Raw genomic sequence first — 60,948 nt, forward strand, 5'->3', positions numbered from 1 at the left:
TCTGCACCAGCGGATCCCAGAAGAGATGCGCCATGTTTGAGTAGGCGGGAAATGTCAAAATGGTAGAAACTCAGCCTCTCGCTGGCTGCATCCTCAGCCTCAGGCGATAATGACTCTGGAAGAAAAGAAACGGACAGTAACATTGACAACACGTTAGAAAATACAGTACATTTGGCCTTCTTTCCTCTATGCATACTACATAAATAGAAAGACAAAAGTCCACTCTGAGAGCTTTGATATTCCTCTTGAAAAAAATCACAAATTTGTAAGCACTCTTCACTATTTCTTATAGTCAGTATTGACCAAATGACTTGCTACATTATCATGGTTACCATAAAGTGAATTAAAAAAAACAACCTTTTTCTTCTTCAAAACAAAGCAGTGGGTAAAAGGTGAAGTTAATGTAACAGGTTGGGTCTGACGACATCCCAAATTTTGATTGTCCGTAATTACACCAAAGAAGCATGCAGTGTTTTCTGGCCAGCCTTGGCAATCACCTTCTTTAGGCTTTGGGGCAGGGTTCCATTCTGGAATATTTTTCACAATAGCTTCCACAGCTTGGCCTGCAGCTATACGAGTGTCCCAGTTGGGACTCCTTAGATAGGTCAAGACCTTAGAATAGACAGAATCAATTTATCGCATTGACAATTCAAATGTCCGATGAGCAAAACAATGACGTCTGAAAACACAAACAAGCCCAAGTTAGCCTTGTTATGACACCCATTTAAAACAAACATACCTTAGCCAATAAGTTATTAAGCTCATGCGGGTGGAGTTTAACCACTTCTCCTAGCTGCTGGGCTGCTGCTTTCCTAGTTACTGGAGTTGTTCCAGTGTCAAGTAGGATGAACAAACGATCAAGTCTAAGAAATAAATGCATATAAGGTCAGCACAAACAACATGTCAAGCAATGGGCACAAGGCAATATTAATAGCTCTGCAATTACAGAAACTTGGGCAGTGAGGCTGTGGGATGTAGGAGTAATTCAAGAATTTCTTATCAATACGTCCATATAGCATTTTTGCTAAGGAATGTCTGGGACAGCAAAACTCATGTCTAACGATGGGGGGCGGGAGCAACTGTGCTTTAACTAAGCAGTCTATAAATAAAGTGGTGTGGATTAAAAGGTGTATAGCTTTTGCCCCCCGAACAGTAGAACAGTAGCAGATCGTTACCACGGTCACACCAAGAGGACTTGGAACATCCTACGTGATCATAGCCAGGCCACAGTCATCAGATCATTCGAAGAATATTTGAAAGCTGATCACAATTACTCTTTTAACCCTCCACTCATACTATGAGAGTGTTGGAGTTGAGGAGTCAGCGGACCCAAACATCATGTCATCATCACGTTGTCGTTATCCATCCTGCATCCAGCAACTTGACTTCACTGCATGAAGCAGCGGTCGGTGCACAACAGCAGATCAAGTGTAAGATGGACCCGGTGTCAACACGAATGTGTACGACGACTCAAGTTTTGCCCAACACGATGACACTGTTTACAGAAGGGCTGTCGCTACGCCGTTCTCTGCTGAATCGAACGTCACACTGTTAAGTAGGCTAGCTAGCCGATTGTTTGAGTCAAGTCCGACACGTACAAAGTCTGCATTAGCGTAACATAGGCGGATCTTACCTTGTTACAGCCATGTTCAGGAATCCTGTCGCTCTTCCCGTCCCACATTCAAATCGAAACTATAGACTCGACACGATCACTGTAAATGGATTCCGAAGTGTGGCGAATAATGACAGCAGGCTAGTTAGCAGCTAGCGTTAGCGAGTCGAGGCCCGGCAGTCTGCGGATGTGCTACTGACCGCCCCAAGTGTGTCGAAACAAGACGCCGAGTTCACTTTCAATTCATGGCTTCAAAGTTGTCTCTCTTGCCTCCCCGGTATCTTCTGCCACCAAATGTTACCAAGTACCACAAACATATGAATCCATGGCTTACGTTACCCTTCAGAACTCTTTGCAGATAAATACTTCAACCTAATTAAGTATAAAGAGTTATTTTGTGTCGCTGACAAGGCGACCCGGTAGACTGTTTTTATATGAGGGGCCATCTTGCATTTATTCCTTCCTCTGTGGAAGGCGATCGCTGATTGGCTACACACATCACGGCAAGCCAATGAACGTACGCGTTAAAAGGGAATACGAATAAAGAAAAAAAAACGCGAACGGACGCTGTTTTTTTTTAACCTTTGCTGCGTGCATTATTTTATTTCGCGTGGGTATAGGCGATCTTTTAAAATACGACATGTAGCCAATACATCACTTTGTGTGTTTGCACAAAACCCCGTAATAACGTACACATGAATCATATTTTGACAAAGCTTTGCTTTTACAACGCTATCGTTTTTCATAATCACGATTGTCGTACTGTCACCGCATGTTCTCTATATTTGATTTTATGTTTAACAAGTTATATGTACAATTAAATAGGAAGGTAGCGTGTCTGTGCGTGCGTGTGTGTGTGTGTGTGGGGGGGGGGGGGGGGGGCGGGCTTGACAATAGATAGAGCTGACCATGGTGCTGAACACTTTCCCTATCGACAAGAAGAAGAAAGCCCCTTGTGGGCTGAAAAATATCCTGTTTGTGTGCATAAAATGTTTATTTGATTTGTTTATCCTTATCTGAGGTTTATTTTGGTCTATTTCCTAATTGTGAAAGAAACCTGAAATATTCTAAATGAAATAAAACACTATATAGATTCTGTTTTAGGCAAATGCCGCCAAGTGTCAATAACATTTTGGGATGACAACAAATGAACACAAACATGCTGTTTCAGAAAGCAAATTGAGTTCAACAGAGATTTGTATTTTATTTAAAATGCGCATGAGTGCACATCACTGACTGTAATAATCTGTCTACAGAAGAGCAACACTGTCTCTGCATATGAACTGATTCTTTCAACAGTTCACAAATACGTAAACAAAAAATCTATACGGGTACAGAAAAAAAAAATACAATTGCGCTCACAAAATATTCATTGCCCACAAACAGTCCCAAACCCTGTGCTGTTCTTCCCTCAATTTAGGAGTCATTAACAGCACCACTATAAGGCACTTTGATCAATACTTCAAAGATACTTTGTTTTAATTAAATAGAATTTTGGCCTGATGCAAAATTATACTAATACAACCCTAGTGAGGATAAGCAGTGCAAAGTCACTAGCGGTACTCAATTGAACAAAAATCCTGACACTGGCTCTCCACAGAAAATGACTACAGAGCATACATAGTGCACATAGGTCAAACCTTGTGCTCCAACATGCTGCGTCTATCTCATCAAGTCCTCTCAACTTAAAAGCATTCTTTCTCATTTCGTGGACTTTGAATAGTCGTTGAATTTCTTCTCAATCTCTAAATCCCAAAAGACCATCATCACCTGTGATAGCACGCAGCACAACTGCCGGCTTGGTAAGTAAGCCCTTTTAGTAAGGTTAGACTTGGGAGCCAATGAGGCAGTGACGGCCTGAGTACTGCCCTGCGACGGGGCCGTTGGAGACCTGCAGGGTGGCGGTGTGGGCCAGATATGCGCTAGGTCTGCGGTTTGGGACGAGAGCCGACTGTGCAACTTGCTGGGGATACTGCGTGCCGGGCCGGTGCAGGTACTGGGCCACAGTGGCTGCCTGGCTCGAACTGTGGTAGACCGTCTGAACTTGCTGCTGTAGCTGTTGGCCCGGCTGCTGGTACTTGTGCTTGTTGGCCTCTTTCACGTCACTGTCATGTGCACTAAACAAAAAGAGGACAGTGAAAAATCTGTTGACAAAATTCTTCTAACTTTACAAGAGTCCTTTTTCGCGAGGAGAATTTTTAGAATTCATTGTCAGATCATTCAAATACACACATGAGGAGTTTCTCGGTACATGGGACCAGGTTCTCCAATGTATAGCCTGTGAGTCGCTGCAATCGGGGTGCCCAAGTAGGGGATACGTGCAGGACGAGGCGTGAGGCAGCTACGCATGCGGCGGCCACCAGAGAGGGTTCAAAACATAAAAACACGTGATCTGGGCAAAGAACAAACAATAGAAAAGACACTTAACAAAATGGACACATACAAGCGGCATGTCATTGTTGTTCAAGTTGGAGATGTTATGACCTCCCCTCCTCCAATTTAAAACAGCTCCCAGGTGTCTTCTTAATAAAAACTTTGAGAAGTTCTTCTTAGTTCACATGTGTACCATTACCTTGCAGGGAGACTTCCAGGAAGTAATCGACATACTTGGCCATGTAGAGTTTGGTTTTCTCTAAACAGGTCATAGGCAAGCCATCGTGTAGGTCTCCCTCGTGAACTGCGATAGAAAGGTAGTATTCGATGAAATGAGCTGCTGTGGGGAGGTACAGGTTCCACTGGAAGGATTCCAGCAGGAACAGCTCCATGTGGAGAAGAGCCTGCTTGGTCATAACTACGTTCATGGAGCGCATGCACCCCAGACTATTCAGTGTCTCCAATTTTGGAACCTTGTCCTCCCTTTCCTCAAATTTACCTGCAGAAAGGAAAGCAGAGCATTACGACGCAGTGAGACGTGAAAGACCCTTTGCACACTTACTTGCCAAAAGAAGACACGAGAGCGAGACCATGTGAAGCTGCTGGGTGGTGACATCGTAGCGGTCCATGAAGAGGTCCAGCAGGTAGACAGCAAGGTGTCTCGCTGCGGGACACAGCCGGAAGTGGTTGCTGATGATGGCTATGAGGTCTGCAAAGTATCGCCTCAAGTTGAGCTGAGGGGACTGGCCTTTAAAGGAGGGCAGGTTGAGCTCCTGAATGAAGACATTTTGCCTTTGAGAATGCTACTGCAGCTTCATTCTTTCACTATACTATGCAGATTCAGCATAGCTTGTGAATGCACAAACCACAAGCTGATGAAAATTCAGAGTCACATGCGTGAGTCACAAAGGGGGGTTTAAAAATGGATGGAGCTATTATAAACACAGTTTGATCACACGTTTCTTCACTGAATGAAGAGTCCATTTGGCTGGCAATTCTGCTCATGACTGAGCAGCCCGCCACGCCAAATCCCAGCCTGGAAACTCACATTGTTTCGCAGCGCCTGGTGAATATCTTTAGCCAGTTGTCCTTGCCACCACTGGTCCTCTAGCTCCATTTAACACAGGGGCTTTGGAAACAACTGACAAAACAAACATAGTGTCAATTACATTCTAGCGGGCGTCAATTAGTCTGTCCAGAAAGTTCAAATACATCCGCCGTGTTTTGTAGAAACGGCTGATTTTGTTGCACCGGTTGCATAGCGTTCTATCTAGTTCGTTAATTTGTTTAAAAGCATTGCATAAAGAAAGTTTGGAAAAGCGAATACTCACCCAGAGAGCACATCAATGGAATATAGCGGCCCGTTTGCTTGAAATAAATTCCAGTGTATACTCGTAGAACATGCTTTTGCACCGCGCAAGCAATCAGTCAGTGAAGCTTCATCCCTTGACACAAACCCAGCAAACACGGCTGTGGCCTTCAGGGTCAACGGAAGTTACATAATCTAGGTGAGTCCCCTTCAGTTACAAAATGAAATAGGCCACAATGAAGGTCCCAAGTAGGGACTATATTTGTATACAGTTGATGAGAATTCACGTTAGACTATAGAATGTTTACAATAATGTTTACAACATTCAAACATGAGGGTTTTGATCGCTGCAGTTGATTTTCTAGTCAGCGGTCACTGTCTCATTTTACGCATTTCTAATTGGCCATGAAAGCAGCACAATGGGGAACAGCAACAGGACTCAGCCAATTAAATGTAAATAGACATATTTAACAAATGGATAGCATTCTGTTGTCCACCATGCCACCACTTAGATGCATATAATTATTCAAATCAAATAATTAAAAGTCAATCATTTGTGCAAATTAGTTATTGCACAAGTGTGTATCAAATTGACAGCCCTTCACATCAAGCAATGCCACTGCAAGCTGAAGTCCACAAAATCAAATCAAATCAAATCAAATCAAATCAAATCAAATCAAATCAAATCAAATCAAAATCAAAGTCAGATAACCACTGGAAGAACATGCAAACACCACACATCAAGGCTGGAGCCTGGATTTGAACCGGCAACATGACGCTAAAGGTGCTGCACATGTATTTTGAATGAAATAAAAATGTTCTTTGACATTTAAAAAAGATATTTGATGAAAAGTTATCAAAAATTAAGAAGACGAAAGACGTTTTTACAGTCATACTGTACTTATAATTTGTGAAAACAGTGCGTTACTGCCACCTACAGGAAAAAGGTGTTTCTCCATAGTGGAGGTCTGCGCTGCAGAATATTCTTACTCTCAAGCCAAAGTCACATTTTGTTTTAATAAAACACAAATGTCATTAAATTTACAATAATAAAAAAAAGATATCTGCGACAACGATTAAAAAAAAAAGCCACCCAGTCACAAGTTGATTATGTTTTGTGTAAAATAAGACATAGGCGTGAGTGGTCTTCGAGGATTAAAAGAGCAATTTGCAAGTTAATTCGCTTTTCTCCTCCACATGAGGTCCGTCCGTCTAGTCTGGCTGTCTGTCGACAGAGGCAGCAGGAGGTCCGAGACAGCACAGCGCAGCGCAGGACAGGACAGGACAGGACAGGACAGGACAGGGCAGGCTAAGGGCTAAAGGCTAAGTGGGCTCAGCGACTGTAATCCCCGGATGATGAAACCATCATGGCTGCCACTCGCTGAGCTGTCAAGCTCTCGACAAAAGAAAAGGTAACAACGGAGACAATTGCACCAACAACTGCTTTCATTTTGACGTGTGCAACCTACAAGTTTGGATGCCATTGTTATCGCGACGTCACGCTAAAATGTGCAACGATCGTAACTTTTGTCGCTACGCGTTTTATTCCACAAACGATTGCACTGTGCAAGCGCTTGGTGCGTCACGTTATTCTTAAATAACCAAAACGCCACTTCATTTTCGCCGTTAGCAAACAACTGCATGACGTTTTCCTGGCAAGTGAATGGAGTGACAAGTCTTTCGCTCGGTTGCTTTCAAATCGTCACTTCCCAATTCCCTGCAGCGTCTGTTGCTTACAGTCTCGTCACTTTGTTGTGGTGAACTTAGAGTACAATGGCCGCCCAACTTACCGACATGGCTGCGGTGATATAATCACTTTGCAGAGTCTTTCGCTTAATTTATTGGTCCTTCTGCAAACTTCATAACACAAACAATCACTTCGTCGTTTTGATGCAACTACTCCTGAGTGTATCAAGCAGAGATGGACCTACTGTCTAGCAAGAGTGGCCCGACACCAAACACCGTGTTGTTCCCGTTTAGGGAAATGTTTGGATTCCCCAAAGAACAAGTTGAACTGTAGCCAGCAACAGGTGGATCTGCAGCAACAATAGAAGTGCTTCTTTTTTGCAAAGACCAGGGGCGCATATGTGATGGGATTTTGGGTACTCGCCACTCCAGACAAGTATTATGTATAGTCACCCACCAACACGTATTTGAACTCGAGTCTAAACAACATGATCAATGAAAATAAAAATGAACATTTAAAATGACACAAGTTGTATCATTGGGTTTTCTTAGAGTGCATATAGCACATATTATAACACATTTTTTTGCTTGTCTGTGTTTCATTTTGATGAATTACTTGACATTAAAGCACAACTGCCACATCTTATCAACAGAACTGAGTGAATGAACTCCACAAGTGTTGACTGCGTTCTACATGATAAGAAAGAAGTTACAATGCTTAAACCCATCAAAATATGTAACTATAAAGATCAGATCATCTCTGAGTATGCTTTCTATTTGTCCATCAATTATCAATTCATTCATCACAACTGATTGGTTCTCATCTCATTATTTCGATTGGGCAAAACTTCAGAAAAATATAAACACATTTAGAGTCGACTGACCAAATTTTACTTGACAAGATACTGTGTGTATTTGGAATAATACAGATACAGTATATTCAAAGTGTAATATTTGCTTGCCTTATTTATTTTTTGTTGGTGCCGTCTTAATTTAAAGTGGCTATGCCTTGTGTGTTGATGACTTGTACTCTTTCCCCCCCCCCCCCCAGAAACCTGAAAGACCATGGATTTGGTGGATATTTGCAAAGTTCCCCCTGCCACAAATAAGAAGCATAGAGTTTGGCACAAACGGCTCCGCCGAAGGAAATGTGAAGCTCACCTCCCAACTATGCAACGTGAAGCTAAAAATGGACCAAAGCTACCAGAGGAACGCAAGCAAAGCACAGAGTGGCCTTCGTTGAAGAAGTCCCACCAGGAGGCACAACAAAATGACCGCTGGACAAACCACAGTAGGCCTATAGATGCACTCAAGTTTACATGCAGTCAATGTAAGGACAATCTGGAATATGTTCCCAAAGACTTGACGCGCCACTTTGAGGAAAAGCACAGAGGGAGCTCACCTGTTTTTTCTTGTCATTTGTGTCCTTTTGCGGCACACGACTTCTCCTACCTTGGAGTCCATCTGTTGAGCCACAAGGACACGTTTTCTAGTTGCAGCGTTTGTAACGACGACGTGAAACGCACATGGTCTGAACTGAGTGCGCACCTCACACTGCGTCACTGCCAAAATGGCAACTATTCATGCGAAAAGTGTCAGAGGTTCTCCACTGGCGACGTGACTGTCTTTTTAGAGCATTTGTGCGTACATCATCTTGGCCTCCAAAGAGCAAACGAGATTGCTTCCATAACAGCAAATCAAACTTTAGCTTGTCCCCACTGTGCCTATGAAACATCACACAAGTGGGTGCTTGCAAAGCACATCAATGCAAGCCATAGTTGTCAGAAAAAGAAGGAAATCCGGTCCATGGCAAGGAAATCAAGCAACAGTCAAATGAAGCCGAGGTTAACGAGGAGCACAGTGAGGGACATGTGCTGGTTGACAGAGGACTGCCTTTCTCTACCGGGTCCAGACTTCCTGGATAAATACTGTCATTTATCTGATCCCCAAACGACATTAGAGACGACCCAGCAGTTTCTAATGAAATCTGTGGCGGGGGGAATGGGTGACCAGAAATGGACCAAGGCTCTCAAGTCTGTTCTGTCGAACGTCCCTCAAGACATCAACGTCCATCCCAAGTCCAACAACGGCGTGGTGCCGAAGTCCGAGGATCTGGCCGTCCTCACCGTCCAAAACAAGATAACGTTGGCTCAGAATGCTAAGAGACTGAAGACGGAAAAAGAAAGCGTGACCCCTGAAAGCCCTGCCGCTGAGGATCATTTTGACATTGGCCACAAGGGAGGTCAAGTCATTTTCAACGACGACTTGCGTCGCCTCGAGAATGAAACGAAACTAAGTAAACGTCCGTTCAGTTCCACCCGCAATGAACCGCCTGGGTGTGTCCGGATTCTAGAAAATGGAGAGAACCAGGAGACTAACTTGAATAACGGGGGGAAAGTCATAAGGCCTGAAGATGCGCAACTCACTTTGGATGGAGTCAATATTTCCGCTCAGCCCAAGGTGACAAACGAGAGCCAAGAAGAGAAAGCTGCATCTAAAGACAAAGTGAAAAATCCAACTCTGAGGAGAAGACGGAAAAGAAAGTCCAGATCCAAAAAGGCAAAGAGAGCAACCTCCGAATTCGCCCTAAAGATTGTGTTAAAGAAAAATCCCGTCAAGGAGAAGCAGTGGGTGTCACAAAACCCTTTACTTGAAAGAAACGGGCTTCGGGTGGAGGAGCTAGCAAATCCTGACTCGGCCTTCCAGGTCTGTGTCGGTGATCAGCCTGACCCCGGAGAAGCCATTCCATCAGCACGTGCACCAGCAAAGGCTGAACATCCTCCACATTGCTCTGCAAAGCCATCGGAGCCCAGAAATGCACTCATAGACCAGCCCGCAGTGTTTGAAGACTTGCTATTGCCATCTGAAAGAGAACGCCATGATGCAAATCAATCCCCAAACAACTTTTCCACACTTGTTGACAAAAGCGTCCCGTCAAAGACTGCGGTCAAAGTATGCCCCGAGAACTCCCGTTTGCCCTCCTCCGATGCTTTCCCGGAGTCGGCTGTTGATGGAGCCACTCGAAGCGGCAGCCGCAGCAAGTGGCCCCCGCTTTCCCAACCTGCTACCACATCGCATGGTAAGCCTGCAAACGATTGGCTTGACATTGGTGCACATCCGTATATTTGTAAATGAGTGTCAAATTTCATTTGACAGATGTGATCAACTCAGGGGGAGCTAAGGCTGCAGCATCGACGGAACACACTGACCTCTGTGTTGTGCTGCCTTCAGACTTCAAACCATTGGAGGATTCCTGGCCAGCTTTTGTAGGCCACTGGCAGCCTGCTCCCAAAAACCTGCAAAGAACCCTGAAGTTGATAGCCATGAACCCCTCGCAGCCCATAAGGCGTCCGGTGAGGGACCAGCCCGTTGTGGTACTCAATCACCCGGATGCAGACATCCCAGAGGTGGCCAGGATCATGAACGTGGTCAGCCGTTACAGAGGAGACGTGCACAAGGTGGTCCTGTCGCAAAGGACTCTCCACGCGCTCTCAGCCCTGACCGACGGGACAAAGCGTTACCTGGACGCCGAGAGCCGACCGCTGTGGCGTGGGGAGAACTCGGTCAAGGAAAGGTTTGTTTTGAAGCTTCGGCTGCGCAGACTGAGCAGGAAGAAATACCAGGTGGTCGGTGGGAGGAAGACGGCGGAGAAATTCACTTGCTGGTTTTGCGGCAGAGTCTTTGACGAGCAGGAAGTGTGGATGCTCCACCGAAAGAGGCACCTGATGGACTGGAAAAAGCCAAACTGTGAACATGTTTGAATGCACTGGAAAAGAAACAAAATGGAAGACTGCAATCGTGTGACAATCACCTTAATTACAAGTCTTAATGAAATAGGATTGCACAAGCTCAGGGTAACATTAGCTAGCGGAATCTTTGAGTAGCACCTTCATGAAGGGCTTCGTTTAGTAGCCTTTGTGGTTGTCTGCACAAATGCTTTATTTAAATACACATTTGACAAAACACTGTATTGCCACAGTCTGAGTAGGATGTAACATATTTATGGTTTTCAAATGGGATGGATGTTAGTTAGTCAAATTTACCAAAAACTGTTGTTAGAAGAAGAAGAAGACAAAAAAACAATAAGCTGTTTTATTCAACATGTATTTATAAACCTTATATTTGGGCCCATGAAATAATTCTTGTAAATGGTCTGTAAATTCCAAATATGGTTTAAATCTCATCTTTTCTGTGACAGATATATTTTCATGCACAGATATTCCTTATTGTGCTACATTTTTATACCCAAAGTTGTGTTTTATGATGTCAGCGAATAAGACTAGTTTTTTTTTAAAATCTGACATGGACTGATTGTATTGTTTTTCAGTGTAGTTTATTTTTGCTTGACTTGAAATGATAATCTATATTCTTTTTTTTTTTTTTTTTTTACTTGCACTATTAAAGGAGGATTTTGATTTCTCTTACCTCACCGCAAGCAGACAATCTCAATCGGTGTTCTCCTGTGGCAAAACATTTCCAAAAGCAGACATGCGATCTCAGTATTGACAGCACAGGAATCGTGTGTGTGTGTGTGAATGTGTGTTTTTCATTCCAGGACCATCCCACTCTGACTGAAAATAGCAAACCTTCACTTCAGACGAGGAGGTTTCTTTTTGTACATAGTGGAGCTCGTGGTACTCTAATATTTTCCATCAAGTGCCTTCATTGGGTTTGTTATACATGAGCATTATTTGTTGATTAGAGAATAAGTTCCAATTGTGTGTTCCCGGTATGATTTAAGAGATAGAGTTATGTATTCCTTTTGGTTTATTTAAAGAAAAACAGATGTAAATTGCTGTCTTAAAAAAAAAAAGAAAAAGTCCTGCCTCTGCCAGAGCTACACTGTCTTAATTTGAATAATGCGTGAGCATTGCAAAGCATCTCAATAAACATGTTGAAAGTCCTCTGAGTCGGCTCATTTCATTTCATGCACATTACAGACCAGGGGAGAATGCATCTGAAGCAGGCCACTGATGGCCACATGTGCTTGCTTGTGTCACAGGGAAACGCAGCTTGGCCGTATCCTTGCTGTTGCTCTTGCTGTCTATCAACACCAGCGGGATCTTCTGGTGGTTCTCAATGATGTGAGAGACACTGCGGAAATACTGAAAGGGGAAAACAACTCGTGAGCGCTAAGACCTTTTCTAGACAAGTGCATGATCATCCCTTGCATTGCATACATCTTTTCCAAAGGTTAGACTTGATTTCCTCCCTTAAATGCTGCTTGTCCTGATTGGGGTCGAAGACTATCTTACTTAGGTGCTATTCAACCTAGACTGGTCGTCCGCCAATTACAAGGCTCATGAACTCTTGATTTCTCTTTTTTTTTCTTTTCTTGGACAGTTCCGCCTCTCAGGGCTTGACTGGCCATCTGTTGTACTGGCATCTTTTAGGGCCAATGTGGTAGCATTGTTATTATTTGCCTTATTTTAACCAGCCCACAATCGAAAGGGAGGAAACCATTTACAATATAAAGCGCCAAGTGAAGCCTTGGCAAGAGATTGGTGGTGGCGGCGGCGGCCACAGGTGGTTGGCAGGCTTATTCAAATGCCGCCACCATCCGCCGTAATCATTTCCAAAATGTAGAGTGTACCTCTTCTCCCTGCTTCTCCGTCCCCAGGGCGTATTGCTGCCTGGTGTGTGTGAAACGGATGGGGATGTTGTACACTCTGCCTTTATAATACACCACCAATGTGTAGGGCTGGTTGGCGTCCTGTCTGGAACTTTTCCTCACCATGAAGGCCCCGTCCTGAAGCAGAACCCAACACAAGGTCATGCAAATGAGAATTATAGAATACCATTTGAAAAGAGTCCCACTTGATTTGCACGAAACAACAGCTTTTCTGCCGTCTTGCGGTCACAGTCTCCAGCAAACCAGGGCTTCTCCTTGACCTCGGCATCCTGAAATGATAGGCGATCGTTTGAATTCCAATTTAGCCTTCTGCACTTTCTGCTCTTCGAGGATAGATAACCTTGTCTTGGTCAAGTGAATCGTTGTCAGTTGGTTCTGTTGGTACGAAAAGACACGTTTAGTGGCAGGAAAAAGAGCCAATTAAAAAAAAGGCAATATCTGCTTTTCTTGAGCGTATTCCAACAAAATCCGAATGCTACTTACTGAGGAAAGTCATATTTGGAAGAGGTGTCCTGCAAGATGAATGAAGTAATACAAGAGTCGTTTTGCTAACTGGGGTTTGCACTCAAAACACAGCCTGCGCCTTACTTGGGTGGTTTGGTGTCCAGGGCAAGGGATTTTGGAAGCTGTGCTTTACGACCACGGTGACTCATGGGTAGTGTTCGGTCTGCAATAGTCCACACGGAAGACCAAACTCTTATCCAGTCATTCATTTTCTATACGGCTTGTCATTTATGCCATAAAGCGACATGTCTGCTTATTGCAAATACTAATACTCACGCTCAAAGTCTCTTTGCTTTCCATCTTGTGTCTGAAATAAGAACAATGCACGTACTTTCAGGAAGGCTCACAAAGCAATGCAACATATTGATTGATTGATTGATTGAACGTACCAGCCTTAAGGGAGAGTTTGGTGACCTGATCACATTAATAACAAGGCTCCATCATTAGACCGCCATTATAATGTCATGTAAAGGTACGTACGTAGGTAAGTCGTACGAGCCTTACCCTCTTGGGAAAGTTCTGGGTGACTCTGCAGATTGATCAATGATCATAAAAGAAAAGCACAATAAGATGAGAACCTTGCTTGCTTGCTTTACAGTGCTTTCCACTTATTGTTGTTGTTGTGACACTGCTTATCCTCCAAATGGCACAACATGCTAAATGACTTTACTGTACGCATAGGACTCAGATCAATAAATACCATTCATAGCTTTCCTTTGATACCCACTGTATTCGTGATCCCACAATTCATATGCCGAGTCACCTTCGGCCTGCTGTGCCTGGATGATCTCACGCACACGCAGATGCACACACGCAGATGCACACCATCAGCTTCCAATGCAACACAATGTGTACAGTACTATTTTGAGAGGGCTTGCTCATCTGTGAACACTTACAGCAGAAGGGAATCTCCTTATTTTGACTCTGAAAACAAGGTCAGAAGAATGAAACTTATGTCGGCCTTCCATTTGAAGTGTTTTGAATCAAGTGATGGGTAAAAATAGAAGGTTGACCTGTTTGCTGAAACATAGCCCACCATATTATCCTGCAAAGATCCCATGAATGCATTTAAGGGACAAATTGTAGTTGGTCTCACACATGCGCACAATGAAATGCAAAAGCCCACCTCTTGGTCTGGAACTTCATAAAAATCTGGAAAAACAATGCCAAATTTGAGTTCAATGTATGGTCAGATATGGATGCCAAATTTGAGATTTAAAAAAGAATTTCTCTTTAGAATAATTATTTTTCCAAGTAGCCCTCAACAGATGGGAGCATTTGTTCCCACTCTTGTCAAGTTTCACGTTTATTCTTCTACTTAGTATATTGTGAAGTGTAGCTTACCAGCAGCAGGGTCGTCTGCAGGTTCCACATAATTGTCTTCCTCGTTACTGTCGTCTGGACTGATGTAGTCTTCCTGTGGAGCCCAAAAGGAAAATCAATTGTTGTGTACACTCAGTGGGACGTAGCAACCAGATAGCTTGAATCAACAAGCAGAAGGCTTATGTCTTGAACTTCATCTTACATCAGTATTGTCCATCTGCGTGGGTTGTTGTGATCCTTGACCCTGTTTGAAGGCCTTTTTGCCTTCCAACTTAGGCCTATTATGGCAGCTGTCTGAAATGGAGAAGCAAAGCGTCAGCATTTGCATAATGCCATCTTCTCAATCCCCCTGAGCTTTGACACTCTTTCTAAGCCCACACAAAGCACCTGATACAACTTGCTGTACTAGAGTCATCAAAAAGTAACAGAAAATTAAACATTGCGTGGATGGATGGATGGATGGATGGATGGATGGATGGATGGATGGATGGATTGGATGGATGGATGGATGGATGGATTGGATGGATGGATGGATGGATTGGATGGATGGATGGATGGATGGATGTTCACTATCAGTGGTAGCAACTGGCACACTGACTAAGATAGTCCTCTTGTAGGAAGGATGAAGATGTTCTGGTAAAGACTTTTTGGCTGGGAGGCGGCTCATAGTTGGTATCAGGTTCTTGTAGATCGTCGTAAATGGTATTATCCTGGGGACAACGTGAATCGAAAAGTGTGCCGCGTTGGAGAGAGCTGTTGAGCTGCCATATATATATATATATTTTTTTTATTTTCAGACTTACATATTCTGATCCAGAAAGGTCTTCTGGACCCACTATGTTTTCATCTGCAAATCACCATATTGTAATTTGAGGAAAATAGACACATGACAGTATAGTCCATTTAGATTTGTCTATTCATTTTATATGCATGTTGTTGGGATAATTCATTTGAGGAAACCATAGTAGCTGGGCTAAAGCCCAGAAAAGCTGAGAAAATGCTGAGAAAACTCCACATAGGAAAGCCTTAGCTGAGATTAGTTGAGACAGACATGATCGGTCCAACTTATTGGTCATTGGCGTTAACCCCAACATGAGAAAAGAAAGGTTTGCACGATGAATTGATTTTTTTTAATAACATGTAAAGTCGCGTGGCCCTGCTGTGTTACGGTTTGCCTTTTCTATTTCTGAGTGGATGGTCTTCATCCCAATCATTCCAGTGAGATCTTACCTCTGTAGTCTCTCACAGGTACCTCTGGAACCGGTTTGCTTTTCAATCTGCCGCCACATGGAAAGACAACATAAAGAGAGTTATTCATTCATGCATATGTGTGGTCATGGTGTGGGACACACGCAGTCCCTCATCCTTTTGGTCGCTCCCTGTAGCAATGACCGCTAACGCTGTTTACCTTCTGACTCAACTCACTTGACGAGCGTGATAAAACGAATATTTGAGGCAGGCAGGCAGGCAGGCAGGCAGGTAAGCAGGCAGGCAGGCAGCCAGGCAGCCAGATAGGAAGGCAGGCAGGCAGGCAGGCAGGCAGGCAGGCAGGGGTTGCAGTTCTACAGAAAAGAAAGCAGAAGGGGCTGACAGATGAAATAGGGGAATTTATTTCAGAAAAAGTAAGTGAGACAGACAGAAGGCACCTGTTTGAGATATTTTTGGCCTCATAGTCTTTCCTGTGGAAATAACCGTGAAACTGTTTTGAGATCCCCCTTGCTCCTTCAAAGACATACAGGTGCATGTACCTGTGTGAGTCGCTGCAAATGTGGCTGCGACACAGACCCTTCTCAGGAGTTTTTCAAATTTAGCCTGGACTAGCTTCCGTGTACATCAACTTGGTTGCACAAAAGAATCACATGAATTCTTTTGGTTTTCCTGAGTTTAAGGTCATTTCATCCATTTTTAGAGAATGACATTTATTGTCTTTTTATTTTTGCCTGATATCAAGATGGTTCACCTTGACCATGACCGTATGTAATGGTTCTAAACAAATACGAAAAGCTGAAATGTACCTTCTAAATTTATTCAGGTAGCAAGCATCATTCTTCTGGATGTCCTGAGCAATCTTTTGAAGCTGCCTAGAAAACATAGCAACTTTATTGCTCACTGAAAACCTGCCTTGTAAACAAACAGGAATGAGGTGTTGACCTTTTCTCTTGAAGGCAAAAGTGGAGTCATTTTAGTATGTCCCAATAAAAGTCACGACATTGCTAACAAGGTGAGAACAATTCATGGGGCTTACCGAATCTTGGCTGTGGCAGAATCTGCGAGTTTGCTCAAAATATCCATGTTGTCTTTAGAAGGCTCCTTGGTTTATGTCATAAGTACTGTCCTGGTCGTGTAATTAAGTCACGCCTTCATCCCCAAGAGGTTTAAATTCAGTATAGTTGGCTAAAAAAATAGTATCACTTCTCTTTTCTACTCCTTGTCACTCCCATAGCTACAAATGTCGATTTGGGTAAGCAGAGTTTTCAACAAACCTCTTGCTGATATCAGCAGGTGCAGGTGCATGTGCATGTGCTGGGACCATCTTGTGTTGGTGGTCGAGGTTGCTACTGCTACTTTCTTCTTGACTTATTTTTGTCCTTCTGCAATGAACACATGTGCAGATGTAACATAAGGACATTGTAGTCTTTACGCTCACTCTTCAATTGATAGTATAATAATAATAGTGAAAAAATATTTACAAGTTGTTTACACATTTATCAAATGTTTATTTATAATAATGTATAAATTGTTAAAAAAGCATTTGCAGTTAAAATGCCAATAGGATAATCCGTTTAAAATGGCTTCCACACAACCCAGTGGAAGAGATATGAGGAAGTATTTTATGGTGCAAACTGAGATGTCATTTTGCTTGGAAACTTTTTATATTCCATCAACATTGATTCACTCATATCCAGGCTGTTTTGAGTGGATGTTGTTACTTACGGTTGATGGAGCAAGCTGAACTTGCTCTTGATGCCATCTGGCATGTTCTGTTCAAATGACAGAGATGGTTTGATTAGTAACAAATATTTTTCGACTGTAAAGACAATATTGCACTTGTCAGACTATTTCCAAACAGTGGATGGCAGTATTTCACTTCATCATTTTTGTGGACGTGTCTGCTTTCCTTGTAACTTGCTCCTTAATCCAACATTTAGAGGTGATTCTCCTTTTATTTTCATATTTGATTAGGCAGCACTTGCGGCGTGATAACGACATCAGTGAGCAGCATTGTAGGAGAAGGTGCCCCTGAATTACTTGTGCTACGTGTCCTTTATATTTGAAAACCTCATATCAAGTTATGCAAGATTTATGAATCGTTTTAGGACAAGGCATGCAAAGCAAATCATCTGGAAAACAATGACGCTGTCGTCACATGGTGTTTGCAGACCCATGACACTTACCAAGCTTCATTTAAAGTACCACATTACTATGCATCCTTTGATTCATTTTCTATTGTTTTCCTAGTCAGGGTCACGGCTGAGACGGAGCTAATCCAGCTGACTTTCGCCGAAAGGCAACCGGTCGCGCTCCGTCGTCAACCATGTAGACAAACAACCATCGACCTAACCATCGACCTACCTATGTGTGAGAAATTTACACTCATCACACGTGTTTGGAAAGGTGGCCGGAGCACCTCGAGAAATGCAAACGACACACAGAAAGGTGCATAGGGAGATTGGAATCTTTTCAACTGTGACACGAGAAGCACCAGCACACCGAGGTACCGCGTGCTACCATCAACATTAAATAAAAGAAATTACCACAAGGCAATCATAAATGAAAGGAAAATGATTAGCATAAAATATGCAACAATACCAACTAAATTATGGATTCCCTTCTTCATTCATAATTCATTGCTCCAGGTCATTCTTTGCTCCAACTCTCTTGCTCTTCATTGGGCTTTGTTTTAAATGGGCCCTCTGTGACAATAAAATGACCTATAAAATAACACAATCAAAAAGTAAGATAGTTATGTGCTCCACTTATTCCTAGTTGTTTCATCCAAAATAAGAGCAGTGATATAAGAAAACCTACAATCGTCAAAATCATTCCTGGGAGGCCCCTTACGTGACCTTTGTTTGAATGGAGGTACATACGTAGCTCCAGGTAAGAGAAGGCAGCCAAAAATAAGGGCGCAGTCAATGCCCTTTAAAGTACACTCTTATGATTTAATTATTTGCAAATCAGAGAGTGAGATTGTTTAATATGAAAAGCTTTACCTCCTTCAGAGAAAATGAACCTTGACCTCACACTTCATCATCATGCGTCTGACAGTGGGGAAAAAGGTGTCTGTATAAATCAGATTTAGCCTTCTGACACAGAATAAAATATCAAATAATCCACCCCAGTGGATACTTAGGCACCGTCCCAATGTTGAATTATTTATAGGAGTGTCTGTGCGTGTTCAAATGAGACACAAGTTCTCTCTCTCTCTCTGTCTCTCTCTCTCTCTCTCTCTCTGTCGCTCTCCCCTTTGTATTGCACATTGGAAGCCTTGTGCGGAGCCACTTTCAAATCTTAATAACTCACCAGCTGTTCGAATGATGTCCTGGAATCCCTCAGCAGATCTTTCAAATGGGACTTCTCTTTTATATAATACAATGAAAATATCATGAAACCCCGGCCGGCCATCTCGGCTAACCTTTAACCAATTCATAGTTCCTCCGGTCTTGTGAGCTGGTTATAATTTGGGAACTGCGCTGACGGCTTATGTTGATTAAAAACAAGTTGCTCTAATCTCTTAGTTTTAACAGCATTTAATCATTAACCTATGAAAATGCATTTATCTGGATCATGTGACTGACAACATAAATGACTGTAGCTCTTACGGCCTCTACCGTGCTGTACATGCGTCAAAATGAGGAAGTGATACAACAAGTACCAGTACAGAGTGAAAATAGCGAACCAAATGTAGAACGTGTCATTTTGAGAAGGGTCTCTCAGATCTTAACAATTGATCCAATTGGAAAGCTCTCGTGCACTTATTTGTGAGGCTGCTGACTAACAAAACAGCTTAAACTGGCAATTGGCAATCCAACTAATAGCAATCACAACAAAAGCACTCGCACTTTGCCTGCCTGCCTGCCTGCCTGCCTGGCTGGCAGAGGTAAATTTCCAATCGGCTCATGTTAATGACTTTTAAAGTTATTAGAGCAGGGGAAAGCCACTAACAGGATGGCTGTGTTATCAGCCTCAGCATCACATGATGACTACACCTCGCTAATGATTTGAATGTAACAATAATCCTGTTTACAAGCTTAGTTTAACCACTTGTAATAAAACAATCTAGACGATGGGATATTCATTTCTAGCTGAAGAATGTCTGTGATAATAAAAGCATCAGTCCATTAAATATTTGATGAGATATAAAGTTTAATGCCGTGTTTTGTTTGGACTGGAATGATATTCCAGCAGGCACAAACACTTTGCATGTCTACGTCACAATTCTGAGGTCTGCCTTTGAATCTTGGCTATTGCTGTTCCTCCAAAAATATATTTGTATACTGAAAGATCTCAATTGTTCTATTGAGACTGGATGGTCCATGTTCTCTGGGATTGGCTGGTGAGCCATCCGTGCGCTAACTGACCTGTCTCTCGTCAAGTTGCCCGGGATACAGCTGTGACCTTAATAAGGACAAGCGCCTAAGAAAATGAACGCGTGGACATTCCAGCACAGCAAAGTGGTGGCACAGTAACAACGGCTACTTTCTTGTTGCATGCACAAACCAGCAAGACAAAGGTTGAATCATGAACCAAAACGCATTTTAAATTGCTAAAGGGGTTAGTGGTAAATGATTGCCACCATTTTTCTATAGCTGTCATGGAAGGAATGGAGCTGGGTGACCAAATGCAGCTTGGACCAGCTTGGTTTCTTGGAGAACTCAAAAGACAGACTATAAGAAGCTCAACTAGGGATGAGAAGAACTGAACAAAAAGACGAGATAAAGACAAGATAAAGACAAGATAAAGACAAGAACGACGACGACAGACGAGACTAGAGACAAAGGACATCAACAACCCGACAAAAAGTGGAGTGAGGGGCAGACAGGACTTAAATACACTACAGGTAACGAGAGGCAGGTGACTGTGATTCCATTGACTGTGAGGCAACACAGGAGGGGAGGGGAGGGGAGGGGAGGGGAGGAGAGGGGAGGGGCGACGCCAACAGAAACCATGGTAACATACAGACATAATAAAGCACCCGGGGACGAGACGTGACAATAGCATTTATATGTATAGAGTATTTGCTAGAAATGATATTCTATTGAATTCTGATATTTATTTGGAAAATCATTCTGGTCAGCTTTCTCACGATACATTTTTGTACTTGACCAAATGCAATGTGTTTTTGTTGTTGTTAAAATTCCAACAGCTGACTGATGGCTCATATCTCAAAACATTTGCAGGTTGGATCCCTCCCATCTCAATTTCCCACTGGATTTCGAATATTATGGACGGCACTGTGAAATGCTAAAATGAACTCGGGGCTGCGCCGATGATTGTGCTCGGTCGAAACAAAGTAGACTCATTACTTTTTTGTAGGAAAGTGGAAGCAGAAGTGAACAATAATGGCCACTGATTACATCCAAAAAGGAGAAGTGATTCAACGGAACTGTTTTATCCATTTCATTTTGCATATAGCACAAAGGCCGTATTTGCAGTGCATTTAAATTGAAATACTGTATGTAGTTATGAAAAGAAAAGTGCCAAATGCTGTGCTGAATGTATACAGCCTACCAAATTGCCTGTTAATCATTTTTGACAGCCTCTTTCTCTGTAATCCTATTGCTTGCAAGGATTTGTCCATTTGCTAGTAATTAGAATGACAAAATGCACGGCCGCAAGCCAGATACGACCCTCAGAAGATTAAAACGTGAACAAATAATGCATCTGTTATATTCAAGTTGAAAACAAACAAGAAAAAAAGAAGAAGCCAAATGGGAGCGGCAGTCCTCGTACTCACCAGGAGTCTCTGTCCACTTATTCTCAGTTTGTTGACAGTTGCATCACAGTCTTGCATATTGTTCTAGTGGAAAGAAACGGACAGAATAGTAGATTCAATTTGTACAACGCTTTGACAATTTGAGATTTCAGAAATGAAAAAAGTTCACATGAAAGCACAGACGGTCCAATAGTGAACTGCTGAATATTCTTCTGAATGTAGATATTTTGTTTGACAAAGCAAACGACCTCTCTAAAGGATGCCTTCTTTTTGAAGTCAGAAAGAGAGCCTGATTTAAAAAGGAAGTAGGTCAATGTGCCTTGTTGGTATCCATCAGCACATATGTACCTTCCGATTGTTGTTCTTATCACTCACCTTCCCCATAAATAAGGCCACTTGGCGCTGGTCCCACCCCTCGCACGGCTCTCAGGATGCAGCCAAGTTCATTCCAGTCACAGCAGGGACACTCCGACTTGACGCGAGTGTGTATGCGTGCGTGCGTGCCCCTGGAAGTACAGTAATGGGCTGACCTGTCACATCCTGCAGCTCCAGCTTTTGGCTTCAGCACAGAGAAGTGCGCAGTGGGAGGTCACTTCATTATTAGTCTCCCACATCTTGAACTAATGCAGCCATTTATGGTCAAAAACACGGACGGACTGAGATTCAAGCAATGCATCGAAGCTCGGAAGCAATGAGTCTTTCTGTATTCCAAGTCCTTCCAAGTGAGAAATGGAAGCATAAATAATAGAATGATCAAATATCATACCTTTTAGTTGACCTAGATTCTCTCTCCTACTTGAGTTGTAAGTCCGACTGCTGGTCTGTGGTTGCCTGATTGATGCGAGGATATCCAATTCCACATGTGTCCTATCGTCGTCAGAACCCAAATCTGTGGCTTCAAAAAAGCATCCAAATTTCACGACTTTTATGACTCCAACAATGTAGTGTCAATACAGATGGGCCTGTAGAGGACCAAATTGTATTTGATTGTGTATTTTATGTTTGACTTTTTCGACGGGCCCCAGGCATCCTGGGGGCACCAGCCGAGCCCCCTCCAGATACTCCCACTTCCTCGCACATTCCCCAAACATGCTTCTAGGCTTAATGGAAGACTCTAAATTGCCCTTAGCTAGGAATAGTTGTTAGTTTGACAACCAGTCCATGGTATTCTTGCTTGAATTCAGATGGATTAGGCTAGGTTAGATTCAAGATTCAAGAGTTTGGTAAGGCCTTCGTTTAGCCGTGAGCCTGACAAGGTTCTAGAAAAGCAATGAATGGATGGACATGCACATGCACTTGTCACTTGCTGTTCCGCTTGCAATTTTCATTCCCATTCTTCTCTGCGAAGATTCCCTGAAATGTCCGACTTTGTTTGTCCATACTGCAGACACTCCTCTATAGGAGCGTGTTAGTGTTATTAAATGCAACAGAGTGGGAGATGATTGTATGTATCTGCTTACCGTTGCGTTAAATAACATCAATTGAAATCACTCAAATGAAAACAACGATGCGACTGTTACTCATTCACTTAATAGAGTGAATGCAAATCAGGGAGGGAAGTGCACACAACACAAACTATTGTCTTCATTTTTAGCCTTTGTGCGGGCACTCGTAATGCACTGATTGCAGGCTTTGTGTGAAAAAAATGAACCCTTCTTAAAAGTATCTCAGCTAATGAAAATTCAAATTAGATTTACACTGTCTTGAGAATGCCGCCATTGTTTTCTTGACATTATATAGGAGCTGGCACGATCACAAATTTCCTCTCCTATAGTGATTGTTACATCATTGTTTGAATAATTAGCCTACTCGGTTGAGACGAGCGGCTTAAACATTCGAGAAAATATACAGACAATCTATGTAAACCTTAATTTAAAAAAAACAACAACACGTTCATAAATATAGTATATTGTTTTCATTTTGGCAGCAGAGTGTTACATAGGGTGCACAAAAAGGTTTCCATGAAGACTAAATTGCGTTTACATGTGAATAGGTTTCTGTCAAACGTCTCGCCCACTGTCAGCACGGGCTCCATTCATCCCCCTGAACAAGAGAAGTGGTAGAAAATGGATGGATGGATGGATGGATGGATGGATGGATGAATGGGTTGTTCATTTGTTATTTTATTTCTAATGAAATGAACTTTTTTTTCTCTCCATTTCCAAGTTCCGTATATTGGCATATACTCATAGCTCTCTATGAAAGTCTAAGATCCCGCAGCGCATCATAAAGTGGCTGAATAGCCCTCGTTTGACGTCACTTAACAGGAAAGGCCTTGCTGTCATTTGCGTTTCTGGTCTTAAATCAACTGTGAAAGCAAGCAAGCAAGCAAGCAAGCAAGCAAGCAAGCAAGCAGGAAAGGAAGCCAGACAGAAAGCAAGAAGGAAAAAGAAAGAAAGGGAGGACAGTAAGAAAGAAAGAAAGAAAGAAAATCAGGCCATCTGGAGATCTGGGAGATCAGGGCAAACATATGAAAGGCAGCATCTAATGGGTTTAGACAAAGGTTTGGGTTTGTTGGAAAACTCCAAATAGTTCTTGGACGTTTGACTGCTGAAGGAAGTCAGTTGAGAAATGAGGTTGAGTAGCAATTGGAGACATTGCTACAGTCATTTCTCCTAGTCATATTAAAATGGCCCTCATTTGGACAGGAGGCCAAGCACCTTCATACCCTGCTGAGTAATTGAGGGGATGGGCTAAACTGTCAAATGAGTCAACTCTGCTCTATGACACCCATTAACCCGAGGCAGCTAAGTGAAAGCACTCTGATCAATTCTGTCAAGCGAGCTGGAGCAAAGTGAAGACACATTTATGAAATGCACTGTTGAGTTTTCGATAATTGTCGATAATTGCATCACCGTCATATAACAGTGAAGCATTTCCTTCATCCGTAATGTTGCTCTGCTTGGCCTACCTACCTACCTACCTAACTGTGTGTGTGTGCAAAGCTCAGGGATGAAGGACTCTCCTTTTTAGACAGTAAACTAATTAAAGTGGTGCAGCAGATGGTGCTGACTTGCTCTGGACATAATGTGTGAGCAAGTGGCAACATCAACTGGACATGGCAGGACAGCTGGGTGAGGTGATCACAATTCAGGCCTTTCCCTGGAGAGATGCTCCACTCATTTCGGGAGAGGAAAACTTTCCAGTGTGTTTGTTGGGCCCCAAGCTATCGTGCACACTTCCTCTTAAAAGTTATTGCTGGTGAATCTACTTTGTATTTGGCAAGCAAAGCCATGCCAAATTTGTTGGAAAAAAAACAAAAAACACCCACCCAACATTGCAGCTGCGACTATTTGGTAAACACCAAAATTCAACTCCAACACCTGGTGCCAGAAACGTATGCCAACAACCGTTACACAGTTAGGAGAAAAAAAAAAAAAAATGAAACAGTTGCCTATTTTTTTCCTTGATAGAAGTTATAAGAACAAACTCTGAAGAAACACTCGGCTCATTCCAGAAAAGATGTTCCACGCTGCCATTGGGCCTTGCGTTAGGAAGCGCTCGAAACCGGCCAGCGTCGGTGGCCCAAAGCACTCGGTCAAGTTTAAGGAGGTCAGATTATACCTAGTGGAGAGGAAAATGGGATCCAGCAGGAGAAGCTTCCTCACCCAACTGGCCAGATCAAAAGGCTTTATTGTGGATGACCGCCTCAGGTTAGTTAGGAAAAAAAAATACTCCTTTTATGTATATTGTTAAAAACTTTTGATTTACACTCACATGACTGTGCTTTTGGATTTCAGAGTATGAGAATACTCGAGAATTTTTGTGTTGTTTCAAGCCGTGACGAATCATCATTTGTGCGCTACCTGTGGATGTGACAGGCAGGCCTTGTTTCATTTCTCTCACTCGTTGAAAGTATTCAACTCCAAAGTGTGCACATATTCCTTTGTATGTTTGAAAACAAAAACATTTAAAATCCAAAACTTCCTGCAAGTTCCTCTTGGGCGATGTCGTTCATGCAGCGCATTCATATGAATTGACCTCTCGATCACAGTTCTAGGCAAACAAAATGCACGATTTGTGCTCGTCTAATGACTTTGTGTCTTTGAGTGTTAGCCTCCACTATTTATCTTTTTCTCAAGTAAAAAAAAAGTTATTGATTTTCTTTAGTGTACCTTGTAATGAATGCAGGGTGCTCATGAGTGTTGTCTAGTCATATGTGTGTGCGTGTGCACGTGTGTGTGTGTGTGTGTGTCAGCCAGCAGCGTGACAGCTTGGCCATGGCAGCATTCCCAGAAACACAGCTTGAACGCTGCTTCGGTTACACTCGGCTTGATACAATAGTTTGAAAGCAACGGCAGGAAATAGAGCGTGCCCGCCTCAAACTGACGTTCATTCCGTAAGCCAACAAAAGCGGTTTGAGCTGCGGTTTGATAGCAACAGCGCACGTTTCAGCCAAGTTGAAAGCACAGCGCCCTCAACATATGGCTGGATGTCATGCGTGTGTGGGCACATTGTAGGAAGCCAGGAATGGGAATGGAACCCTGGTTCATTTTGAAAATTCACTCCATTTAAACTGGACAAATGCATCACGAATATTCAAAAGCTTCTGTCAGTGGTGCATCTTCATTTGATTGGGGCTACTCATGGCTTGAATTTTAGCGCAGGGTGAATGTGTCCAACCTTGACTTGTCCTGTATCTTTGGAACACATTGGAACAACGCATTGAAGTCATTCATCTTCATTTACAGCGACGAGATCACTCACGTGGTGTCTGAAGACAGCAGAGCCTCGTCGCTGTGGGCGTGGCTAAAGGGCTGCGGCCTGAGCAATCTTTCCAAGATGCAAGTGCTGCACATCAGCTGGTTCACTGACAGCATGAGAGTGGGGAGTCCTGCTGCTGTGGAGAACAGACACCTCATTCAGGTTTGGTTCAAACACTTGGCCGTAATTGATGCAAACAGGAGCATCCGCTTGGACAGAATTGAGACAATAGATGGCAATGTATGAAGCAGACCACTGAAGTGAAGTTGCCACTTGGAGACCAGCGGCCCCTGTATGTGTGTGTGCCAGACACACGACACGACATGGGTCTTGCATCACTTGACAGAAATAAAGGCCCAAATTTGAATTTTTCCCTCATTGTCTGGTCACCCGCAATTTGTTTTGGAATTGATGTACTCCTACTGTCTTCAAGTATTCTCCGGTGCAGAGAGGAACTGTAGCGCACACACAAAAGCATTTGCAGTCATCTCGCTCGCTTGACTTGTAACACAATGAAAATAAGGAATATCATTTGGTCTGGTTGAGATGTCTTAAAAGCCGAAAAAAAAACAAAAAAACCCCAAACCCACAGCTTTGCGCTTTGCTTTGACCAATATGAATCCCACAACATTTTGGAGGAAGGCTCATTTCACTTGTGACCATCCTGAGAGCAACTCTCATATTACCAATAGGAAGTCAGACTCGTATATTCATACAGTATGCTGCAGAAAATGACCCTATAGGGATGTGAATATAATAAAGCAATGTAATATCATAAAAGGTTTTCCAGGCCTTCTCCTCCAGAGCCTGTGGAATGCGTGACACGTTTCGATGTTCCTTTCCCACTAAATAATCCGGAAATTCATCTTATTATTGGCGGGCGCATGGACATTGTTGCTCTCTTACAACCATCCTTGTCATCAAATGACTACGCTAATATTGCCGTGCTGGCATTTATGAATGCACTTCTCCAGGTGGCCATTAACCCTACACGTTTTCTGCAACTGTACATGAGTGATGAAGTCATTCAAGCGGCAGCCGGTCACATAGAGATTCCACAAAAAAAAAATCAAATCTGTAGCTAGGCTGTTGCTCAGGGGAACTTCTCTTTGGCTCGTCTTGATAGAGTGTGTTTTATGTCAGAAATGGTCCAGAGTATATTTGAAAGCATAAATCTGTTTGCATGCAATATTTGCAATGGGTCCATTGAGGCACACTTATGGTGTATTCAGTTGACCAAGACCTAGGACCTTGATGACATTTTCCCTGCCAACACTTGGATTCGATCTAATGAACCACATCACAAAGCGATAAGAAACTATCATTTATCCATTTTCCTTTGGAACCTACATTAGACCACAAGGTCCAACTCTTAGGTTCACTGCTTTTAAGCGTCCAAATATCAAAGTGTCGACATTACCTTTGCGATAGTCGGACTGGCTATTGCTTTCAGCCGTGCCGGTTCTCATAGTAAATCCAAGACTAATTGCACGGACGCAATCTTCTCTTTGTGATGTCTAATTATCGGAATATATTTGATGACACCCTTGACATATATTTCACCGATGTTGAACCGTTTCTTCACAGTATGAAAGAGGCAATTTACAGGAGGCAAATTGGATGATGGCAAGCAGATTTATAACGCCATGGCTTCAGCGCTGGCTGGCTGGCTGTAATGAATTTGGATGCCACCAGACTGTGAGATGAGTGTCATTAGCCTGTTGCCCCGGAGACGCGCGCTTATAAAATAACTTCTCCGAGGCAAACGCTTACATTTTTATGTTCAGCTTGACACTTGGCACCGTCACCTGGGGATATAAATCGTCAGACTCATCGAGACGTTTAGTAACTCAGCAATCGTGGAGTATCTGCCGTGAAAATACAATATAGGCTGTGCATGTATATTTGTTTTTGAGTGCTTGTTTTTTTTCTTGTAAACAGGATACGTCGCCTGCATTACAAGAAGGATCGGCCCCGGCCCCGGCCCTGGCACCGGCCCCGGCACCGGCCCTGGCACCAGCCCCGGCCCTGGCACCGGCCCCGGCCCCGGTGGCTCCCGTTTCTCAATATGCCTGCCAGAGACGGACAAGCACGGACAACAAAAACAAGATTCTGACAGTAAGAAACACTTACATACCTGTCATCACACAAATTTGGTGTGTAAGAAGCACTTACACCTGTCTTCACCACATCACACATATTTTGCTCTGTAAAAATTGGAGGCACATCTTTTCTCTCTGGCTGTGGCTGAGACTGTCAATTTCCTAAATCTTGTTGGAGTAGTTGCTGTTAAAGTCTCTATCTTTCTTTTTTCACTACTTGTAGGAGTCCCATTTCTTTTTTTTTTGATGAAGCTCGCTTGCCAGCTTGCTTTCTCCCTTCGCGGCAGCGCTTTGCAATATACACCACCAAATGGGTTAAAGCAGCAAATGAGATGCTTCTGCAGCTGCAACCCTGGAAGTGTACCAATTGACATGTTCACAAAGCCGTGGCACAGCGCTGGCATACACTACATAGCCTTAGGCGCTGGACTAGCCAAGTGGATGATGGACATGACAGTCCCCACCAGGACAGAGGAATCTGTTACCCTGGCTTCATGAACACTGTTGGTGGGTTGGAGCAGGTGAACAACAGGGAAATTAGCAAGCCAGAATGGAGAGTAGATTTTCCCCCCCCCATTTTGTTGACTGAAAATGAAACAAAAAGAAGCAGCAATATATTGGAATAAAAGACGCCCGAACTGTGAGGAGACTAAAAATGACATTTTTCTCCCTATAAATTCCAGCATGATGATTATTTCTAGATTGTTATTGAAAGGTACATTTCAATAATTGTTGCAAATACATTTCTATCAACAAATTCCCTCCATAGCTCATTCCAAGATATGGATCCAATTCCATATCTCCAATTCCATATGACACATCTCATAGCAAGCTATTGATCCAATTCCACTGTAGCTAACGTTTGCTGAATCATTTGGTGTAAGTGCTTGAGATAAGGCTAATAAGTGGAAGCCATTGGAGCTGGTGATTGTGCTTAATTACTTCTCAATGGGTGTTCCAACCTGCTTTCACGCTTTCTTTGAACACATGCAGCGAAGCAGGTTGCTGTGCGAACATGACCCACTGGCATGGCCGCCAATGCGTGCGAGCGAGTGGGGGGTAAATCGGCATGCTGCATTAAAGCCTTCCCTCCAATGAGCCATAATTCCTCATTAATGAGATGAGAGCCAAAATGGGTTCACTCCATTTAGCTGATGCTATAAGGGAAATTGATAGACTGGCTTTATGGCTGTTTGTTAGTGCCTGCATAAGCCGAGGTAAAATTAGGTCTTGCTGCTTTCTTTGTTCGACGTTTTGTTGAAAGACCCCGGGCCTTAGTTTCATGCTCAGCACAAAGGGCTGCCTGTCTTTTCTTCACTTTGGTATTTTTATGATCATGCCGTGGCAAGTAGAAATGGCTGCAATGCTTTGGCAAGGAACCCAGCTGACTCGATTCCTAGCCAACGGGAGCGACTCCAATGAGTTGGATGGAGCCTTCGCCAATAGACTGTGAGGTCCAAGGCACGGTGCGACCTCATCCAACGGTCGCACGACTGACATGGACGTGCACGTCACAGAGAAAGAAATAGAAATGAAAGACTAAATTATCAACAGATGAACAAGTAAGTGTAGTCATCTCCATGTCATCGCGTGCCACTGACTCATCCTGACAAACCACTTGTAACAGATACAGTACATGCGCTCCCATTTCTTCAGCGTGCCGCTTCTGTGATGCCCGCTGTTCAGAGTCATCTGTGAGCGAGTGTATGTTTGCAAGCCATCTCCATGTGGTGCACTAAGCGGGTCAGCGCGTCCCTCGGTGAGCTAGTGTCCTGTTTACTGACCCCAGGCTGTGCGAGACAGCGGGTGGTGGGGCGGCCTCAAAGCAGGGCTCGGCTTCAGGCGGATGGATATACGGAGTGTTTATCGATCTGGTCAAATTAGAAAGTGTTAAATCCTATTTGGAAATGACAAAATGGTCGGTTCGCTAAACATACGTCAATATTAGCCTTATGTGTCATACGACTGCGAACATCATGAGAAACTGAAATGTTTTTTCCGGAAGGCCAGACTTGCCACTTTTCATAGATCATTGCTAAACAATTGAACTTCTATTAGCACCGAATGTAATGAATTATTGACAAGTGAAAGCATTGCTCATAGTCTTGCTTTTAGAGAGCATTGTCTATTCTACTTGCAGCATAATAAAAGTGGCATCCATGTTTCCCTGTCACTGATGTTCCCCTGTCACTGTGAAGAAGTGAAGTCGTAAAGTCGTAAAGTCGGCTTTCCTTGAATGAACATTTAATACGAAGCCCATTGTTATTCTCTTGCACTTCCATTAAGAAAGATAACATCAACCCAACATAGCTTCTTTCCCTATGTGCCTGCAGGATGCTTTTGAAGTGCTGGCAGAGTACTACGAATTGAGTGAGCTCAAGGCTTCGTGCCTTGTCTTCAGGAGAGCTGCGTCTGTCTTGAAGAGTCTGCCCTGGACTGTGCGGTGTATTGAGGCCACTCGGGGCCTGCCTTGCCTGGGGGACCACACCAAGGCAATCATGGAGGTATGAGTACCTTTTAGGACATTTCATTATTTTGCAGACAGAGGGCACACGTGCAAAGGGAGAACTTTGAGTGAGAATCTGATAAAAAACAAAACAAAAAAACCAACATCTTCACTTGCCCATCATTGCCTCCTCCTGTGTGCCAAGAAAATGTCAGGTTGTCAGGCAAATGATAGCCACTGTGCTCTTTTCTGACAGCGCCAGGCTAGTTGACACGTTAAACTTACATCATAAAGTGCGTTTCTCGGTGCAAGTTTCCAAATCTGTCAGATGTGTCAGCTCGAGAATAACACCAAATGCCCCACCAAGTTAGACTGGCGACGAATGACCTCTTGTTGTCTCTTGCCATTCACATGCGTAACCCTTTTCTTTTCACTTTGAGCTGATGGTTCATGTATCAAAGCAAGAAAAGGACATGACACATCAAAACAACGTGAAAAACAAAACGCTTGATGCGCTTGTGAACATGCCATGCGAGCGACACTCGGATAGCGATGACTGAAGATAAAAACCTACTGATGTAAATAAAGCACTGAGGCAGACTTTGTGATGAATCGTCTGTGGGTGTGTTTGCACGTGCGCACTCGCATTTGAAAGGTGCGCTGCTCTCTTCCTGCTTCACTGACTAATTGATAAGTATTGTGTAACAGCAATAAGATCTGAATTTCAACCTTTGGTGGATTTCAAAGAGATGATGTCTGACATGACCTATGTTAATTCGGATCAATATACTGCGGTCAGCTAATTAGATGAGCTCGAAGTGGGAACATACTGAGGTTTCACAGCAAATGATAACTTGCTTGTTGCGTCACAGCACAAACATTCGAAACAAAAAGGCTCTAGACCGATTCCGTTTGTCTGTCGCGAAAAACAAACAAAACAACAACAGCACCAAAAATCAACTGATTCCAAATATGACATTTTTCTTTTTCAGGAGATTCTCCAAAGTGGCCATTCATTTGACGTTGAGCGAATACTCTCCAGCGAGCGCTATCAGACCTTAAAGGTCAGTAGATCAAAGAAAAACCAAGTCCCGGCAGGTACTGTATATCTGCAGCCTCCCTTGGCTTTCTCAGTTGAGGAGCTTTTGAAATGATTTGCATTTTGCCAATCCATATGGCATTTCAAACTCCGACAGCTAACCTCTTCTCAAAAGTTGTCACGTCATGTCTTCTTCTCTTTGCTCCTTTGCTGCCTGACAGCTGTTCACAAGTATGTTTGGGGTTGGACCCAAGACGGCAGAGAAATGGTACCGCAGGGGGCTCCGCTCATTTAGTGACATTGTGGCAGAGCCCAGCGTTCAGCTCAACCCCATGCAACAAAGCGGTACGTCGACATCTCGTCGTCTCGGCTTGGGAAATCCACCTGGAGTTCGGTGCCGAGAGAAAGTGTCACATTTTTCTATCCCGCTTATTAGAGAAAGACAAATCCACTTTCACCGTTAAACGGGTTGTTTATGTTTTTCCAAGATAAACAGAGTTAGTTTTCAAACGCGTGATAAAACAAACTTTGGTGGAGACAGATGAAAGCAAAATGACATCAGTTCATCATTTAGCGAGCGACGTGCCTTCCAGCACAACATATCACATTGTATCGCCCTTTTGATTCACTTGCGAGCAACTGGCTGTGATTGATGGCTTGCTCCCAGACTAATAACCGCATGCTATTTCCCCCGTAGGTTTTCTGCATTATGGAGACATCTCAAGGGTTGTCACTAAAGCGGAGGCTCAAGCCCTGGGGAAGATTATTGACCAAGCTGTCCGTTTGATCACGTCGGACGGCGTAATAGCGCTGACAGGTGGCTTCCGCAGGTAGAAGACGCGTCTCGTCCTTTCCGTATTGATGTGCTGCTTGACGCACAACAAATGGCATTGTTTTGTGCTATTATTGTTCTGCTGTTCTGTTATTGCTTACGCTCATGGGAATGCAAAATGTCCTTCAAGATCTGCTTCAATCTGAAATCACAACTTTATGTCCTAAGTGCTTAGTGATTAGCACAATTCAATATCCCTCATTTGTTTGGATTGTAATCAGTGGTCCCCAACCACGGTCCGCGGCCGTGTACTCGGTTTGCAGAAAATATGGTTCCTGTAATGGTTGCAAATGTTTTACTAACCTTGACTTGCAAAGAAACATCAGTGGTGGTGTTCTCCTCATACTACATATAGCAACTCTTAACTTCAAAAGATTTGAGTGACAGCTGGAATGATGTCTTATTATGTAAATAACTGCCCCTCCAGGGAAAATCTGGTAAAAGAGATGTGGGGGGGGGGGAGGGGAGCATCACGGATAGTTAGCATCAAGATGATGGGGAGCAACAGTACACGATTTATGGCTGAGGAGTCTGCTGAAAAGCATAACAGGCCCTATGAGAGAGCTTTTATGACTTCAAACTCAGCAAGCTGGAGCACACTTAAATCTCCTCTCATATTTGGTGAAGGCTTGCAAAGTATTCCTTGAAATCTAAGTGGAATCATGTAGAGCTGAATAAAAGAACAATGACTTGCCTATTTCAAGTCAGTAAATGATTCATATAGCTCAAATTATGTTTTTTTTTTTTTAAAAAAAATAGCAGATGATAGTTAGGCTATGACACAGCAAAATCATGCAAAATGTGCTCATGTATTTGCCAGCCTCAGCCTTAACCACCCACTCATTTTTTCCGTTGTGACGTTCTTGAAAAAACACCCTTCCAAATTTTCAACAGATTTAATGACCTATAATTTCTTCCACGGTTCTGTCTCTTATTAGCCAAATTACTTACAAGCAATAGCTTGAACTAAATCTTGTTAAACATTTGCACCCAAGTAACATTCACTAGAAATTTGCAAGAGGTAAGTGACACACAGCTGTAAGTCAAGCTGTCATTCACTTCACAGCAGAGTAACACTGCAAGGGTTTGTTGGTGCTGCTGACATAAGCCTTATTGCGAGAAGGGTGACAAGTCTCAGAGAAATCTTGTTGTTGGGGAGGGGGATTAAAAATAGATTAGTCTGGAAAACACAGCTTCTGCCAGCAATGTATGTGGAGACGTAAGACTTAGCTGTGAATCAGATTCAAAATCAAAATTGTCACTAGTGGCACGGAGCAGCTTTGCAAATCCCTTAACAGCAGCACCAGCAGCAGCGGCAGCAGCAGCAGCAGACTCTCACTGCGATATGTTATGCTGCTCCATTAGGTACACATGCACAATATCATTCATACATGTAAGATTCCAGAGCAGCTGCCTTACCATGGAATATCACTTTTGATTGAGTTTGATTGCACAATAAAGTACTAAATAAGAGCCATTCATTAATTACAGCTCCTGTGTTTGACATCATTAGATTGTGCCGGTCTAGCTAATTATGGCCGCGCTGAGCTCGTAGGGGCAGAGGCGAACGAGATGTGCTGCATACAATTGCATTCAAAGCTTTCTTATCGCTTGCCACTTGTGAACACATCAAAGTAAAGGAAAGCGTTTCCTCTCTGTGGCCAGCTACTTGTGACTTCACTTTTCTTGCCTCACATTCCAAGACCTTTCCAGAAGCAACGCTCTCGCACCCCCATCTGTATTATTCATACATGTCACACTGTCATCCACACAAATTTGTAAATAACCTTTAATATTTCATGTGCTTTGTGCTGAAACGCTCAATAATTGATCCTTTTTCCTCACGCAATATAGTAAGTGTAGGCAGGCCAGCTGTATTTACAGTCTTTCTTCTTCTTCTTTTTGTGTGTGGTGACACTGCAAAGCAAAGGAAGCAAAGCAAAGCAAAGCAAAGCAAAGTAGCCACCCTCTTAGCTTGAGAGAATGCGACGTGTGCTTTCATCCACTTTTGTGCTGACTAAAGCTGTATTAGTGGAAGTAGCTGCATAGCCCCGCAACATACTAATAATGCACAGCTACTATCCAGTGAGCGTACGTATATGTGAATGTGTCCTACTTGACTAGCCATTCCTATGCTTTGCACTCACCCATACCCTGATTAGAGGTAATCCAAGAGAGCTATGAATGTATGCTGATCTCTGCCCGTGTTTATGATTTTGCTATTCATGGCACACATTTATGCAGCTCACTCAAGTGAGATTTCCCAGCGTAGCAGAGGATGCTGCTGAGCTGGAAAGCTTCTCCGTGTTTTTTTTTTACGCCAAAGTGGAAATGTCGCGGAATTTCCACTTTGCCAATTAAGAGTGCTGTAGGCTTTGAGAGAACTTGCACATTCAGCAGATGGGGAACGTGTCCTACGAGCTATATGATGAGGACAAGGTTCAATTTTCACACGCAGCGCAACAACCAAGCCTACAAGTAAGCGGGATGCATCTGATCTAACGGAAGGATATCAGTTAAAGAGGGCAAATGAAATGACAAATGTGACAAAAGCAACATCTGCTGAGTGTGCTTGAAAGCAAAGCACTCTCAGGGGAACGTGCGCGCTTCCTGCCACTAACCCTAACCATCAGCATTCACATGCCTTGCTCGAGGAGTAATGGCTCTTTTCAAAGCCTCGGTTGCTCTTTAAATAAAGCCGTATTCATAGCCCATTGTCGCTCTTTTGATGTTGCCGTCATTTGTTACATGCAGCATGTTGCTCTTGCAGCATTTCATCCGTCTCCTGGAGTCATTGCTGGTGTGTACAAAAGGAGTTGTGAGTGCATAATGATCAGTTTGAAATGGCACCGGGCCTATTTGGCAGCAAGCAGAGGCAAAGCTCGAGCTGAAGGAGAGGCCAACTTTGATAAATCAGGAAACCTCTGTCATCCACTCATGGCCTTTGTTTGCTGTTTGTGTCAGCACTGTTCTCACCGATGACAAACTGCACACGCGGGCGGCTGTTTTGGCAGGCCGCTATAATCACCAGAACACAATGCTCCTTTTCATCACGGAATATGAGAACTTCAGAGTGGCAGGAAAACGCCCTTTCCTTTGTCATTTCTTTCAAAGAACAATAGCGTATAGAGCAACAGGTGCTAGCTGTTCTTGACAAATTCCAATCGGCCCCAAATCTGAGATCTGTGAGGTAGACGTGCTTAGCACTCGTCCGCCTTACGGCACTCCTTTGGATCCTCGTCGACCCTCTGTTCTAAGGTGAACATGAAGGAGCAAGTGAAGACGGTGGCATGCTCTTCCAGCTACGGCAGAGTGCAATCATTCTATGGAAGAGTGCTAATGACCTCGGTGTGTCATGTCAGCTTGTGCCTGTAGCTGTTAACAAGGCACGCCAACGCCTTGCTCCAAAATGTTTTTGATGTTTTTGGATGACAGAGCCAGGAGGTTTGAGGAAAGATTTCCCTGCAGAAATAACAAAATACATCCAAATCATTGTTTGCTTTTTCTTAATGTTTTTTCCAGCTTCATCCAGTTACTTAATTCGAGGCTATGTACATGAGGTCCTAATATCATTACCACCCACGCAGCTTGTGGTCTTTGTTTGCCAGGGGGAAGGAGGTTGGCCATGATGTGGACTTTATTGTCACGACACATGAGGTGGGCAAGGAGGGATGTGTCCTGCGCCACATTATTGATTCCTTCAAAAAACAAGTAAGTGAAGATATGAATTCTTCCTATAAAAGTGGAACATTACTCATGTTGTTGAGCCACATTCATAGTGCCGGCGTGCAATGAATTTACTCCCTGACAGAATAAAGCTATAAAAATGAACACAAATGTCAATGTATTGCTCCAACTCACCTATTTAGCCTAATGAGAAAAAAATGTGGGAGGAAACCTACGCAGGCACGGGGAGAACATGCAAACTCCTAACACAGAAGGCCGGAGCCCAAATCGAACCCTGTACATCTCAACTGTGAGGTGCGCGTGCTAACCAGTGCGGCACAATACGGCCCCAGAAAATCAATTGATTTAAAAAAAAGAAAAGAAGAAAAGCTTCTTGGCAGAGGTTCCAAAATGAACACCAAACTGCTGTCATACTGCAAAGGACATAAAATAATAGAAGACCGTAATATTTTTAATGTCTGTATAACGCGCTTGTTGAATTGGTACTGAACCAATAATAACTTTATTTATTTTAGCCTTGGGGCATCGTAAATGTTACTATGTAAGAAGAAAATAGAACTCGATTCACCAGGGCAAGCATAGTCGATAAACTAAATCCATTGCAAAAACAAAAAATCATTTATGACTTAAAATGTCTCCATTGACAAGAGTTTTACTATCTGAAAGCACAAAATGATCTTAATGACCACATCCTACGCAATTGAGCTGTTTGGGAGGTTTTAAAAGCCCAAGCCTTTTCAATAATAATGACCTCCTCCTTGCTACATATTGTTCACAGTCCACCATTTGCAGCCATTTCTGAGCAGGCGAGCTGAAGCTGCAAAAAGCACATGTCAACACCACTTGCGAGATGGTGACTCAAGTAGGTAGGACAGCTGATAAAAACGTTTTAGGTGGCCCGGAAAAGAAAGCCAGATACGCTCGGCATAAAAGACATGAAGGCCGCTTTGCAGGCACCACGACAAGAGACTGTGATGTGATTAAATGACGTAATAAAGGTTGACTCCCGGCCGGCTGTGTAATCTCGTCATTGAGAATCATGTCCCTGAGGAAGCGTCCGTGCGCATTCACTCAGCTAATAGCGGTCGGCCGGCCGGGCGGGCACAGGAGTTGAACGTGTCCTTACAAAACAAATGTCATCATCATTTTCCTGATGATTTTCAAAGCATAACTTTAGGGCAGAGGCAGATTCAGTAGCAGACAAATGAGTCAGTGAGCATTGCTTCCGTTCATGTATCATCAGTGCATCAGTTCATCTATCATCTGTCGGGACGGCCCGCCGTAATAACGCAATTCAGCTTTATTGTTATGCATCGGTGCCGAGCGACTCGATGCGGTTAGAGATTCAAGTGTTCCACCTCTGGTTGGATAAGTGATTCAAGCAGCGCTGCCCGTGCAGCTGAGATTCAATTTCTCATCCAAATCAAATCCGAGCAGTCAAGTCTACTTGGACTGGCATGCCGGAGCACAAACAACACGAGCAAAGTCAAAGTACAGTTCATAAAATCGAAAAGAAGCAAATTCCATGCAGAGTTGAAGAACTTTGCCTCCTTTCTGTGAGTCACACAAATGACCCGATGAGATCATAGGTCCAGGCTTTGCCTCACAACATTGTTTGTCCTGAGAATGTTGTGCTATGAGCCCGTGCTGTTATCTCAAAAGAGGCTGCAAGTAGATTACAATATGGAAAGAAAAAGATTTCAATCATCCGCCACTACTCCGAGGCAAAGCTTTTGGGGAAAGATTATCTTGGCGTCTCTCTAATTCCCTCTGTAAACTGTGGCATAATCTAACTCTCAGATGTTTTCTCATTTACCTGCTGCTTGGGAGATGACAGCAGAGCAGAGTAGAGTAGAGGAGAGCAGAGGAGAGCAGAGTAGAGTAGAGTAGAGTAGAGTAGAGTAGAGTAGAGTAGAGTAGGGTAGAGTAGAGCAGAGCAGAGCAGAGCAGAGCAGAGCAGAGCAGAGCGCCATTGGGCGCCGCAATAGTCAGATGACAACTTCCTGACATTTCAATAGATTTTGAGTAGATGTGTGTCAAACTGAAAGAGCAAGACAGGAAGAAATCCGAGTGACTCCATTTGATGTGTGTATGTGTGTATGTATGTATGTATGTATGTATGTATGTATGTATGTATGTATGTATGTATGTATGTATGTATGTATGTATGTATGCATGCCGGAGGGCCCAAAACTACAGAGCATGAATGAAATGTGTTCAGGCCAAATTTTAGGCCGAATTTGTAGCTTATCCTTCCGGTTTATTTTCACAATGATTGAAAATTCCAAGTGGTGGATGAAAAGCCACGTACTGACTATTCTGCTCAACACAAAGGGAACTTGGAGAATCTTTCTCCCTACATATTAAAAGGTGAATGGTTATCTGTAATTGCAGAGAGAGAGAACGAGAGCAATCCACGGGAGCACTCGACAGTGACACTTGGAAATGTGACCCGCAGCTGCACAACAAATGAGCTTCTTACCATGGCTAATAAGGGCCTTTAATAGTGAGAGTAGGGGCGCAATTTCTTTGCACCATCATTCTCTTCAAGCATGCTAAATGTTCACATGATATCTTTTTTGGAAGAACAGTGGCTGGATGCTATGGAAAGTTGGCACAGACGATTTCATTGGGTATGCCGAAGCAGTCCGAGCAATTTTTTTTTATCAGGTGGACCGAATTGGCTATTTTGTTGCAAGTGCTAAGTTGATATGCACCCTGTAAAGTTTAAGGGCCAGTCGTAAAAAGGTCTGTTGCGAGATGAAAGAAGATGGAAGGAATTGACCAAACGTGACATAAAGGGCACACTGATTCAAAGCATGTCAGCAATATTTGCAATCCGGTCATTTTTTTTTCAACTTAATTTAACCAGTCAAGTAAGTCTCTGAGAAGATGGAAAGAAAGAAAGAAAGAAAGAAAGAAAGAAAGAAAGAAAGAAAGAAAGAAAGAAAGAAAGCTGTTTTCATAAGCATGCCCAAATAATTATGAAGCATGCACAGGATCACAAGATTACAAATAAAAACCCAAACATAATGTTAGCAAACTCCTTTGTATTAGGTCACATTAGAAAGAAATCATCCAATGTGCTTGTACGATGTCAATAAGAAATAGAATTGGGTTCACATGAAATGGACACACAATCATCTGGCATATTTTATAGTCATATTTGACTGAAAACTCTGCATGGTATCTGATTGCATCGATGCTAATGTGAAAGGGTCACGCTTCCTTTCAACGCATACTGTAATCTTTGCAGCGTTTGACGATAAAACTAAGGTCATCGTCGGCATGCTGTAATTCAAGTAAAACCGCCCCGAAGTCATTACAATGACGAAGCCAAGATCATTTTATCACCATAGAGAGGAACTTCAGAATTATGAACAACAGAGGGAATGAAAGTTGTGAAGAAAGTCAGGGCAACTTTTCCATCTTTGAAGTGTGAAAGTCTAAATTAACACCTTGAACTCTATTAGAGGGGTTGTTAGATAAACACGCCAACGGATGACCCCAATAAAATCTACCGTTTATATTAAAAAGGCCAGATGCTTTCATTAGGTGCTTGAATTATGCTGCGCACAGTTTTGGGGGGGGGGGAGCTCCGTGAGTGGAGATGTGGGAAAACAATATTGGGCTTCCAAAAGATTGACATTGTTCTTGTAATAGGCATAGTCGCTTTTGCTACATTTTACAGATATATCGATCATAAATTGACTCCATTCTCCAAATCACCATGGGCATGTCAAGTGTGCTGACACATGATTGCGCCATACAGTACACAGCGTCTTGTGATCCACTCGACAGGGACTTCATCCTTGACCAAGAAAGGGGCAAGGGCAAAGTAGCTGATCGTTTGACCGCTGTGATTGGCTCATGTGTCAAAGTGGTGGGTCTTGGGATTATTGCACTCCTCTCTCATCATTCCTGTAGATGACCAATATTATTATTGGAGAGATTGATTTGGGCTTTTTTCAAATTCAAGGTGCTTGTTTTTGGAATATGGGAGGAAATGGCCGTTCCCGCAGAAAATCCATGCAACAAATTCCTCATTGTGCTGGCCCTTTTTAAATGCCATAGGTTGAATACAAATTGGAGTGTGCACGCAGTTCTCAGCGAGACATCTCAAAATGTGTAAATCAAGACACGTTTGAACTTTATAAAAAGATGAGCACAAAAATAACTGCCACCCACTCGGGCAATTAGTTCACAGATTGATTTCCCAGCCGACAACATTGTTTTCCAAAATAGCTGTCACAATGGACACACAGTTCTCCTTGAAATTATTCGACAGTTACGATCAAACTACTTCTTTACCTTCCGCTGGAATTTCAAAAACAAATGCATCACGTTTCTTGTGCTCTGCCAGGAAAACTTTCTACTTTAACCTACTTCCATACATTGCAATTTTATTTATACTATTAGAGGTGAAAGATTTACAAATAAGAGCAAAAATGTTTCCATATTGACCTAAATCGGATGAGTTGGATGCACTATTTTACTCATGTGGAAATGTACAATTTCCGATCCTCGTATAATGTTAATTTAGGCAGTTATAAAGTTGAGATAAAACGCCCTTCCTTTCACTCCAGCAGACTCGCTGTCATTTTTTTCCCCTTGCCAACTTGTGCAAGTATCTCGCTATAGGTTTGGATGAATTATTTATACAGACTTTCACTTTCCCACACAGCATATAACCTACACAGCAAATGTTACGGTTGAAAAAAAAAAAAAACACCCAGTGATATACTTTCTGACTGAATCTGCTCTCCCTTTTCCTTTAGGGGATTCTTCTTTACTGTGATTACCAAGCGTCTACCTTTCACGTGTCAAAGCTGCCTTGCAAGACGTTTGAGGCAATGGACTATTATCCCAAATGTTTCCTGATCTTGCGATTGGAGGCCAGTCAGGTGGACGGAGGTCTCGGCTCCGCCGAGGGGGACGACAGGGGATGGAGGGCAGTGCGCGTGGACTTGGTATCGCCGCCCATGGATCGTTATGCCTTTGCTCTTCTCGGCTGGACTGGCTCCACGGTATGTACAAACATTGAGAGAACTTATCATGGTTTCCATGTTTCTTACATCATCTTGAAAATGGAGTTGGTGCTTTTTCTTTCCCCACAGCAATTTGACAGAGACCTCAGGAGGTTCGCTCAGAAAGAGAGAAGGATGATTTTGGACAATCATACCCTTTACGACAAAACCAAGGTACAGTGAATACTATCACATATTCTTACATCCAACACATGTAAGTCTGTATTCAAGCCATGAGCATGTTTGGTTTATTCAAGCAATTGTTAAGCTACGCTTAGTCAGCAGACAGGAAAACAAAAATTGTCGACGCCCATCAATCTTTAAGGCAGTCAGTCATCCGTGAAGCTCTTCAACTTCTCTGCATCTTATTTCATTTCCGACGCATACGTACGGCAGAGCGGCTGTTTTGGAGCATCAAGTGAACGAGTGTGCAGATGGACACGGGCGCCGGCCACCCTGTCACTGCCGTATCCCATCACTGACTCTCTGAGCACAGAGGTCAGGGTCTCGGGATCACCGGGTGGCACTTTAGTGACACTTTTATGCACAAGTAGCCAACTCAGATGGTGTTTATTCAAATGCAAGGACCTGCTGCTGACTGTGCAGCCATCCGTGCAATGAAATGGACAGGAGGAGAAGTCACCCAAAAACATATGCTTATATTGAAAGAGGAGCAGGACCTTATAGGGGCAGTTGAAAGTGGAAGCAACTCAAGTTAGCCACCCTTCAACTGCTTCAGTATAGCCTCTATTTTGGGGGAAGACAAAACTATGGATAAGATTTTGGTGTGTCTGTGACACTTTCTCCACTTGTTATATTTGGAAGGAAAAGAACTGTTATCACACCCAAAGAAATGATTTCAAATGTGACGGAAAAAGAGGAACCGTTCGAGCCTGATTGAATGAAAACGTCCACAATGATATTCTGGCCATCTTTCAGTTTAGCACTCAAAAGAAAATAGCAGTAGTACTGTATTTCACCAGCACCAAGGTCACCAGAAAGCATCAAATGTCAACTCTGTCAGAGCTCTGCACTCCAGACCTCACGTCTTCCTTGCTCCCCATCACAATGAAGATCAATACTTGATGTTTTGCTTTGAAATCCAGTATTGTGGGGCGGAGGGGGAGTTGTTGTTGTCGTACAAGCTGGCATAAAATGCTTCAAAAAACTAACAGCGCTTGTCTCAGTCTAATGATCTCCCAATGAAGTGCTGGAATCTTGGCATACAGATATACGTACAACAACTTGAGCTTCATGCATAGTAAACAAGACTCTCATTTCAAATCTGTTTGTTTGCATAGGTTAGAATCATGTTCAATGAAGAAAAGCAAAAACAATAGGAAAAGAATGGCACTAATTACATCACATGATACCACCAAAACATATATGCACAATCCTAAAACAAACTTGGAAAACAAAAGTAGCTTACCATGTAAAGTAAATGGTCTGGAAAATATGTTCTACCTTGAATGAACAGCCAGCCACTTTTAGTTGAGCTAAATTTGTATTACATTGACAATTTCTTTTTCTGGATATACTCCCACACTGTCAAATCCCCTAATCTGGCAGCTTGACAGTTGAGCCAAAATGTTACTGTCTCTGGAAATAAGGCCTTCAAAATGAAGCTGAATTCGAAACAAATGTGTCGCTGGACAAACATTTTGACATGAGCGATCAAATCATTTGTTAACGGTCAGTGAGTATTATGAGATTCACGTGAAAGCAAATTTGAACATGTGCTTCAGCCATGCAGTCCCAAAGATGTTCCATTGGATTTAGGTCCGGTGAACTGCTGGGCCAGGTTTACAACCTCCCACCAAATACGGGAGGGACATCAAAAGAATCGGGTTGCGTTAACAACCAACTTGGTCATAAGTGTCACTTTTATTTCATTCTATTGAATGATTTTCCTTTTAATGAACACAGCCAGAGCCTCAGTTCTCAACTCGTTAAAACACGAGAAACAACTTTCTTGGGTATTTGCTTTTTTCCTCATTAGCTAGATGTGCTCAAATGTAGCTGAGTTAATTAAAATAGGTTCAAAATATCTTTGTAAATAGCAACATCTGTTGTTTTCTTGACATTGGGTATAGCCTACCACTCCTGTCTTGCCTGCCTCCTCTAAATGTTCACTTCCAAACTCCCATGTTCCCTGCACAATGGAACTTGCCTTCAAAAATGCAAAGTTTGGTCTACCTGCTGGTTCGGGAACTTGAAAGATGTGGGTCAAAGCTGCTCCGTTGCACTGGTGCAGTGAGCTTTAGATGACTGACTGACTGTACTAAATGAGGCGAGCGCAGAGATTTTTGCTTCCGCAAGCAATGACTGACATCTCTAGGCCAACAATTTGTAGCGCCCCAGGCAATTGGAGCGAGCTTCAGGACCCAAACAGGTCTGCTGCGATAGTTGGGTCGACGTGAGCCAATGTCCTCTGCTGTAACTCTGAAGGTTTGTGATAATTAATATGTGGATTGGGCCTGATGAATGAGGACAGGTAGAGGATTTCATCATACCGTGACAGACTGACTCCCTCCCAGGGCAGGAGCCATCCATGACCTGTCCAACACCTCAAACACATTTAACCATAGCATGTGTGGAATGAGCCATCGTTGGCACTCGCGCGCGCGTGTGTGTGTGCGCATCAGTTTTAGAGAGTAATCACTCTTTGTCATATGTTGGAGTATGATGAATGAAGTCCTGGTGTAAAGGCTGCAAGAGTAGTTGTCGTGGCTAAGTCTAGTTGCAGATAACAGACATGAGAAGAACATTTCAACCCTCTCTGCCTGACACTTGCAGGCAAGAAAAGAGCATTTCTAATTGAAATGCCAAACAAACAGATGCAAGGTGAAACAGTTTCTTCAAACTTGGTATCAAAAATGCAATAGAAGAGCTTAGCGTCTCGGAAACAATCAAACATTTCGTATCAATTGCACACATATATAATGTTGGAATCATTGGAATTTATGACTTACTCATCATTCCAACAGACATTGGCTTTCACACAATTTCTGCTTTCCAAAGATGACCGCGTGGGAGCGTTTGCAGATTTCTCCAAATAGCCTTTCAAATCAGAGAAATTCAGCAGATGGCGTCGACTCTTGCAGTTCTTCCTGGCATGCATAAAAATGTTTAATTTAAAAAGTGATCAGCTTGTAAAGATAGTTCTCTGTCACGCAGAAGTTCTCTGCCCCCAGGCGGAGAGCAGAAATTAATATGAAGCTCACTGTCAAATTTGAGAATCTAGGGTGTGGAGTGCTCACAGCTCTTCCCCCCACCCCCGCCCCCCATGAGCAGTGGATGACTGGACAATAACAGGGCAATTGCACTGGGCTTCAGGGAGCAAGAGTTCTGACACTCTCCCTCCTGTTTCCGAGCTGCTGAGATGTTTGAGGATAGGTGCTGGTCATGAGAAGGATCTTAAGTGTGCGAGGGACGAGGAGCAGGAGGAGAGGTTTAATTTAGCGGATGGTGGCACACGGACCCTCAGGGTTTTCACATATCGTACGAAACACACACCTGTGCGAACATTATGACAGACAAAAGAAGTGTGGAAGGTGTCCTCCAAACACTCAGGTGTCTGCTGCGGGAGCGTGAAAATTAGCCGCTGCACATTTACAAATGAGTGTGAGGTTCCTTTGCACGTTTGACTATTCAAACCGACAAAGCTCACATGCCGTCTGGTCGTATGGATTTTAATTACAATTTAATTAGCAGAGGCAAATGAAAAGTAGTTGGCGTTGCATTGTGACATACAGTTTCAAGGTCGGATACGATGGTTTCTTCAGCGCTTTGACTTTTAAGCCTTGATGAATTGGTCTGCAACAGCTGAATCTGTTAAAGTATCTTTTTTTTCTCTCTCTGGTAACCATGGGAAGAAGTTGCAAAGTTTCAAAGAAAAACACCGTCACAAAGATAGTTTGATACACAGCACATCTTACCTACTGCATGCTGACAGTTTTTTTTGGCAGTGCAGTCAGTCACTCTTTTCCAAGAATAAATGAGAATGGCAAAGTTAAATGAGCGCGCTATCTTTGTTTTGAACCTGCCTGTCCTATAAATACAGGAGCATAAACATCTTCCCACACCAATTACAAGTGTGCACAGATGTGTTCTTTTTGTTGCCACTTTCTATTACGGTTTGATTCTCATTAACATATGCAATAACAAACCTTAAAATTGTCCTGCTTGTTGCCCAAATTTCAAGCCATCAATCATGGAAATTGCAGAAAACGGAACACTATAATGAGGCATGCACCCAATTCTATTTGGTGACCTCATTATAGTGAAGCGCTAGAGGGATAGTTTATTCCTCCCTTGCCACACATGGGTGCAAACAACATCTTGCATTTAATTAGGTACAAAAAGTCATCATCATTATACGTATTTTTCATAGTACAATTTCTATGCGGAAATGGAGTTGCGCAGAAAGGGAACACATGTTTTATGGATTCATTGGAGTGAAAGCCAACTGTTGGCTCACTTGATTTCTGGGCAATTTATTTAGGTCCACAAATTCAAGTGAGGATGCAGATCAAATTCAAAATCAATTGTCCTGAGGTATAGCGATTTTTTTTCTATTATGATGAATGCACCGTACCAATGTTATATGTGTGATTATTTGCCGAAATGAATTTGTTCTTACACGTATTCACAGGGAACAATGCAAAAATTGCAGCAAAAAAAGTCGTCATAGCAAATGACTCGTTATTAAGTCGGAAATACTTGCCGTCCAATCATAGAGTCATAAAAACGTGATCCCCCGGCAGGCAAATTGCAAAAGGTTTGCACGGAGCGGAAGCTAGATGAAGATGAATTGTCGGATTTAAAGTATCTCAGCGCGACAGGATGCCTCCTTCCCCTCTCCCAGCTAAAGCATTCCAGCCTCCACCTGTGGTTTCAAGATAAGAATGGGGAATTATGAACAAATTACATTCATTTGGATTTGTAAATAGGATTAGGAAAATGGGACTATTTCAAATATTGCAGCCTTGGATGGAACGTGCAATGACAAAGTCAAAACAAGCCAGGAGCGCACCCAGCAGCCAAATTTAGCAGCTCTTATAATTGCTGGCAGAATACTCAAGTGGATGACACAAGTGCTAGTGTAAGAGTTTGACATGTTTGAGGCATCTGACAAACCGAATATTTCACCTTGTTTACCACTGAATTCGAATTCTGACCGCACTTATGACGGGAGAAACAAAAATATGGACTTCCATTTCAAGATACAGCCACTGCCAAGCTATGCTGCACAACAGTTACGGCAATTGAATGGGGGTTATCGGAGAATGGGACTGCTGCATATGTAAATGGATGGATTGGCCAAGTCATATGCAAGATTAGTGAAAGCAGATCAGTCCAAAAGAATACATGTCCAGTGTTTGAGCGTCCGATTGCAAAGTTGTCTTTTTTGGCTACTCATTGTGATCTACAAGCCAAACTGACTTCTTGAACATGTAGAAACGGACATAGGATGACGATTGTTAGTATGGACACACAAAACCTCACTGGTTGAAGTGAGTCAAATATTATTGATCCTTCTCAATCAACTGATTCTGATGGACTGGTTCAATAGCCCTTGTCAGAGCCTTGTGAGAAACATTCAACACATCACAGTGTTGAATAAAACATACTTGAATGAGTTTTTGAAAAGGTTGGGTCACATACTTAAGGTTCTAGCTCCATTTCAACATGCTGTGTCCTGATGATCAAACTGTGATTGTTGCTAGGCGACAACATGCAGGGTTGGCCGGACTCTCATTTTATCAGCACGTTTGTCAGTACCTGACCTTCATAGACCACAGGTCCCTAAATTGTGACTCACTCTGTGTTTCAAATTCAGACTGGTAACATGTATTGAAGGTCAGTTGCTCTAAAATGCAGACAAACGATGGCTAAATCACGGTGGCATTGATCTCTTTGAGTTAAGTCTTCAAGAAAAAATAAAGAAAGAAAGAAAGAAAGAAAGAAAAAATCCTGCTGATTATGTGACAAGGAAGAAAAAGGAAGAAACACTTTTTAGGAGGACGATTCCTCCATTCGGCCAAACTCTTATCCATCCACAAACAAGAGAAAGGATATATATTTAGTTTCTATTAGGGCAGTAAAAATAGAAATAAATTGCGGGCTAAGCTGCAGTCTTCCCATCTGAACGTACGCGATGGGATGAAAGGTGCAAATTATAATGACAGCGGTGAAGCCACATTGCAGGATGAGTCTGAGTCACATTTATCTCTCTCTCTCTTAAAAGAGGCAACATTTGATCCATTATTAATGAACGAAAAGGCAAAAGGTTTCAGGACTGTCTGATGCCGGACGGCGTTTGCCTTGTCGAAAAGCATGAATTGACACCGAGCTGGCGGTGGCACAGAGACGCCCGCTTCTACTCTGGGCTCCTGTTTCAGTTTGGCCCATGCATGATTTATTTAGAGGAACACTCCAATGAACAATCACTGGGCTGGTTCAGGCTGATCTTGTGGTCAGCGTGCAGCCTTTGTGTGATTTCACTCTACATTACCAGGAAAGTGAGCAGACGGTATGTCTTGCTCAGAGGTGTGCTGACCTCAGACATGCTGTAACCTCACACCTTTTTAGATTGTGACCTTAAAGCTCATGTTGTGAGGAATATGACCAAAAGAAATGTTTCTGCAATTCATGTAATCTAAGTTTTTGGGCAAGGTTACGATGATGCATCTGATGGTTACTATACTTACAATTATTTTCCTAAAACACCTGCACATGTTATTTATTAAAAAAAATAAATCCATTGCACCCTTGAGCAATTTTTTCCATGGTTTATAATTCGAAATGAATCAGCTTGAAAACTTAACTTCTACTGACACACTCGCCACATCAGTCATTATTTCAAAGGAGGTCATTTCTCTTTGCTCATTTTTAAAATGAATTCTGCCCCTTTACTATTGCGATGAGATGAAAAAGAGGCCGAGCAAAAAAATCTCTTCCACAAAAACGTATTCCTAAGGGACTCTTACTCTAAATTGTGGAAACGATCAGATTTATTTTCTCTTTGAAAAAAAAAAATCCCATTCTTAATGAATATAGTAGAAGAGAATTTGCTGACCTTCCTCCCTTTAATTCAGCTGGCGTTATCATGACAGCATCCAGAGATCATGAAGAGGGGAATGAGTTTACTTAAATGCCCTGATAGTTGGCTTTGGGTTTTTCCCCCCACTTGCAATTCACAGCCTGAATTCTTTTAACCTCCACATAGAGAATACCCTTAATGGTCTTGAAAGCGCCTGCTTCCTGCTCAACAAACCAGTTAATTATTCATGAGACTTGGTGCAAGAGAGAAAGTTAATTTTCTGCTATCATTAGTGGGGAGGGAGGTTGTTCTGTGCAGCTCCAAATGAAGGAGAGAGAAAATATACAATGCAAGCTCACTTGTCAATCTTCCAGCACTTTAATTGTTAGCTGTAAAAAGAACAGCTTACCTGTCATAGGTGATTAATCAACACATTTAAGGCAATGCAATTAACATTTGCACATGTTGGTTGTATACTCACACAAAACAGCAGACGAATAACCTGATCAAATATTTTGTAGAAATCGACTTTTTAGTAATAGGAGTCTCGGGTTTGATTGTCCGCTACGTTCATTTTACTCGCGGACCAGAATTGCCATCTAGGAAAAAAAAATAAAAAAATTATGTCGCAACACAGAAGATGAAGTCAGATTGGACAGAAAAACAAAAATACTGAAATGGGTGATCTAAAAATCGTTTTTTGTTGTTTTTCACAAACATTGAAATATGACTCAGGCAACTATGCTATGCGGCTAACAATACGCTCATTCAATTCAAAATACTAATAATGCATCGCAAACTTCCAATGTTTCGCTCCAGTATTCATGGGACTGAAAACATGATTTGTTTTTTTGTTTTTTTCCACTTCTCTCTATTGCTGGCCATTCATTACATTGGGGCAGCCAAACCCTCGAAACAATTTTCATTTGCAAATGTTTGCTCCTCCACAGGCGCAGAGAGCAATAAGATTAGCATATTTGGAGTTGGGACCTCCATGTTACTGATGAGGAATTCATTATTTACTGGACCTTTGCCTATTTTACAGGCTGATTAGCAAGCCAGAGAAGGTTGGATAATGACAACAGCACTAAAGCCAATATACTCGCTGTTTTATAAGCAGCCCTGTTTTACGACTGTCGGTCTAATTGCCGGTGTGATTAGTGAGTTGCATGTGCCCTCGCGGGTTCTATCTCTGGGGTGTGACCCGAGGTCCTGCCGAACGAAAGACGAGAGAACATCGGATGTGCAGCTGATGATTGTCCAAGTGTTATCGACCTTATCCCACCTTCTCTGACAGCATGAACCCCTGTTTTCTTTCACCTTGACATTTGCTCTTTTCACAATGCAAAAATCGTTTCTTTGTCATAGTAGTAAAGGGAAAATTTGAGGTTTCATGATCATTGCTTTCTAGGAAGCATCATCATCAAAAGTCACCATGCAAAGTAAGCATGTTCACTGTGATACTTCCAGGTTTGAACTCTTTTCCCAGCACCTTGTGCCCTAAAGCTTTAAACAATGTTCCCCAGTTTCCTGCCACTGTAATATAGCTGCACTCGTGTGATTCCTAACTTGAAACACTGAGACCCATTTGAACCAAAAAAGACGATTGGAGTTGAAAAGCATCTTGCTAGAGCTGCAAAGCATTAGCACATTTTCATCTGGAGAAAATGTCAGGTCCTTGGCGGATGTTATTCTTCTCAGACCCAAAATTGGCCTGCAAATGTGGAATAGTGTTTAAAAAGCTGCACCTTTTAACAGCATGCAGACGTTGAGTGGAAATCAGGTCACGGTTTGATTTGATCAGTCACCATACCTGTACTTTGTCCCAAATTGCAGAAAGCAATTGTTCTGTTTTGCCACAGCCCTCCCCTCATTTGTGCACTGACATAGTCTCGAACAGTCACCCCCAACCTACATTGAGGAAAAACACGCATTCTAAGGTGATATGGCACACCGCTGTCACAAAAAGTGGATACACGTGGATAATAATATGTTATCTTATTTGTTCCATCTGGCTCAAAATGACTGGCATCGATAGATGAGCAAAAATACATGTTGTTATGAATGAATTCTTTTGGGCCAGTTCAGTGAAATTTTCAAATTTCTCCCGTCACATCTCAAGAGCTCTCACGGCACACTGATGTGCCCTGCCCTGGCAAACTCGGGGCTAATGGAGAGAAAGTCCACGCATGTGCTCCTTTTGCTTACCAGATGTGGATGAGGTGCACGTACAGTACTTTGAAAGAAAGTGACATCATTTATTTTGTTTGGATTCTTGTACATGGACACTGTGGAGTTGATACGCCTATGACTACTTTCCCAAATTTCCGGGATGGGCAGGCGGCCACGTCCAGCCGCCTCATCCATCAAGCGACGGGCCGGATGGCGCACGGAGGGTGACGGCTAACAGAGAAGAGGCAGATGTTTGTCGTATGTGTTCGCAGTCACGAGGGACGTCATTATGGAGAGGACAGAGATACATGTAGCTGATTAGCAGCTTATTAAGTCAAGGACATTGACTCACAAGAACATACTGCTTTCATTTGGGTCTGGAATGTTGACGGATTGCTCATGCTATAGTAGCAGCGAGGACTGTGCATGTGGTCCCATCCAGTTTTGGGACCTACAAAAATGAAATGGTCCAGCATATTGTAAATTCAATTTGCACTCTGGGAGTCAACCTCTTCCACAGTGTCTGAATTTGTGCTAGAACCTGAATTATGGGTTTATGAATAAGAATCTTTTTTGTCACACAAGCATATATGCAGGTGGTGGTGTGAAGTGAAGTGAAATGTAGTCCTGATCGAAATTAGACCTGACCTTGATGGAGGTCTTTGCTTGGCTGAGTGCCATTCTAGCCCAAAGGTAACTCAATCTGTACCACCTACCTCCGCTTTAAAAAATAACAGCTGCTCTGTGTTTTGAACCCCACCAAGAAAAATAATAACATTTTTTGCATTATTAAGGCTTGTCTTTCTGTTTATGCCCAATGTGGAATCGTCGGAGTTATCAAATTCATGAACACGCCGTTATGTGCTGAGCAAATCAAAAGAAACACCTTGCGAAGGTGAAGTATGTGAGAATTTGGGAAATGCAAGAAAGTGAACAGAGCACCAAGGAAAGGATGGAAGTCCTGAGCGGCGGTAATGGCTGAATGGTAATGTTGAAAATCTCATCTGTGTTTGCCCCTATAGTGGGATGCCCTCAATTGTCCTGTCTTCTCTCTGAACAATAGGCCCTGCCGTGTATTGTAGGAGAAGTGGATTTACTGCAAATCACATCAGCCATGTCAAGGACTTTTCTTCTACTCCTCCATATAGCTTCAGCCTGTTCTGGAGTTTGCTATTGTATCCATCAATGACAACGATACGTCTGCATTTTATTTGAGTTAAGTTGTCAAATGGGCTTCATGTTATGAGCCAGGCAAAAGTGCGCCATTTAATGTGCCTCAAGATGATTTCACTCTTATATAATTGTTCCACGCCACGGTAGTTTGTCTTTCTGAAAGCAAACGCTGGTACTCTAAAAAAAAGAAAATAAAGCACATAAACAGCAAATAGTAACAAGCTATATAGTAGTTTGAAGAAGCAACCCATTTAAGTTCATGAATTTATTTATATTTTTCTCATTATGGACATATCTTCTACCAAGTCTGACAGGACTGGAAATGTGGAAATTCAGATGACTATAGAAGTTTCAGCCTTTGAAATCAGCTGATACATTTTTCATCAATGCAGTCACACCTTCAGACATCACACACAATCTTGCCAAGCACCCATCCTGCCGGTATGTCTGATCTTGATTAAGGACGAAATATGACAAGAAAAGTACGCGGGAAACATATTTCAAATAACAGTGCTCACACTTTTTGTCCGATTGCATGTCCAAACTTTTATATATACTAATATATATAAACATATATATTTTGTTGTTTTCATTTTTCCTCTTCTGCTCTGAAAGGCTATGTCTAGTACGTACTCGCACCTTTTTGCCTGGTGGCCAGCCTGTCCTTTGCATTATCTTTAACAAGCTTCGAAGGGTGGACTTGCATTTCTCTCTTGGCTGACAACTTGTTGTTCCTAGTTACTGTATGTCTGCCTTCTGCTGACAGCTTTGCTTGCCGTTCTTTGGCTTTTTCTCCCATCCTTTTTGCACGTGTCAGGTCCAGTTTAGCACTTGAAGGCAGGATGTGTCAAAATCACAGCTCGTTCTCTGGCACAGGCAGTCCCGCTCGCTCCCAAGGTGAGTCAGAGCTCGTCAGCACTCTTATGGAGACATAACCCCTCATCACATTGCTCTGGTAGACGGCAGCTGTTAATAACCTAGTCGTGTTTTGTCAGGGAGAGTGCTCATCTCATCTGCGCTCGCACGTTTGGGGAGAAGGAAAGAGGAAGCAGAGAGGTGCCGACCGGCTAAGGGCTCTAAGTGGGACATTTTCTTGTGACAAGCTGGGACAAAGACACACAAAATACACAGCGAAACAGAGTGAATAGAGACTGTTCAGACGGTATAATTGACATTTACAGATATTGTCATGACAAAAATGATTGATGAACAGAAAAGGGTCATCTTAACCCAAGGAAGAATGCTGCCAATTGCAACAAGAGCCCTAAAGTCGAATCAAATCCATCCTGCTGACAAAAAACCAAATCCATTGATTCGGAGCACACTGAGTTCCGATGCAGTCCTGCGCTTCTCTCCTGTTGTCATGCCAAAACCAGCCCGCTGCGTGATTCAATCGGGGCCAGCGGGATGGCTATGAAAAGTGAAAAAATATGACAGTGGCCCTCCAGCTATACGACGTGTTAGGAGAGCTGTAATTTCCCACTGTGGGTGAGAATGGGAACGTGGAGAGGCCAAGTGCTGAATCCTTGCGATTGGATGAAGAAGCCAAGGAAGAGCGGATAGCTACGTTTGTTGACATTAAAATTAGGACCACGCAGATACCGCGAGGTGTCTGACTGGAATGTATTCAATAACGGGGAGGGAGAACACATACTATAGCATCCGTCCATTTTACGAACGACTTATTCTCACGAGGGTCGCGGGTGTGCTGGAGCCTATCCCGGCTGGCTTGGGGCAGTGAACTGGCTGCCAGCCAATGGCAGGCCACACGTAGACCAACAGCCATTCGCATCTGGGGACATTTCAAAGTGTTCAATTAACCTACCGCACTCGTTTTTAGAATGTGGGGTGGAAAATAGAGTAGGCTGAGAAAAACCCCTACAGGCACGGAGGGAACATGCAATCTTCACGCAGAAAGGCCGAAGCCTGGATTCAAATCCTGGACCCTTGTACTGTAAGCCGGATGTGCTTCACACACATAAAAAGTAGCATCAGTATTAAATATGCAGTGTTAAATATCAAGGAATGACAAATACAGATGATGAACTATTTAATTGTAGACCCTGCTCCGTTTCTGCGTTCGTCTTTGGGTACCTGCTTTGACAAATTCCTGTGCATGAATGACTTTGTAATTGTTTGTCTCCTTGCTAGGGACAGTTCCTGACAGCTAGGAGCGAAGAGGACATATTTGCTCATCTGGGTCTTGAGTACGTTGAGCCTTGGCAGAGAAATGCATAGGCATTCACTTCTTCTTCCATTTGTCAAAGCCGCCGTCGTCGCCATTAGGCCCATTCGTCTGCTGCAAAAGTCTTGCTCTTGATTTTCAGTCAACAGTTGTTTACCACTGATGCTATTTGTTGTTTTTTTTGCTTGTGCATGATTGATAATGTAGCTCATTCACTGTTATCAGAAAGTGAATAAACACACCCCTTCATTCACCGTTTGCTTGTCTCCAAGTGTTGTAATGACATGCAATACTCAGACGATTGCTTGCCTTTGAGGGAGACTGAAAGAAGCACAGGGGGAGGGAGGGAGGCAGAAAGAAAAGCCAAGTTGGGGGAGACAGGAAACAATGAAAAAGAGTGGTGAGGGCCTGTCGAGAAAAATGTTGCAATCACTCTCTCGGCAGGAAAGTGCTCAGCGTGAAGCAGAAGAAGGTCTTGTGGGAATTGAGTGGGGGGTAATGAGCTTCAGATAAAGAGCCTTCCGCGTCGCCATTCCATTTAGCCTCTGTTTCAGTCCACGTCCAGTGCAGATCAATTTAGCTGCCTTTCGATTATCCAAAATTCTTTAGCCAATGAAACGTCTCAATCACACAGCAGAGTCAAATGAGTGGCAATCCAGAATGAGTGGATATGTCAACGGATGCGGATATTTGAAAGGCAACGCTGTAGTTTTGAAATTCACAATCTGTGAGGTGCCTGGAGCTGTGTGACCATTTTGTGTAACACATAGTACAAATGCAAAACTTCAATGGTAGCTTGTGTTTTCACTTGATTTTCTTCAATACCGCTATGTTTACTGTTCGTTTGCAGTCTGAATATTTGACAAGGAATTCCATTGGTGATCACTGTCCAAATGTCAATTCGTCCTTGCCTTTTCTATTTGGAACTTTCCAATTGTAAAAGCACATACCTGTTGTATATTCATGACTTCAAGTCAATCCCATATCTATTTTCTATTGCCTTTGGCTTGCATTCATGCATGCACGCACCAGCTTTTTTCGACCCAATTTTGATGTCTGAGAACAAAGATGATTGGTATGTGACAACATGATAAATTGGATGCAGTCATTTCCATGTAAGTCATTTGCTGATGTTGTGATTCAGTTATTTCTATGCGTGAAATGGTATTCAATTTTCAGTGTTTACCCAGCCAGCCACCCAAGAGCCCTGACGTTTGATGCATTCTGTTTGGCACGGCATTCAGGTGTGTATTTGAAACTTGGATGGTCTGATATTTCACCCGACCTTTTGATAAGCATGTAAAATTTGTTATGTGGCAGTGTAAAATGACATATGGCCGTCCTGCATCTCGGTCTATGCGTCACCGCAGATATCACATGATTGAGCGAGAGAGCTGAGGATGATATGTTGACAGGTTGCATCGATGGAAACCATTCAATGATGAATGGTCTGTTCTTTGAGAAGGACACGCGCACTCAGGGGAACGTGCGTCAAACAGCCGTCCCCTCCGCAAGGAACCCGAACATTCCATAAAATACGATTGAATGTTACTTGACTTTCTATACGTTAAGTATTGAGGGATAAAGTCAAATGATATATGAACCCCCATTGAACACAGAATGATCAAAATAATGACGGCAAAAATAATGAACGCTGAGGCCACGTTTTCTTTTTTCTTTTTTTACAATTTCCAACGATTCGGAAAAATGAATACCCAAATTGAATAGCCACCTTCTAACATAGCATGTCATCGTGAAAGGCCAACCATAGCTGAACCTATATGAATTGCCAACAAGAAGCTAGAAAAAAATAAAGTTCCAACTGTGATGGATGGATGGATGGATTGTCATTCGGTGGATGAATGATCCATCCGAGTTTGCCTCTTAATGTTAACGATAATAAGATACAATCTACTTGCTGCAAGCGCAAGTAGGGTGCTATGATTAAATTTGGAGGTGATTGAACACTTTCTTCACTTAATGTAAAACCATAAAGGCATTGATTGACATGACAGCGGCTGTGTATGGATGTGGTGAGCAGTGCGGGGACCACATATTGATGTTGTGATGGATCATATCATGGTCTCTTAAGAAACAGCAGTGATACACCAGCATCAAATATTCATGTTGAATGCAAATGTATGATGAACAGGCCCAGAAATCAGTTTTGGTTTTATATATCCTCCCAAACAGACATTATCGAAATATAAAATACACTGAAATATGATTTGACTTCACTCTCAACAAGGCAGAGGCATATCTAATCATCAGAAACAAAATTTGGAGCAGAACTCCTGCAAGAAAGTTTCTTTTGTTTTCTTCAAGAAGACAGTGATTTATTGGCTGCTTGTGTTGGGGTTTCAGTGCATATGTTGGGACCGAGCGAGCGAGCGAGCGAGCGACCACTCAAAGCCAACACAGAAGGTGACAGAATAAGGACACGGCGGCGCATCCTTGCCTCTCAAGGCCCGTCACAAAGTCAGTTGAGCCAGAGTGAAGCCAAAGCAATGTGCTGTGACCAGCTCCCAGACAGCACAACAAAGTGATTGCAAGACAGCTACCAAAACATGCCCGCAAGCTACTATTGCATAGTCAGATAGAAAATAATCCTTGTCCTACAGTGGCATCACATAAGTAATGACATGCCTCGTATTTTTGTGAATGTCTCATGGAATATTTCAGCATTGTCACATGAAAAAAAATCTGTCGGCTAATATTCAATGTCAACACAAATGGCATTTCGGTGCGACAAAAACGAGATCATTTCAAAATGTTTTCTGCTGCCATTCAGATGATCTCTACCCTCTAATAATAAAAAGGGTTAGGGGAATAAGTCATTTGAGGACCTGAATGGTAAGTTAAGACCACTTATGTTTAAAGACTATTGTAAAGTCTCTGGAATGACTTGAGTATGTGTATTGGTAGTAACGCATAGAACAAAATTAAAAATCTGTGAAAATGATTTTTTCCCCCATGCCAAGGCATTGTCACACTTGATGATTGCCTCCATTTAATAGATGAGGAAGTGTTTTCACTGGGGAAATTTCAATGCATCTTTAATTGTCCATCTCGCACAAAATGAGTTCCTGTCCTAATTTATTTGGCTTAATTTATCAACAAGCTCACTTGAGAGCCTGAACCTGCATTGATTTGTGCCTATGCAGTGATTTAAGCAGCAGCGCTTCTTACAGTTGGACAGGATGTGGCTGGCTTCCTGCTGTTACAATGCTCTATGTTTCAAGCATTACATTACACGCCAATTTGAAAAAGACGTGCTGAGAAAGCTACAAACAAACAAAGCGAAAATCAAGTCAAGGTCTGTCTCCTGCAACACTGTGGATCCTGGGCCTTCCCTCGGTCTAATGAGCTCGCTCATGCCTGCTACTTTGAGCGAGCTGCTGCATCGTAATCGCTGGAGGATTTAGAAATATGGATTTCTTTTTCAAAGATGCTGCTCTTTATCCACCACTTCCTAAGTGTTGTAAAATAACAAGACAAGACTTGCTATTAAGTGAGAAGATTGAAAATGGCTAAATGTAAACGGTATCACTTCAATGCCACGCTACTCTCAGATGGACGGCCGGCCACAAGTCAGACACGATCTTGATCTGTTAATGTCTTTGTAAATTGTTGAGGACAATTGATGACATGCTTTCCAAACAAAGGCTGGATCTCATCTCTCTTAAGCGCAAACCTCCTGAAGCTTCACCAACATATCAAACATCTCCACTGTCTTAAATTCACATTGAAGCTCGGGCATACTCAACACTTGGGGTTAGTCGGCTCATTGATTTCTTTATTTCTTCAGTCACGCTTTCAACCTTGAAGAAGGCGTTTGTTTGGGACAATCATTTGCTTTTGTTTGTTTGGGACAGTCATTTGCTGTTGTGATGTTTTCAAACGGGGGTGGGTGCTTGAAAGGCGTTTGGCTGTGAGCGCTGACTTTCAAGTAGTGGACGCCGCTGGGTTTTGCCTTGACTACTTTAATCAATGCCAGCATGTTTTTTTTTAGCATTTTGTTTTTAATGTAGTATGCTGTTAATGCCATTGTGCAGTAGGTATAAAACAACAAATGAGATGGTGCCCGGGATTTCACAGAAAGCTTGCCAAAATGGGAAAAGAGAAAGGAAAAAAAACATTGTCATTCAAAGTAAAATCATATTTTGCGGTGCAGCTGTTTTATGGTGTTTACTACAATAACAAGGTTTCTTCTCCAAGGGCCCAAGGGTCTCTCTCTCTCTCTCTCTCTCTCTCTCTCTCTTTAGGTTGGTGGATGCAGGAGTCGACAATGCATTGTACTTTATGGCCCTTGTCTTGAGGTCTGCGGGCTACACTCAGACAGCTGGAGGTAATTCACTTTGCTCCATTTTACGGGCTATCAACAGCTCATGGGATGATAATAGCGGTGCAAAACTCTAAATCATGTCTTCAAGAGCATGTAGGTGTTTTCTCACAGGTTATTGTGTGCTCTGATTATGGTATGGTAAGTGAGCTAGACTAAAAAGGGCTTGATGATCTGAATGTGTCAAGGAGTGTACAGCAACCATGCATCCATCTGCTGCTTGAGGCATATCATGGCATTAAGATGATGCATGGTCCTTTACGGTCCTGGCTATAGTGATATTGAGATACTCTATTAGTTGACCATTTTCTGTCACCGGCTCATTGGGCAAATTCTTTCACCGGCCGGCCCAGCTCATGCACGGGATGAGGGTTATTCCTCGGGAGCCCGGGTAATCATTTAATGAGGACATTTGTTTTCGTCTCTTGCTCCCTGCTCCAAAACAAAAGCTGTCGACGTGGGCTATGTATTAGGGTGAGCTGCAGCACATAAATAACAGCGGTGTGACAGCAAAGCAAGTGTACGCCGTACCATTTGGCCCTGCTGATGACTCACTGTGATAGTCTCCACGATGATCTCACTCTTTATATTCCTTTCATAGTATTCCCTTGCTACGATTCAAGTGAGAAAGTCGTCGTGCCCGGAACTAGTCAAATACGTCTTCATTCAGGACGCATTAAAGCAAAGGTGAGTGAGAGAGCGAGAGAGAGAGAAAACGCTGTATGGGTGGAGGCCACGCACTGTTGATTGCTTGACTAATTCCTTTTTGCTTTTCCATCATCATTCTGCTTTTAGTTATAGTCATACAATTTACTACCTTGTGATTGTCATTGTACTCATTTTCGTGATATCAGCCACATAGTACTTCATCCCGCTGTCGATTCTCCGAGCCAAAAATGGTCCGTTACTGAAAATGACTCACTTATTGATAGCAAAAAGGGGGCTATTAATCAATGAAGCCTTTGTAAGTAACAACCTTGCTATTCCTTCAAAGCCCAAGCGCAGTGAGAATTTGGCTGTACTTGGGGGGGATAAAGCTGGCATAATACATTGTTATTGATCACGTGTGAAGACGGAGCTAAACAGTCAATAGCAAATGAAAGTGAATCTTCCCTTTTTATGAGAACATCCTGCTGAGAAAAGCTGCCTAACCTTGTAATATGTGCTCTCTGCCAGTGGAACAGACAGCGTTATCTTTAAGGCTGCAAACTTCTGAAAGCATTTCACAAATGTTGCTTTCAGTAAGCTGTTCTTGTTGCTTTTGCAGACCAGAGCAGGTGAGTACTGGAAGAATAGTGAATTAACATGCTATCTTGTATCAGACTTTATTTAGGAATAATGTACGGTTAGTACATTTACATGTACGCAGAGTTTTTGCACGCAACAGTAGCATTATTATAGAAACACAACTACACACAGTGAAGGTAAGTAACATGTCTACATCTCTGGATCCCATCAGATATTGTCACATTCGTTTAATCAAGTTTATTTCATTCATTTCATGGTGAATTAACTGGTCAAGAATTGATTTCAGATTGATTGAATTAACTGGAGATTCAGCGCTTCAATCTCATCATCTCTATTGTTGTGTCAAGCATGGCAGAAAAGAATACGATTAGAAGAAGTGGGAAATGATAGACAAGTGTGTTCAGAGAATCGCTCATGACGATCAGTCATTAAGAGAGCTCCCAAGTTGAGTGGTTGTGAATGAAAAATGGACATTCATGCTCGGACAGGGCATCAGGAGAAAAAATAAGCCAACAGCGCAAATGGCCAGATGGAAAAAAAAACTGTGCAAAAGATATCCAACAGAAACGACTTACTTTTCATGTTTCTGTAATTGCTAATAAGCCAGTATTTAGAAGTTGTTGAGCTGAAATGATGCCCATGACTGTAAAAAGAGGCTTTGTTGTGGTGAAGTGGATGCAAAAGGCAGATGGACTCCCAAATGGAGTCCCGAATGCGGGTGAGCCCAGATGGAATTTCCCACTCCGAGCCATCGTCTGTGCGCCGTTTGTCTACTACATTGGTGAATAAAATGATTAATGCCGACATGTAATGACAATACACTGGAAAAGTCTCGATTTTGTGCCAACCTTATTCAAAAAGATTGACTGTCAACCAGTAACGACTAACCTTAAAACAAAAACAGCCATAACACTAAGGAAAATACATTGTATACATGATTATTTGCCATTCAATTGTGGGCAAGCCTAAATGGATCATTTCTCATGGCCATTTGGGTAAATGAGCTCATCCCTGCAGCACGAGATGGCACTAATATCTTTTTACCTAATCTCCACATTCTACCTAATGTAGCGTGCAAAAGGCTCATCCAAAAACGGCATAAGTCCAATTATGGTTTCATCCTTTGCAATTCCACCTTATGTCTACCTGAACACTCAACAACTTAACAAGCATTTAAAGCATTTTCCGCTTACTTAGCCTGAGTGAAACACTGAAATCATTTGCCGACTGGCAGGATTGACATATAGCTATATCATTTTTCCAATTGTCCACAATCATAAAGAGTGTTAACCAGTGATGCATCTCTCTCTAACAGGCTCACAGGCAGAATTTCTCTCTGGCTGTAAAGACTCAAGGACTTTAATAACCTTTGTACTTTAAAGAGAAAAAAAAATGATATTATGGAAAAGCTGACAAAGCTTTCACATATCTTTGGAGCTGACGATCCGGATGGCCTAAATGGCATCATTTATCGTCATCTAACCTTGCTGTTCTTACTGATCGGAGCTGTAAATAATGTGCGTGTCAGTCAATGCGTAGCACAGAACGTAGCATCGTTCTCAGCTAATTC

General features: G+C 42.7%; 5 protein-coding genes across 19 annotated transcripts in view; 2 read left to right on the top strand and 3 right to left on the bottom strand.

Annotated features, from left to right (window-relative positions):
- The window catches only part of btaf1 (B-TFIID TATA-box binding protein associated factor 1), a 12,606-nt gene extending 10,538 nt beyond the window's left edge, over positions 1-2,068 (bottom strand). The window contains exons 1-5 of the mRNA XM_088385296.1: positions 1,813-2,068; positions 1,634-1,712; positions 740-863; positions 498-612; positions 1-115 (exon numbers count right to left, since the gene is read on the bottom strand). The exon at positions 1-115 is cut by the window's left edge and continues 26 nt beyond it. Of these exons, the coding sequence (XP_088241422.1) occupies positions 1-115; positions 498-612; positions 740-863; positions 1,634-1,647 (368 nt within the window). The 5' untranslated portion in view covers positions 1,648-1,712; positions 1,813-2,068. The remainder of the gene's footprint in view (positions 116-497; positions 613-739; positions 864-1,633; positions 1,713-1,812) is intronic.
- Positions 2,069-2,791: 723 nt separating this feature from the next.
- Positions 2,792-5,901, bottom strand: ccnj (cyclin J). The gene is made up of 6 exons (XM_088384831.1): positions 5,317-5,901; positions 5,034-5,126; positions 4,548-4,758; positions 4,185-4,484; positions 3,845-4,004; positions 2,792-3,729 (listed from the first exon to the last, which is right to left on the bottom strand). Exons 2-6 carry the CDS (start codon positions 5,100-5,102, stop codon positions 3,438-3,440), a joined length of 1,032 nt encoding a protein of 343 aa, XP_088240957.1. The 5' UTR covers positions 5,103-5,126; positions 5,317-5,901; the 3' UTR covers positions 2,792-3,437.
- Positions 5,902-6,508: 607 nt separating this feature from the next.
- On the top strand, positions 6,509-11,889 carry znf518a (zinc finger protein 518A). Its single transcript, XM_088384814.1, has 3 exons — positions 6,509-6,706; positions 8,032-10,059; positions 10,137-11,889. The coding sequence occupies exons 2-3, from the start codon at positions 8,046-8,048 to the stop codon at positions 10,739-10,741; spliced, it is 2,619 nt and encodes an 872-aa protein (XP_088240940.1). The 5' UTR covers positions 6,509-6,706; positions 8,032-8,045; the 3' UTR covers positions 10,742-11,889.
- blnk (B cell linker) lies at positions 11,730-21,912 on the bottom strand. Of its 15 annotated transcripts, XM_088384823.1 has the most exons (25): positions 21,752-21,910; positions 21,398-21,460; positions 18,250-18,371; positions 17,374-17,420; positions 16,923-17,030; positions 16,455-16,520; positions 16,086-16,118; positions 15,670-15,716; positions 15,243-15,286; positions 15,038-15,149; positions 14,642-14,733; positions 14,461-14,533; positions 14,243-14,268; positions 14,130-14,161; positions 14,013-14,040; positions 13,817-13,895; positions 13,621-13,645; positions 13,506-13,530; positions 13,393-13,423; positions 13,201-13,279; positions 13,096-13,124; positions 12,953-12,987; positions 12,798-12,881; positions 12,574-12,729; positions 11,730-12,085 (listed from the first exon to the last, which is right to left on the bottom strand). In XM_088384823.1, exons 4-25 carry the CDS (start codon positions 17,415-17,417, stop codon positions 11,915-11,917), a joined length of 1,419 nt encoding a protein of 472 aa, XP_088240949.1. In that variant the 5' UTR covers positions 17,418-17,420; positions 18,250-18,371; positions 21,398-21,460; positions 21,752-21,910; the 3' UTR covers positions 11,730-11,914. The 15 variants fall into 15 exon arrangements, with proteins under 15 accessions (XP_088240949.1, XP_088240944.1, XP_088240947.1 ...); XM_088384818.1 differs by lacking the exon at positions 18,250-18,371 and having other exon boundaries at positions 21,752-21,912; XM_088384821.1 differs by lacking the exons at positions 21,398-21,460; positions 21,752-21,910 and adding an exon at positions 18,964-20,440.
- Positions 21,913-24,838: 2,926 nt separating this feature from the next.
- dntt (deoxynucleotidyltransferase, terminal) lies at positions 24,839-54,046 on the top strand. The gene is made up of 11 exons (XM_088385144.1): positions 24,839-25,029; positions 26,068-26,242; positions 28,022-28,198; positions 30,516-30,686; positions 31,621-31,692; positions 31,889-32,012; positions 32,365-32,497; positions 36,108-36,210; positions 40,965-41,213; positions 41,304-41,387; positions 53,755-54,046. Exons 1-11 carry the CDS (start codon positions 24,839-24,841, stop codon positions 53,839-53,841), a joined length of 1,566 nt encoding a protein of 521 aa, XP_088241270.1. The 3' UTR covers positions 53,842-54,046.
- The last annotated feature ends 6,902 nt before the right edge of the window (positions 54,047-60,948 follow it).

This window comes from Syngnathus floridae, chromosome 9, assembly GCF_059516105.1.
Source record: "Syngnathus floridae isolate MCC-2025c chromosome 9, RoL_Sflo_1.0, whole genome shotgun sequence".
In the NCBI taxonomy this organism is placed as follows: Eukaryota; Metazoa; Chordata; class Actinopteri; order Syngnathiformes; family Syngnathidae; genus Syngnathus; species Syngnathus floridae.

Bases quoted from the DNA above. Each gene is read 5' to 3' on its own strand.
- znf518a (XM_088384814.1), top strand. From the start codon at position 8,046: ATGGATTTGGTGGATATTTGCAAAGTTCCCCCTGCCACAAATAAGAAG. The intron at 10,060-10,136 runs GTAAGCCTGCAA...TTCATTTGACAG, and splicing joins ACCTGCTACCACATCGCATG to ATGTGATCAACTCAGGGGGA.
- ccnj (XM_088384831.1), bottom strand. From the start codon at position 5,102: ATGGAGCTAGAGGACCAGTGGTGGCAAGGACAACTGGCTAAAGATATT. The intron at 4,005-4,184 runs GTAATGGTACAC...TTCTTTGCCCAG, and splicing joins CCTGGAAGTCTCCCTGCAAG to ATCACGTGTTTTTATGTTTT. The intron at 3,730-3,844 runs GTGTGTATTTGA...CTTTTTGTTTAG, and splicing joins TGTACCGAGAAACTCCTCAT to TGCACATGACAGTGACGTGA.
- dntt (XM_088385144.1), top strand. From the start codon at position 24,839: ATGTTCCACGCTGCCATTGGGCCTTGCGTTAGGAAGCGCTCGAAACCG. The intron at 30,687-31,620 runs GTATGAGTACCT...TTTCTTTTTCAG, and splicing joins ACACCAAGGCAATCATGGAG to GAGATTCTCCAAAGTGGCCA. The intron at 41,388-53,754 runs GTACAGTGAATA...TCTCCTTGCTAG, and splicing joins CCCTTTACGACAAAACCAAG to GGACAGTTCCTGACAGCTAG.
- blnk (XM_088384815.1), bottom strand. From the start codon at position 19,065: ATGGCCGGCCGGGGTTTCATGATATTTTCATTGTATTATATAAAAGAG. The intron at 16,119-16,454 runs GTACATTTCAGC...TTATTTCCACAG, and splicing joins TACCTGAATAAATTTAGAAG to GAAAGACTATGAGGCCAAAA. The intron at 14,162-14,242 runs GTGGGCTTTTGC...GGATCTTTGCAG, and splicing joins ATGAAGTTCCAGACCAAGAG to GATAATATGGTGGGCTATGT.